Source organism: Pantherophis guttatus, chromosome 6 (genome assembly GCF_059756535.1).
Source record: "Pantherophis guttatus breed Tessera chromosome 6, ASM5975653v1, whole genome shotgun sequence".
Taxonomy (NCBI): domain Eukaryota; kingdom Metazoa; phylum Chordata; class Lepidosauria; order Squamata; family Colubridae; genus Pantherophis; species Pantherophis guttatus.
The window spans coordinates 71,146,026-71,218,114 of record NC_142068.1 but is presented as its reverse complement, the minus strand read 5'-3'; the positions used below and the strand labels follow the sequence as shown (position 1 = coordinate 71,218,114).

At 38.8% G+C, this 72,089-nt stretch overlaps 3 protein-coding genes and 1 long non-coding RNA gene across 6 annotated transcripts; 3 read left to right on the top strand and 1 right to left on the bottom strand.

The window, feature by feature from the left end:
- The first annotated feature begins 1,861 nt into the window (after nt 1-1,861).
- LOC117673160 (lipase member M-like) lies at nt 1,862-20,959 on the top strand. The gene is made up of 10 exons (XM_034430356.3): nt 1,862-1,978; nt 3,111-3,219; nt 4,415-4,532; nt 4,782-4,980; nt 5,674-5,783; nt 8,447-8,583; nt 11,444-11,590; nt 11,971-12,042; nt 15,984-16,055; nt 19,895-20,959. The coding sequence occupies exons 2-10, from the start codon at nt 3,118-3,120 to the stop codon at nt 20,126-20,128; spliced, it is 1,191 nt and encodes a 396-aa protein (XP_034286247.1). The 5' UTR covers nt 1,862-1,978; nt 3,111-3,117; the 3' UTR covers nt 20,129-20,959.
- Nucleotides 20,960-32,902: 11,943 nt separating this feature from the next.
- Nucleotides 32,903-43,605, top strand: LOC148113152 (lysosomal acid lipase/cholesteryl ester hydrolase-like). The gene is made up of 9 exons (XM_087871761.1): nt 32,903-33,028; nt 34,445-34,562; nt 35,862-36,060; nt 36,976-37,085; nt 37,688-37,821; nt 39,432-39,572; nt 39,844-39,915; nt 42,097-42,168; nt 43,251-43,605. The coding sequence occupies exons 1-9, from the start codon at nt 32,903-32,905 to the stop codon at nt 43,482-43,484; spliced, it is 1,206 nt and encodes a 401-aa protein (XP_087727887.1). The 3' UTR covers nt 43,485-43,605.
- LOC148113151 (uncharacterized) lies at nt 42,475-54,049 on the bottom strand. Of its 3 annotated transcripts, none has more exons than XR_015728357.1 (3): nt 53,813-54,049; nt 51,122-51,181; nt 42,475-45,151 (listed from the first exon to the last, which is right to left on the bottom strand). It is a non-coding gene; the product is annotated as an uncharacterized LOC148113151 (long non-coding RNA). The 3 variants fall into 3 exon arrangements; XR_015728356.1 differs by lacking the exon at nt 53,813-54,049 and adding an exon at nt 52,570-53,802; XR_015728358.1 differs by lacking the exon at nt 53,813-54,049 and adding an exon at nt 52,570-53,802 and having other exon boundaries at nt 42,475-43,260; nt 51,143-51,181.
- A 2,636-nt stretch (nt 54,050-56,685) lies between these two features.
- LOC117673149 (lysosomal acid lipase/cholesteryl ester hydrolase-like) lies at nt 56,686-71,495 on the top strand. The gene is made up of 10 exons (XM_087871749.1): nt 56,686-56,870; nt 58,540-58,666; nt 60,353-60,470; nt 61,856-62,054; nt 63,471-63,580; nt 64,240-64,373; nt 65,657-65,797; nt 66,582-66,653; nt 70,139-70,210; nt 71,007-71,495. Exons 1-10 carry the CDS (start codon nt 56,842-56,844, stop codon nt 71,238-71,240), a joined length of 1,236 nt encoding a protein of 411 aa, XP_087727875.1. The 5' UTR covers nt 56,686-56,841; the 3' UTR covers nt 71,241-71,495.
- Nucleotides 71,496-72,089: the final 594 nt, after the last annotated feature.

The following is a 72,089-nucleotide window of genomic DNA, read 5'->3' as shown; positions in this document are numbered from 1 at the left end:
TTTCAAAGGGAAGAAGTATTTTTCCTTGGAACAACCCATGCAACTGTGCTCCTGAAAATACTGAGGGATAAGATTGTTTATTCATGAAAAGCAGGTTTCGATAGTGTGCGTGGATGCATTTTTAAACAGATTCAGGGAACGCACTTAGATTCTTGCCACTTCGGGTCTGCACCTGAGAGATTGACCTGTTAATCATAGTTAATCCAAATGTTCAAATTATGTTTGACTTCAGAATAGAATAGAATAGAATAGAATAGAATAGAATGGAATGGAATGGAATGGAATGGAATGGAATGGAATGGAATAGAATAGAATAGAATAGAATAGAATAGAATAGAATAGAATAGAATAGAATAGAATAGAATTCTTTATTGGCCAAGTGTGATTGGACACACAAGGAATTTGTCTTGGTGCATATGCTCTCAGTGTACATAAAATAGAAGATACGTTCATCAGGAATCATAAGGTACAACACTTAATGATAGTCATAGGTTACAAATAAGCAATCAGGAAACAATATCAATATAAATCGTAAGGATACCAGCAACAAGGTTATAGTCATATAGTCATGAGTGGGAGGAGATGGGTGATAGGAACGATGAGAAGATGAGAAGATTAATAGTAGTGCAGACTTAGTAAATAGTTTGACAGTGTTGAGGGAATTATTTGTTTAGCAGAATGATGGCGTTCGGGAAAAAACTGTTCTTGCATCTAGTTGTTCTGGTGTGCAATGCTCTATAGTGTCATTTTGAGGGTAGGAGTTGAAACAGTTTATGTCCAGGATGTGAGAGGTCTGTAAATATTTTCACAGTCCTCTTTTTAACTCGTGCAGTATACAGGTCCTCAATGGAAGGCAGGCTGGTAGTAATTGTTTTTTCTGCAGTTCTAATTATCCTCTGAAGTCTGTGTCTGTCTTGTTGGATTGCAGAACCAAACCAGACAGTTACAGAGGTGCAGATGACGGACTCAATGCAGAACTGGATCAGCAGCTCCTTGGGCAGTTTGATCTTTTAGAGTTGGCACAGAAAGAACATTCTTTGTTGTTGATGACGTTTTTGATGTTAGCTGTCCATTTTAGATCTTGCGATATGGTAGAACCTAGAAATTTGAAGGTCTCTACTGTTGATACTGTGTTGTCTAATATTGTGAGAGGTGGAAGTATGGAAACAGAGGATAATATGTTTTGCAAACCTGCCAGTAATAGAACACACTGGGGCTGTGAGCCTAGATGTCAGGATATCAAGCAACCTCAAAGTGAATCATTGAGAGAGCCAGTTTGGTCTAGTGGTTAAAGCTCCAGGCTACAAACCAGGAGACTATGAGTCCCACCTTAGGCCTGAAAGCCAGCTGGGTGACTTTGGGTCAGTTACTCTCTCTCAGTCCCTCAGGTCAGGCTGGGGCAACAAGCTGATCAGTCGATTCCTGATGCAACCAACGGATCAACACTCGGACATAAAATAAAATCCGAAATGAAAAGTGACCCTGTGCTTGTGGGAAAATGCTTAGCCAGAGAAAGGAAGCAAAGCGTGGAAGGAAGCATAGTGAATCCTTGAAGTTTTATGGATAGTCTGTTCTTTGCAGTGCTCACATAGGGAATGTATTGGAAAAACTGTAGGAACAAGCATATTCTCCTGATTAGAAAGCCATGGAATGAGACAAAATGTTCGCATTTGAAATTCCTTCCCTTCAGTGTTCCAATTCTCTCTGAAGTCACTTGAACATCTCACTAACCTACAACAGTCCTAAAAATGTAAGCAAATCTGGTCTTCAATGAATTCCTTTCAATATTGCTAAATTGAAAAAGCAGCTGAAAGGGAAGAGATGGAAAGAGATGTTACCACTAAATGCTTTCCAAGGAAGAGTTAAATGTTGTAACTTCTCTATAACCTTTATCTTACATTTCTGGTATAAATATTGTGTCAAGAGTCACCATCTCAACATCTGAAACTTTTGGAGGAGCAAGTGAATATTAAAACCAGTAAGTATAACAATCATATCTTGTACAACAGCAAAAGGAATGTTGATAACTAATTTATTTCTTTTTTTCCTTGTGAAGTTATCTGTGTCTTTCTTAGAATTTTAAAGATGAAAGGACTACCACCAGCTATAAAGGGAATTATATGGTTTATCTGATGTTTTTTTTTTTAGTTATTCTTCAGATAGTGAGAGAAAAGAATAAGGAGAGGGAGCTTTAATTAGCAGAGCACATAGATACATCTTTTACCATTTTTCCAGAGTTATTCAGAATAAATTGAGCGTAAAAGTTTAATAAATTATTATTATTAGAGTAATATGACTGTTGAATATATATGACATTGTTCTGATATTTCAATGTATTTATTGATCTGCAAGACATGCTTCAGTTCTTATTATTACTCTTATTCTTTTATTCTTATTCTTCTTTAATTAGAAGTTCATCCTATAGGTTCATTCATATGAATGAAATGAATGGATATAGATTCCCATTTGTAGTTGTTTCTAGAAAAGAGAAAAAGTATTTTCAAACAAAAGTGAAGGGGGGTTAGGTGAGATTTTATTGTTCCCTGGTTTTCCTCTGGGTAGCCTAAATATTTTTTTTTTCTATGTACAGTTATTCTTCTTATAAAACTAAAATGAATCAAAAGTTCTGTTGTCTTGTATAGATATCCAGGCTCAGATATGCATACATTACAGAAATATCACTGTTATCTTGATAAGAAGTAGAACTGACCCGAAGGAACATATCTATATATCTATATCTATATCTATATCTATATCTATATCTATATCTATATCTATATCTATATCTATATCTATATCTATATCTATATCTATCTATCTATCTATCTATCTATCTATCTATCTATCTATCTATCTATCTAAACCTTAGGATAATTTTTTTAATACTTACTTTTGAGTGCATTTTTTAGTTTCTATGAAAAATAAGGAAGCAAGTTTTTGGAATTATACAAAATGATCATTTTAGCAAGCAGCTGCAAAAGACTTTTATTTATACCTTGAACGGTAGCCATTAGAATGGTTGTGGTCATACAGCTTTTTAACAAGAAAAATTGTTTCATTATGTTATATGTAGCACAGTCATTAAGAAATCTATATCTTTTGTTAAACAGGCACAGGATGCAGGCATTAATTATTACAATATGCCTGATTCATGGATTTGCCTACTCAAAACTAATAAGAACAAAGAGAGCTACAAATTCAGAAGGCTTTATGAATATTGTAAGTTGCCTTTCACTATTGATGGAAAATTAATATGATGCTTGATTTTAAATGTGCTTCTCATATTTTTAAAGTTAGACTCATTATCTCCTGGGATTTCCAAATCAAATATCATTTATCAATTTACATGATTGATTTTCTTTCCCTATTTTTTTAAAGGATGTATTTAATATATGTAGCAATATATCCAACTCTGCTCTATTCTGATTGCTTCATTCAGTCTACATTTCATACATCAAAACAGCCAGTGGCTTAAGGAATTGTTCCAGTGATGGGCTTCAAGTAAGTTAACAACCGGTTCTCTGCCCTAATGATTTCTTCCAACAACCAATTTGCCAAACTGCTCAGAAAGTTAACAACTGGTTCTCTTGAAGTGGTGTGAACTGCCTGAATCCCACCACTGAGTTGTTCTATTTAGTTATCCAAAAGGTAAGGTAAGAGAGATGTGATACTCATTTCCATCTTCTGTTGAAAGCATGTTTAAAGGTCTTGGAAGTGTATCAAATGCACACATCTTCAAGATCCTTATGCCTTTCCTTCCCACTTTATGAATATAAATCAAGGCAACCTTACACTAAATAATCTAAAGCCAACTAAGCATTTCGCATAGACCTGATGAAAGCTGAATAAATGACATCAAATCTGTAGAAACATAGAATATAAAACATCACACTATATTTATCTCTTTATTCAAATGATCTTCTATGGATGATAGAGATTCAGGTCATTCTCATGATTTTCACCTAAGCCCAATTACTCCAGATTCGAGAAGGGTTTACAATGTGGGACAAAATAATATGTCCCCATCAATTGATCATCCATCTTCCCTCAGATCTTTCTAGTTAATATTTATTTTTAAAAAGATTCATAATATGCTATTGTTTCAATCATTAGTTTTATGACTCCTAAGGGAAAAAATACTATCTAGAAAATGAGGGGGAAACTAAAATATTTATAGTGTTTTATATTTATTATAAAACATTATAAAAGCCCTAAAAGAGAGAGAAGCAGAAGAATTGTGGGACAAAAGAATTTATCCTTGCAACTTGCTATCAGTTTCCTAAAACTTTATTTCTCTAATAATTGCTCAGTGCTCAGATGCAGATACATAAAGCATAATTCCAAAAGATGAGATTAGATAGTGCCACAAATTCTTTAAATTTGAATTGTTGGTTTATTTTTTACTCTGTTGCAGAATGAACTTATCATCCATAAAGGCTACCTAAGCGAGGAGTACAAAGTGATGACAGCAGATGGCTATATTCTTACCTTGAACAGAATTCCATCTGGCAGAAACTATCAAATGGATTTTGGTGAGATAAATTGATATAACATAGGGATAAGGTAGAAACATATAAGGAAAAAATGAAGCACATATCTGCGACTATCTTTATGAGTGAATAGATGAGAATTGTCCAGATAAATTGAATCCTAGTCCAACCTAATATATACTACATAGATAAATCACAATTTTCCCCACATTCCATTCTTTTGACGCATTTATTCCTAGTAAAACAAAATAATTTTAATATCTTAAGTAAAATATTATATTCTTTTTTCAGGTAGGAAACCTGTAGCATTTCTCCAGCATGGTTTGCTAGGAGATGGAAGCAACTGGATTATCAACTTCGCCCACAACAGTTTGGGTTTCATCCTCGCAGATGCTGGATATGATGTTTGGATTGGAAACAGCAGGGGAAATACTTGGTCCAGAAGTCACCAAAATCTGTCTGTGAATGAAGATGAATTTTGGGCTTTCAGGTATATTTTATTTTTTTATTTTTATTTTTTTTAATTTGATTTATATGCTGCCCTTCTCCGGAGACTCAGGGCGGCTTACAATGCGTTAAGCAATAGCCTTCATACTTTTGTATATTTATACAAAGTCAGCTTATTGCCCCCACAAACTGGGTCCTCATTTTACCTACCTTAGAAAGGAGGGAAGGCTGAGTCAGCCTTGAGCCTGGCGGGATTCGATCTTACTTTAATTGCAGACAGCTGGTGTTAAATTACAGAGCTCTGTCTGTTGAGCTATCCAGGCTCCTATTGTTGTCCTATTATTGTTGCAATCTTGGTATTTTGCAGCAGGGAAATGGAATGAAAAGAGAAAATAATTTCCATCTCATGCTATAAATAATTTAAGATCCAAAATAATTCAATGAGATCTGGTATTTGCTTCTAGGGATGAATCCATTTTTGTAATCCATATTGTATATTCAATATTGTAATGTTGGTACATGTTCAGTTCTACAAACAATTTCTTCAGAATTGTGGAATATGTTTCCATATGAAGCTAATATGGAATAGGCATTTTTGATACATTATCTAGAGGACAACTATTGTATATACTGTTCCCACTTTATTTCACTCACTATTTTGGTTTCCTTCAGAATCCCAATCAGATTGTTAAATTCATTCCTGAATTCAATTCTTTTGTCTTGTATCTTTCCCTAGCTTTGATGAAATGGCAAAGTATGATCTTCCAGCTGTCCTCAATTTCATTCTACAGAAAACTGGCGAAAAACAGTTGTACTATGTTGGCCACTCACAGGGTGCTACAATAGGTATGTAAATGAAGAAAAACTGATATGTAGTGTGGTACAACCATTTGTGTTACAGCAGTTGAGCTATGGAGGAATTTCATACTATGAGGAAAGAGAAAACAGGAGGGAGAAGATTAATATTAAAGTAGTATTACACTGGATTTGCACCTTGTTTGAAAGTTTTGATAGTTCTCATTTCATTCAGGTCAGAAATACAATTGTAAGCCCCACTAGTAGCATTCCTTTGAAGCTTTCATGAAAAGAACTGAAGCAGGGTACTCATATTTTTTTTCCTCATTGTGATATTATCTTCATTTTGCGACTGTATTGCTCCATTACCCCACGCTCCCTTGTCAAAGTTGGCCTGGGCTAGAGTTTCAAAGAACCTAAAAGAGGCCTATTGGGAAGAATACAGGCTGCTACTATTGGTGCTAAAAACAAAAAAGGGCCAAAGGGTTCAGGTGACACCTTTAACCTTCCAGATATTTTGCTTCCCCCTCCCTCCAAAAACTTTGCTATACCTTTCTTCAGTTCTGTCACTTTTATGTCACTGAATAGCAAAACTACCGATAATGATGGCACCAAAGAAGATTCTAGAAGTTGCTAGGCAGGAAAAAGGCAGAGGTGGGCTTCACATAATTTAACAACTGGTTAATTCAATTCACCCAGAATTGAAAATGTGAGTGCACCATTTGCGTACATGCGCGCTGTGTTAAAAATATGGCGATTATATAGGATGGGATAGTGCTGGGGTGGTGGTGGCTGGGCCCAGCCACTGGCCATAACTACCAATTCGCCCGAACCGGTCTGAACTGGCTGAATCTCTGGAAAAAAGGTTATATAAGCTATTCAGCATCCGTATGAGGAAGCTAGGATAATCTCCCTGAGATAGAAGAAAGTCTGCCAAAAGATAAGGTGTGAGGTGAGGTGAATTTAGCCAGCCAATCAGAATTGCTGATGGAATATATGAAGTGTATTAATAATACCTGTTATGAGGTGAAGCAGTGCGCTTGCTTAGAGATGTTAGTCCTGAGTATAAATTCTTTACCTCTGCTCAGAAATAAAGTTTTTAAAATGTTCCTACCCATTTAGTGTGATTATTGGCTAACCCACAAGTGAAGCAAACTGAGCCAACAGTAACTTTTACACTAGGAAAATTAGGCTTCTATCACCCTCCCCCCAAATATAAAAGCTTTACAACTGGATCAAAAATAGTTTGTGTAAAGAGAACCATTTTAAAGACTTTTAATTTGAAAGCATTACAATAAAGAAAGTGTTTTGGTTTGGTTATTTTTTTAGTTAAAACTTTCCATTATCAAGAGTCAATTCAAATGTTTCCTTTGAATGAATGTGCCCATGAATTACCCTTGTCCACCATTCAGTAACATGAATGGTCATTACCTTTCTTGCTATCATGTACCAGATATATGTGGGGACAGCTCCTCCATATAAAAAAGGATCTAAGAGAGATCTTGCCTAATCAGATCCCTTTTTACACAGATGAGGACAACTTGCCATTCATGCTATGGATGAGGACAACTGACGATAATAAATCTCAAATGCATATTTCTTAGGGCAGCATGAAGCTGATATAGTATAGTATGGAAGAACATTGAGGGGTGTCTGAGATATATTGGTCTAAAAAAGCAAGATGATAGTTACAGTCAGAGAGTGGCACTTACTATCTGTATTTATTTTAATACTCACCTACGGATGTCCTTGGCATTTGTTCAGCCTTGTGTCTCATTCTATGAGTTCATTTGGTGCCTGGAATAAACTGAGTATTCTACAAGAGAATTTGTACATAAGATGTTTCAAACAATGTTTGAAAATTAAAAGAAAGTTTGTGCAGGAGATGAGCAGGCTCAGCTGAAAGGTCTGAGTTTGCAATCATCCCAAAGGCGCTTTTTCAAGAGGCAACTGAACTTTCTGGTTTTCCTTTGAAGACATTTCGCTTCTCATCCAAGAAGATGAAGAAACTTCCTGGATGAGAAGCGAAACGTCTTCAAAAAAACCCAGAAAGTCTAGTTGCCTCTTGGGAAAGTGCCTTTGGGACAACCATGACCTGGATGATTGAGAATCTCCATAGACAGTCAGTTTGCAATCCTTTGTAGCCACAGCAGACTCAAGTCCAACTCCTGTGAATTCTGTTGACTTTTATCTAGCACCCATTTAGTTTTGATCTTTAGTTGGCCAGATTCTTGTCTTATAAGAATTATTTTTTAAAAAGTCTTTTGTGCTTTGAATTCAGTGTGTAGTCCTGGTTCTTTGCATCAGTTTGTCAGGTGCAAAATCTTTACAATAGTCTATATTGTAGATAGAGCTTCTTTGTTCAGAACGTCACTGCTTCTCTCTCTCTCTCTCTCTCTGTGTGTGTCTCTCTCTCTGTCTCTCTGTCTCTCTGTGTGTGTCTCTCTCTCTGTCTCTTTCTCTCTCTCTCTCTCTCTCTCTCTCTCTCCATCTCTTCCTCTCCCTCCCGCCCTCTCTGTGTATGTTATGTGAGCACTGTGTCAGAAAAATGTAGTCATACAAAAGGGCATCCATAAAATCCTACTAAGTATTAAAATAGATATGCCCAATATATTGAAATGTTACTGTGCAAACTAAACAGGATGGGAAGGAAGGTGGTGAATTTTATTCCTTCTTTAAAAAATTTTTTTTTTCCCTTCTTGAATTTTTCTCAGGATTTATAGCATTCTCAATGATGCCAGAATTGGCTCAGAAGATCAAGATGTTTTTTGCCTTAGGCCCTGTGACTAGACTTAAGTATGCCAAAAGCCCTTTAATAAAACTTATTCATCTGCCAGAGAGGTTCCTTTGGGTAAGTTCATATTTTATTCCAATTCCTGTTCATCCAAAGAGTCATTAAAGGACATATCCTTAATTTAAAATTTTCACTAGGTTTTAGTAGTCTTTTTTCTTTATGTAGAGGCATCACAGACTATGGTCAGCAAACTGAAAATAGAAGTCACATAGAATTTCACAATCAAAAGGATATCCTTTTATACATGACACGCAAACACAATCTTAATCAGGATTGCCACCTTGATTTTTCTGACTACCAGAATAGATGCCCCTGTCTATGTGGCATACAACCACAGTGGCAGGTCTGGCTAAGAGGGCCTTTGCCCAATTTTGACTGGGATGATAATTCCACCAGTTCTTCCTCATGGTTATACAAGCCTTATTCACCTCTGTGATGTATTGCTGCAATGAGCTGCACATGGACCTGACCTTGAAGACTGTCAGCATGCTGCAGTTGCTCTAAAATTTAACAACATGGGCAATTATATGTGCACCATGATATGCTTAGGTAACACCATTACCTCATGAACTCTGATTTAGAGTAGGCTTCCAGGTACAATTCAAGAAACTGGTTATCACCTCTAAAGCTTTATATGACACAAGACCAGAGTGTTTATTAAAGATGCTTGTCACAAGCTTGATTTGGACTTGTCTGCAGCTGTGTGTAGGCATCAACGCATATGACTACACTACACTTCATCTACACTATGAAGGGGTTGATCGGAAAGCGTAGATTGCAAACGGCTAGAGACAGACTGACATGCCCACCGGGGTGGGTTCTACTTACCTTAATACCGGTTCGCAACAGGACCGCTCATGCACATGCGCAGAAGCTTCTGCGCATGCACAGATCACCCATGATGATGTCGTGGTGGGTGGGCGGAGCCTCCCACTGGTTTTACCACTATAGAACTGGACCGAACCTGGAGCAACCCACCACTGATGCGCACCTCCCAAATCTCAACGACAGGTTGTGCGGAGATGCCCATCCTGCATGTTGATTGGTTGATCTGACTTCCTGTTGGTACTTTGTTGTTTGAGCGCTCCCTAGCCAGAACATTAAAATTAACAAGCCGTGGTGGTGCAGTGGTTAGAATGCAGTACTGCAGACTACTTCAGTTGACAGCCGGCTGCCAGCAGTTCGGCAGTTCAGTTCTCACTGGCTCAAGGTTGACTTAGCCTTCCATCCTTCCGAGGCCAGTAAAATGAGGACCCAGATTGTTGGGGGCAATATGCTGACTCTGTAAACCACTTAGAGAGGGCTGTAAAGCACTGTGAAGTGGTATATAAGTGCTATTACTATTTGCAGAAGTATACATGCAATAGCTATGCAATCATCTCCAAACAAAAGATGCATATGTTCCCTGACATACAAGTGATGTAGAAGTCTAATGCAGCCTTTGGGAAGTTGTGCAATGAATCTAAGGCCAGAATAGATCTTTGCGTTTTATTTTTGTTAATTATTATTTGAATGTTCTATTAGCTTCCAAGAACAACTCCAGCAAACTGGTGACCATATACTGTACATTGATTATATTAAACAAATAATGAATAAGAGTGTTATCATGTGATGCTTTCTGGAGAAATAGCCCTTTGAATGTAATACAATTCCTGAATGGACTAGTATAATGTTAATAAGGTGGCTGAATTACTTTGGGCCAGGCATTCTGTATCAACCCAACTCACCTCACGGGATTGTTGGTGTGGAGCAAATACAGATACTCCTCTACTTACAACAGTTCATTTAGTGACTGTTTGAAATTACAATGACACTGAAAAAAAAGTGTCGTTGTAACCATTTTTCATAGTTATGACCTTTCCAGCAGTGGTGAAATCCAGCAGGTTCTGACAGGTTCTGGAGAACTGGTGGCAGAAATTTTGAGCAGTTCGGAGAACCGGTAGTGGAAATTTTGAGTAATTTGGAGAACTGGCAAATACCACCTCAGGCTGGCCCCAGAGTGGGGAGGGAATGGAGATTTTGCAATAGCCTTCCCCCAGGAGTGGGGAGGGAATGGGGATTTTGTAGTATCCTTCCCCTGGAGTGGGGTGGGACTGGAAAGTTTGCAGTATCCTTCCCCTGCCACGCCCACCAAGCTACACCATGCCCACCAACCCACACCCACAGAACCAGTAGTAAAAAAATTTGGATTTCACCACTGCTTTCCAGCATCCCCATAATCAGGTGATCAAAATTCAGATGCTTGGCAACTGGTTCATATTTATGACGGTTGCTGTGTTCCGGGGTGATATGATCACCTTTTGCGACCTTCTGACGAGCAAAGTCAATGGGAAAACTGGATTCACTAAACAGCTGGGTTACTAACTAATCTACTCCCATGATTCACTGAATGAATCTGTAGCAAGAAAGATCGTAGAATGGGGCAAAATTCACTTAACAAGAGAAATGTTGGGCTCCATTGTTGTCATGTGGGGAGGACTACCTGTAGAAGGAGGAAGGAATATTAACTAAGTTTGCTGACTTGAGCTATTTATAAAAGTTAATAAAAGTGGGATAAAGACAAATAAAATAAATAAAATAAATATTTATTGCTTCAGGTATCACGCAAACTATTTGAAATACTCATGTTCTTGATTAATCAAAATATTCAAAATCACATTCTGGTTCTACATCATATCCTGTGTATTATTTACCTATGCCTTTCCACATAGAGAGAAACTTTCCTTTTCACCTAATGCTAAGTATCATCCATTAAAACTGGTGCCTATTTACGTTTTCTGCCCTTCTATTCACATAATTCCTTTACTGTAACCATGTACTAATAGCAGAAGTCATGAAGAATGTTCAGACATGAAAAGAACTACATATTACTTCATCTGGCAGATTTTTTAATTTAATTTTTATTGGTATTTTGTAGACTATGTTTGGCAAAAGAGAATTCCTTCCCCAGAAGTGGCTAGTTAAAAAGGCTCTTGCTACTTTCTGCAGCCGGCGTCCATTCACTAGTGTTTGTGGAAACATCTTTTTCTATCTTGGTGGTGATAACAGGAGAAATATAAATATGGTGAGTATTGCTGCTTGCAACCTTTGCTCAAAAAATACCATAGATGCACATTTATTTAACCAAAACCATGTTAAAATATACCTTAATTTAAATAACTTCAATTTTGTTTTTTAACTGTATCCACCAGATGTAATGTAGACATAAACAAGATGAAGAAAGAATAATTAATAAGTTATGCAAGGATAATAGATCTAAGTACATTTCAAATCATTTTAAAGACTATGATATCCATTGAGTAGGGCCTAATTAGGTACTGGTTTTTATACTTCTGAAATATTTAATGTCATTTTCAGCTAAAACTTTGAAGAACATTTATTTAGAAATGTGTTTTGAGTCATTTCGAGGAGACTAAAATTTCCTTTCTTCTTCCCTCCCTTTAGAGCCGAATAAACATATATGTGGCCCGAACACCAGCTGGAACATCAGTACAAACTATATTGCACTGGAGCCAGGTATCTTTGCTTATTGCAATATTATTGCTGGTTAAGAAATGATACTTTAGAACAGGGGTCCCCAACCTGTGGGTCATGGCCCTCTACCAGGCTGTGGTCTATTCGCAATTGTCCCATGTGAGCAGTAGTGGGTTCCTCCTGGTTCGGCCCAGTTCCGCTGAGCCGGTAGCGGTGACGATATGATGTCACCAAACCGGTTCTGCTGCCCCCCACCCCCCCGCCCCGCCGCGTTATTCTTACCTTTTATTTGGCCCCATCCCCAATCTATTGCTGCCTCCTGAGTCCCAGCTGATGGCTAGAGGGAAAAAAAACTGTTTAAACTCTTGCCGTGGGGCTTCAAAGGGCCGCCCTACAGCTGATCAGTGTTAAAAGAAAACAAATGAGTAGATCAGTGCCTGCAAAAATAAATGGGTAGACCAGTGCCTGCAAAAATACATGAGTAGACCACTGCCTGCAAAAATAAATGGGTAGACCGGTACAGCTCTGCAAGCAGTTAAAAGCCTGGTAGACCTGTATTTCTGCTAAATCCTAAATAATTGTCACATGACCATCAAGCCACGCCCACAGAACCGGTAATAAAAAAATTTAGAACCCACTCCTGCATGTAAATGGTAGGCGCCGGCACTCACAGCCCTACTCTCACAAATAAATTTGCACAGACCTGCTCCTCACACAAAACCATTTCCCCTTCCCCACCCGCACTGGGCCACCAACCCGGAAAGGTTGGAGAATGCTGTTTTAGAATGGCATTACCCATTTGTGCAATTGAGGCATCATCTATGGCAGGGGTGTCAAACTTGTGTTGTCATGGCATCATCATGTGATGTATTGTGACTTTTTTCCCCTTTGCTACACCACGCTACATAGGCGTGGTCAGCGTGTGACGCATCCCGGCCCGGGGCCCGCGAGTTTGACAATCCTGATCTATGGCCGTATTTTTTTTTATTGGTTTTACCACAACAACACAACACAACACAACATACAAAACACAAACACATGATATGTGTTTCTTTTTACATATCAGTTTCGTTCCTCTTACTTTCTACTATATACATTCCCCATTTTTCCCATCCTTTATTATCATTATCTTTATCGTCCCTTTATTTTTAATTTTCTTCATTTACAATATTTTGCACATTAAGTGGTATGATTGGCTCGAGATTAGGGAAAGTAAATGTGAATAAACAATGGAGAGAAGAAGGTGACAAATGTGCAAAATATGGCTGTATTTTTTAAATGTGGCAACCTTAAAATGTGCAAACTTGGCAACTTTAACATCTCAGAATTCCTCAGGCTAGCAGGGAGTTGAAGTCCCCACATCGTAAAAGTTCCCAAGTCTGAAAACACAGATCTATAGTAACAATAACAAAAGGACATAGGCAAATATGATCTTGTATTTTTAAATAAGTAATTACTTATTTATTTATTTTTGAGGCTGGTTGAGGGGGGGAGCTTAAACTTTAAAAGTAAGAACAGTAAAATTATTTCAAGAGGGAAATCATTGCTTTTCACTTTCACACAAGTTATGAATCAAGGCATTATATGCCTTGACTCTGGAGATTCTCAGTCATCCAGTCATCTCAGTGTCCCAAAGGTGCTTTTTTTTCAGGAGGCAATTGGACTTTTTGTTTTTTGTTTGAAGACGTTTCGCTTCTCATTCAAGAAGCTTCTTCAGCTCTGACTGGATGGTAGGGAATGGGAGGATTTCTATTTCTTGCAGACAGCTGGTCATTTGCATTCTTTTAGAGAGTTGTTGAGGCCACTTGGAGGTTTATCTGTGTCCTCAGGGTCACCTGAGTAGTGCAAATGGGTATGGAACCCACTGCCTTGGTGGCGCAGCGGCTAAAGTGCTGTTAAAGTGCTGCCAACTGCCTGCAATTACTGTGAGTTCAAATCTCACCAGGCTCAAGGTTGACTCAGCCTTCCATCCTTTCGAGTAGGTAAAATGAGGACCCAGATTGTGAGGGCAATAAGCTGACTTTGTGTAAAAAGAACACCACTTGGGGGGCTGAAAGCCCTACTAAGCAGGTATATACAAAAGTATGACAGCTATTGCTTAACACATTGTAAGCCGCCCTGAGCCTCCGGAGAAGGGCGGCATATAAATCAAACCAATAAATAAAATAAATAAATAAACCTTCTTGGAACTGCTGAAAGGACTGTGTTGTAGATTGGAGATAGATGATGTTGTATCCTCCCCTTCTGTTGAGAGAGGGCTGTTCAATTTTGACATAGATGGCCTCTTTGACCCCTCTTTCAAATCAATGATCCCCTCTGTCCAAAATATGGATTTTGTTGTCTTCAAAAGAGTGGCCTGTTCCTTTTAAATGCAGATGGACTGCTGAATCCAGCCCTGATGTGTTTGTTCTCCTATGTTGAGCCATGCCTTATATTATACATTATATATCTTATTTTTCTTTGATGAAATACGCAAGATCTCCGACCTCCGAGTGTTTCGTTGCGCACTGAAGACCCTGTTGTTCCGCCAGGCAGGGCTATCAACTTAATAATTTTAATTGGGGTATTTTAAATGTTTGGGGTTTTAAATCGGCCAAATCTATGTAATTATTTTAATTTTTAATTATTGTTGTGTGTTGTGTTTTTAAATTGGCTGTACACCGCCCTGAGTCCTTCGGGAGAAGGGCGGTATAGAAATAAAATTATTTATTTATTTTATTTATTTATGAAAGAACACCAAAAGCCTATGCTTTCTCTGAGAGGTTTTTTTCCTGGTGAGACCAGTCTATCAGGGCAACCTGGTCTACCCAATTATGAGACGGAGCATACTGCTTCTGTTTTTGCCTTTCAGCCCCAATCCGGGAGCCTTCGCAGGCAGTTGCTTTCACGATAAAACTATTTTTGTGTTGAATTTTATGTTTACCAACAAAGAAATAAGGGGATTCTCTCTAAGAGTTTCATATTTATAAATAGACAAACTGAGGGGGAAGAGCCTTCCAACAGACAGTATAAGCAGTAGCACTATTTCAGATTTGCAAAATATTCTTGTACCCCAAGCTGTTTTAAAGCTGGGTGGAAAGCAGTCAAGAAACATAATGAGCAAAAATTCATGCATTGCCCTTCATATCAGACTTATATGAATCTCGGACTAATGCTATCAGGCAGGAACATCCTCAGGAAGGTGTCAAAAGAGTCAAGACTGAATGTGCAGACCCACTCCTTACATGTATCACATACAACACATATAAAACAAAGAAAGCCTTTATTGTATAGTTGTGGTCAACCTCATGACATTTTGGAAATCACCACCTCCTTGCTTTCAGGTGATTTCCCCCCCCCCTAAGGTTGGTTCTTGGTGGACAGCTGGAACTGGAGGGCTAGACCAGGGGTGGGTTATACTTACCTTTACTACCAGTTTGCAACGGGGCCGCGCACACACGTTTGCTTCGCTCGCGTGTGCTTTGGCGCATGCACAGAAGCTTCCTTGGTGGGCGGAGCCTCCTGCCGGTTTTACTACCGGTTCTATAGAACTGGTCTGAACCAGGGGCAACCCACCACTGGGCTAGACATTTTTGCATATGACTTGAAGGAAGAATTTTAGTCAAACAAGAAGTTTCAATTGAAAGAGCTAATAATTCAACTTTGCATTTTGATGGAGGTCCAATTGAATTGAGTAAATCAACTTTTAAAGCAAGCTGGTTCTGTAACTCTAGGTCAAATTCTAGTTGAATCAGATTTTTATATTGCAATAATACCTGTCTCCTCAAAAATAGTAGAATAGTAGAATGAGATTACTAGGCAAATGTGTTGAATTTCTCATGAACATAAAGTTTGGGTGTGTTCAGATCTACTCTTCTACTGCCAGGGTTTTTAGACCCATTATAACTTCAACATTCAATAGGCAACAGTACCTGTATGACTGCAATTAATCATTACTAATTCATTAATAGTGTATTTCATTTCATCCCTTGCTTTATTGCTAGATTTTTCGTTGTGGATTATTCAAGGGTTTTGACTGGGGTGATGAGAGGAAGAATAAAAAGAAGCACAATCAGGTATGGCAATATTTGTTTATTTATAGGCACAAATTTTGAAAAAAATTAAAGCAAAGAAAATGTATGTGGGGAGAAATAATTCATAGACACCTGGTACCTTTGACTATCTCACCCAATCTGATTCAACCCATCCGAGGTGCCTTTCCCTGAGAAACTATTAGTAGGATCCCAATTCCAGGAAGTAAGAGGGAAGTGTTATTTTTCTCCGATGGCCATCATCTTCTGAAATAGCTTCCTCATGGAGACAAGATGTTCTCCAATATTAATAGCCTTCAGATTGCTAGTTGAAGCCAAGTTATTCCAGAGAATTTGGAGATGAATCACAACTACATCAGGAATGTTGTTTTTAACTGAGTTTTAATTTTTCATGAACACTTGTCTATTGTCGATTCATTGTAATGAATCTAACTTTCTGGGTATAATCAGATAGTCCTATCTGTAAGGGTAAGGTGGAGATGGAATCCTGATGGTCCCAGCAGCAATAAGAAACTGTTAGCGAAGCTCTGCTTCAAAATCAGAAGCATGGGATTGACATGGGATTGACAGCTGAAGTCCCCTGCAGGGGGACCATCGGGCATGGAATTGACAGCTGAAGTCCCCTGCAGAGATATGTCAAGCAAAATTTCTCCCAGCTCTTTTTTTCCCCCATCAAGTATTTCACCAAAATGTTCATATCAAGCTGGGCAGTCTAAGAGGCAATTATATTTCTTCTCTGAGCCAATAATGCTCAAGATATACTTGCAGTTGAAAATATCTAGTACTCAGAATCAGAACTTTCTGAATAGCTCTGTTCTACTTCTTGAATTAGAACAATAACCACACAACCCAATTTACATAAAGAATTCAAGAATAACTTTTACACATCAGTAATTATACAACTCTATAGGAATGAATTCCATTCCTCCATTACTTCATACTCTGCTTGGCAAATGCAATTTCTTTCCCTTCCTTTATTTTGCTCTGCCATCCACATAAAAAAAGCCAAATATATTTTAAAGCCCAAAGATATCCACACAATTCAATAACCTTATTTAAGTTTCTCCTCCTCCTCTCTGAATTCTTGAGTCTTGTTGATTTTTCCTGTACTTCATCTGGGGGTAGCCACAATCCAAATTCACACAGCTGTGCGTTACTTTATCCAGTCACAGTTTCTTCTCTCAACTGTCAAACAGAGAATGTTCTTCCTACTAGGCATACGCCTCACCTTCTTGCTGGTGAAGATTAGTGTCAATCTTTCCAGCTAATATATAGGTTGCTTTCCTTCAAGGGTGGATTCACCTCTCTTGAACCCAAGCTACAAGCAGGCACTCCCAGAAATTGAGGAAAGCTTTGTGTATTCTCCCTTTAACTCTTACATACAAGCAAGTGAGCAATTTTGCCTTGTGTTTAATAGAAACGTTGTCTAGCTGCTCTTTATTATCTTTGTCTTCCTCTTACCTCAACATTTTATCTTTTTTCTCCTCATCTCAAGTTATGTTCTTGTCTGACTTTAAATCTTTTACTTTTGTTCTTGTTGTTGTTGTTTCCTCCCATTCCGAGGTGGGTTATAGCAGGTTCTGACCAGTTCTGGAGAACCGGTAGCGGAAATTTTGAGTAGTTCGGAGAACCGGTAAATACCACCTCTGACTGGCCTTGCCCCCATCTATTCTCTGCCTCCTGAGTCCCAGCTGAAGGGGAGGGAATGGAGATTTTACAGTATCCTTCTCCTGCCACGCCCACCAAGCCACACCCACAGAGCCAGAAGTAAAAAAAATTGAAACCCATCACTGCTCCCATTGTTATATTCTTTGTCTAGGCCATTCCTTCCACACCCGTTTCCTCTCTGAGTCAAATGTCTCTTACTCAGTGGAGTCCTCCAAGAATTCTCTAGCTAGCATTTAGCTGGGGAATTCTGGGAGTCAAAGTTCACATATCTTAACACTGCCAAGTTTCAGAAACACTGCTCCAGAGGAGCCATTTTTCTGTCCTAAGGAGATCAATTCTATCCTTGCAGGATGGTCTGTGTCTGCTAAGAAGCTCTTTATCTCATCTCTCTTTCACTACATTATTTCACTGTTGTTTACAACTTCTTTATCATATCCTGCTAATTACAAAACCTGGATTCCTATTCCTTGCGATAGCAAACCTTACAAAGTTGCATCAGCTTTACTCATTTCTTCAAATTATCTGCAAGTTTCTGGATTATACTAGCCACGGTGACGCAGTGATTAGAGTTCAGTACTGCAGGCTACTTCTGCTGACTGCTGGCTGCCTGCAATTTGGCAGTTTAAATCTCACCACGCTCAAGGTTGACTCAGTCTTCCAACCTTCTGAAGTGGGTAAAATGAGGAGTCTGACTCTGTAAACTGCTTAGAGAGGGCTGTAAAGTGGTATATAAGTGCTATTGCTATTGAAAATAATTTGCACAGTAAAGGCACTTAAGGACTGAGCCCAATGGATGTCCCTATGTCACTATGGTATATACATTTCATGCATGCACAACATAATAAGGAGAGAGCCTTGGTGGCACCGCAGACTAAAGTGCTGTTAAATAGCACCAGCTGCCTGCAATTACTGCAAGTTCAAATACACCAGGCTCAAGGTTGACTCAGCCTTCCATCCTTTTGAGGTAGGTAAAATGAGGACCCGGTTTGTGGGGGCAATAAGCTGACTTTGTATAAAAATGAACCCCGCTTAGTAGGCCGAAAGCCCTACTAAGCAGGTATATACAAAAGTATGAAGGCTATTGCTTAACGCATTGTAAGCCGCCCTGAATCTCCGGAGAAGGGGGGCATATAAATCGAACCAATAAATAAATAAACAATAAATAAATAAGCCATGATAAAATTATAATCAGGACATTTAGTTTTGACATGACAACATGATTCCTCAGCACCTTGCTCACAGCTGATTATTTTTGTTATGTTAAAATTTTCAGATGACAATCAGAATGGCACATGTCCTGAAAGCAAACAAACACATTCTATCAGGATTTTTTAATTTTATTCTGACCATATCTAAAACTCTTAGAATATATATAAGAATGGAATTAGGATGGGCCTTCATGAGAGAACATCCCATTTTGAGGTCAGGACACTTTACATGCACTCCCTGTTACAAGCCATGCATGGCTTATAACACTCCCAATATTTAGTAAAGAATTAGTAAAACCTAAAAGTCCTATGAGGGGAAGAAGCAATGTAAAAGGGGAAGCAGTAATAATCATAAATCCAAAAGGACTTAAGCTCTTACTATCTGAGTGATCAATTGTCCCACTGTGAATCTGATAGTTCAGGAGTGTCAAACTCGTGGCCCATGGGCCAGATGCATCACATGTTAGCCCCGCCCTCGCCCAGTTTAGCGAAGGAGGGGGGAAGTCCCAACATGTCACGTGATGATGCTGTGACGATGCAAGTTTGACAGCCCTGTGATAGTTGGTTTAGATCAGCAGGGGAAGCTTTCGGAAAATCCCTCTTGCTGCTTGGCTATGTTGTGGTTGCCCTAGGAAAGGGTGTTGCCCCTCCCACTTTCAAATATTTAAGAAAATGACAAAAGTGCTCCATCTACTTGATCTACTTGATCTACTTGATTTACTCCATCAAGCGTTTAATTATTTCTTAAAATCATTTTAATGATCTTGATTTTCATTGCATTCATTTTATTGTTGTTTTCGTGTTCTCCCTAAATAATAATACAAATTTGTTTTATTTATTAATGTTTGTAAACCTTCGAAGAACTATAAAGAATTCATTTTAATATACTAACTCTGCTTCCATTTATATGTTTTAATTTTTTTTTAAAAAAAAGTCAGTTGCTTTAATTAATTTTTGTATTGTTTTATGTATTTATATATTTTCTAGCCTACTCCTCCATTATATAAAGTGAAAGATATGACAGTTCCAACTGTGGTATGGACCGGAGGAAAAGATTTACTTTCAGATCCAAAAGATATTGCTATTTTATTGCCTCAAATCAAACACCTTGTTTCCCATAAATCCATTCCAGACTGGGCACACCTCGATTTCATCTGGGGTCTGGATGCACCCCAACGCATGTATAATGAAATAATTGCTCTGATGAAGAAGTATGCATAATCTCTTCCAAAACAAAACAAAACAAAATGGATAACTGGAGCATAATGATCTTCACTGTAATTCTCCCCGTGTTTGTCACCTATCGCATCATCCCTTGATTTAATGTGCTATTTGTAGTTTTGGCTGCAGTGACAGATCTCTGTAATACACATTGGATAATGTTAGTTTTTTAAAATATATATTTTCCATTTCAAACATTGAAATTGCAATCAAAATTGCTCCCCACTCATACAGTACAATTTAAATCAGAATCATTTTCCCTTTTTGAATTCAGTTGAGTTGAAGACAAATATCGTGTTTTCCCAAAAATAAGACCCTGTCTTACATTTTTTAATAATAAAATAAGGCCAAACGAAATAAGCATTTGGCCTTATTTTCAGGGAGGTCTTATTATTTTGGGGCGCATGGAGCAAGATGAGGCACCTCTTGCCATCTTACCTGATTTCCAGATCTGTGTTTAAATACTTTTGGGGAGGGCTTATTTTTGGAGGGAGGCTTATTTTAGCGCATGCATTCAAAAGCCCGATTGGGCTTATTATCAGGGGATGTCTTATTTTTGGGGAAACAGGATACACTTTTGGAACAGTATTATCAGGAAAAGAGGGGGAGGGGAAAGGTAATACAAACAGTTGTCAACTTACAATAAGGCAGTAACTATATTGAAGTCTGCTATATAGTGCAATATTAATGCAATATTGGTTTTCAATTGAATTGTATAGAATGTGAAGGATGTATGTTTGTGTTTTATTTTTATAATTATATTGTTACACTGCAGATGGCATTTAATTTCATTGTACGAAGTGCAATAACAATAAACTAAACTAAACTAAACAAGAGTAACGGAGCCTGCCTAGGACAGTTGTAAGTCATAATGGTTGTTAAAGTAGGTTATCATCTAACCGACTTGAATTTACAAGAGGTTTTTTTTTTTGTGTGTGGCTATCATCAAGTGAGCCTTGTGGTTGTTAAGCAAAGTCATTGTTCATTATGGGGCACTTTTGCTGAAAACTGGAAGTAAATGCCGTTTTTCAGCAAAAACATCACAATTTACAGTCATGTGAGTGTAAGATGCTGCAAACAGCTGTAACACAATTAGTCTCATGCCTGGGGGGGGGCACTGAAACTGCAGAACCAGTTTGTAAGTACTTGGGAAGGGGTCCGTTGTAAATTCGAGTGGTTGCTAAGTGACCGGTCGTAAATCAATTACCTTGTAGCAAACAAGATTAGAGAAAGAATATTTGCTGTTTTTGTAATTTAGCCCTGCCAGACTGATTTGCTGAATCTTTCAATGGTCACTTTCTGTTGCAGAAACTTAATTTTCTTAGGCAGGATTAAGTAAAGGCTTACAAAGACTGCGTACTCAGTGGCTGTTTTTGCACAATTTAAACAACAAACTAACCAAGCCAATTGGCATCAGAATGTTGCCCAACTCGCTTCAACTCAATGCATCATGCTGTTCTGACCTAGGCTTCCCCAAATCACAAAACAGACTCTTTGTCCCGCCCCCCTCAAAAAAAAGCCCCTTTTTATTTGGCTAATGTGAATTCCTATCATTCACATCCAGCAAAGTCCTGGCAAAAAGTCTTTCAAGGATGAATTGCAACCACAGACCTTATCAGTTCTTGGGTAGTTGCCAGGCCAATAGCTTCCAGGTGCAACGCTGTACAACAAAATACTTGGCAAGGAGTCTCTGGGAGGCACTAACCCGGATAAGCAAATCTTCACACTAATAAACGAACTAATTGTCTCCTGCAAACATCACTTCCCTTTCGCTACTATTTATTTCCTATGGGAGAGGCCATTCAGCATTCCCTTTACTTCCGAGTCGACCCTTGTTCCTTAATTGTTCCCTTCTCCTGACAGCTCTGTGCATGCTCACATCGGGAACAGGCTCCAGCTGTTCTTCTGCCCCACTTATCTCCGACTCCGAAGGTAGCTGATAACTGTCGGATGGCCCTGGCCCCATCTCTGCCTCCGACACAGAGCACACATCAGACTCCAAGACTGGCCCATGTTCTTCCCCAACCTCTTCACTGTCCGAGTCTGCTGCCAGCTCTGCTGGCCGCTGGCGGGCCACAACATATGCAAATTCAAAGCCTAGTGTCAATGCAATAAGTTATGGGTAAGCCTACCACACAAATACAGTCTATATTCACACATATGTATCACTCAGCATAGGTAAAACAATAACAACAACAACAACAACATGCTGCTCCCATTTATTTGTTTGGGCACATAGTAAAATATATCCTGTATATGCATCAGTATGCTGCATGTGTGTCTTGTTGGCAGGATGCAGGCAACAACAGGTTGGGTTGCAAGTTAATCATTAACTCTAACCCTGCTTATATCAATTGTGTCCTAGACACCTCTAGATTAGATTACTGAAACATGCTCTATCTGGGGCTGCCTTTGAAGAGAATCTGAAAGCTTCAGCAGGTAGAGATTGCAGCAGTTAAGAGCAGTCCTAGAAAAACACATGTTACTCATCTGCTCCCTGAGCTACACTGATTGCCAATTTGTTTCCAGGTCTAATTCAAGGTGTTGGCTTTAACCTGTAAAGTTCTTCATGACCTAGGACTATCCAGAGGACGGCCTCTCCCTGTTACATCAGCCGCATTATATCTGGGAGAGAAGGCAGGCTGCTAGGGATCTTGCATTTGGTGGGTCTTTGCGGTGGCAGTCACCTTATGGAACATTCTTCCTCCTGAAACCAGTTTAGCAATATCCATTTTGGCATTTCAAAAGTCCTTCAAGATGTGATTATGTCATTAGGCCCGAGGATTCCAGGAAACCAGAGACATGCTTAGATGGCTCCATTAAGGTGGCCATTGTTACCCTCTCTTTGCCTACGTTTATTTGTTTTTGTAATATTTATCTTTTAATGTGGATTGTTATGTCTTGATTGTTTTGATATCTGCTGCTTTATTTGATTGTTGTGCACCACTCAGAATAGTTTTTGTGAGACAGGCGATTCGGCAGATAATAATAGAATTACCAAGGTTAAATCCACAGTCCTACCAACACTGGAAGAACAAGCTATTGCATATACTCACATACTAGGGATAATGAGACAGATGGCATATAAATTTAATAAAGTGATAAATATAAACAGAGAGTGAATCTCATGCCCACTAGCACTGATGCTGTTACCTAGTTGAATAATGAAGTGTTTGCAAGCAAACAACCAAGAAAGCATCATGGACTCCACAAACTATTCTACTTCTCCCATGCTCAGTTTCACCTTAACAGTTAACAAGAAAAGATTTATTTGACAGACTTGCAAAGAGGCATGGACTCCTGTAGGCTACCACAATGTATTTTTAAGATATGAAAATCCACATTTAAACAGCAGGTTCAGTGTAGTTACTATAGATATCCGGACATCTATTTTTAGTCTTAAAAATAAAGCTATTTGGTTGACTTTTTAAATGTAGATCGAACCAGCTTGCATTAGCATTTGCCAAACAGTATTCACTAGTCCTCTGTCTTACATCCCTGCACTAAGACATCTCAAATCAAAGTAACAAGATTGACAGTGTATATACAGATCTATGCTATTGTTTCTCAACTGCTACTTAAGCCTCTTTGCTCCATAGTTCTTATGCAACGCGTTGATATTGCAACTTACTGAATCCTATTTCTCACCTAAGCAATTTTCTCTGTGTTGTTTTGCAATTCTATTTTATTACGGCAAACAAGTCCTTCAATAAATTGTTTCAACTTATCTTTATGCCCTACCAGATGTATTATTACTCAAGGTTTGCTCTTGTCAGTTCAGTGATGAAATTCAATTTTTTTTACTACAGGTTCTGTGGGCGTGGCTTGGTGGCCGTGGTGTGGTGTGGTATGGTGGGCATGGCTTGGTGCGCATGGCAGGGGAAGGATACTGCAAAATCTCCATTTCCTCCCCACTCCTGGGGGAAAGATATTGCAAAATCTCCATTCCCACCTCACTCTGGGGCCATCCAGAGGTGGTATTTGCCAGTTCTTCAAACTACCCAAAATTTCTGCTACCGGTTCTCCAGAACCTGTCAGAACCTGCTGGATTTCACCCCTGTGTCAGTTGCATTCTGAACCCCCTCCCCCAACACCCTTCTGACCTTTATTTTGTCATTTTGCTAGTCTTTGAGAAACTAAACATATCAATTTGAAGTGAAAAGGTGAGAACATTTGGCTTGATGTGGCACTTTGTATCATCTTACAACCTCCATTGTAGTCCAGTAGCTGGAGGATTTTCACCAGTGAGTTCAAGTGAAACAATAGAGTTATTTCATTTAACTGTTCTAAATAATCTTATATATACTGTAGCTACATTGCATGCCCAAGTTATTAAAGCCCAGAAACAACATGTTGCAGATTTATATCTGCAGTAATAAAAAATAAATGTTATGCATTTATTCTATAGGGTGAGTTATGTCATATGCCACATCGTTAGAATTTTGCATATGGTTTGAAATACGCTACAGGCAAATCATGATAGCAATTAGTGTCAATGTAATCATCAGGAATCCGGATAAACTTGTTAGCACCTAACTAAGTAATGCATGGCAGACAGGTTTTTTAAAAAAATTATCTCTTCCTTTATATCTCCCTGCTGGCTTGCTTGTCAGTCCGTTTGGGGGTTGTTAAATTTGTGAGAGTACCAAATTGCTCACAATCTTCAGATGAACTCAATTTGGTTTTGCTTGCCTCATTTCAGAAAGCTCCCCAAATCCTTCCTGAGCAGCCAACTGTTTTATGAGCCAATCATAATGTACATGCAACTCATCTGAAATAAATCCCTGTATTTAGTCTGCCAAGACTTTGCTTCTAAAAGATCTGCCTATCAGGTTAATATGCTATTATACTTATTTATGCTATGGTACAATCCTGTTTTGATCTACCCAGTTGTTAGACATAATTGGAAAGAATACAATGTAATATGTTGTAGGAGTTTCCATGAAATGTCAGCAAAAGTCCTCAAAGCTATTACCGAATTAAATGTCTAGGGAGATTCTTAGTCATCCAGGTCATGGTTGTCCCAAAAGTGTTTTTTTCAAAAGGCAACTAGACTTGGTTTTCCTTGAAGGAGCTTCTTGGATGAGAAATGAATGTGTCAATTCTGCCATCTTCATCTTGGTGCCTTGCTAGTACCCTGACATCAAGAGCTAAGGCAGAGGGGGCAAGATGGGACAAGGCTAGGCTCAGTACTTCTATTTCACCCTGCAATTCGATTTCACCCTGCCGTTCCTCCTAGTGGGAAGAATTTCCTAGCTGATGCTCTATCCTACTTCTGCTGACTACCAGCTGCCTGCAATTTGGCAGTTCGAATCTGACCAGGCTCAGGGTTGACTTAGCCTTCCATCCTTCCAAGGTGGGTAAAATGAGAGGACCCAGATTGTTGGGGGCAAGATGCTGACTCTGTAAACCACAGTTCACTCCTTTTAAGCAGTTCACTCCTTTTAAGGTAACCAAGAGTGTTAGGATATGGTTTGAGCCTAACAAGTTGTCCAGGCAATATATGTGTTCTGTGACTTTAATATGAATATGTATTGTGTGACTTTAAAGTTTTACTGCTGATTCATTGTAATGTTGAGTCATGCTGTAATTAGATAATCACTGGTTGTAAACGTATTTAAGAAAGGTACTGTAATATATTCAGTTGATGATAAGCTACCATAGTGTGTGGAGTTGCTATCATTGTGCTATCATCGTTGGATGGATCTGCTACCATCGTGGTTTGTGAACCAGAGTGAACTTGTTATTCTAACCAACTACTGTTTGTGTGGTAAGAGGAGTTTTTGTATCACTGGACTGATTTAACTGGCAAAGACTTGGATTGATTTAAAGACTATGAGATTGTTTTTTCACTATAAAGTAAACTTTTGATAAACCAGTTTGCACATCTCTTATTCATTGCTCTCAGCAACATTTCTCTGTGCTCTACACTCTGCTGGTTGGTAACACAACAACAATATCCTTAACATTGGGGCAGGACTTTGTATCTACCCTCTAAGTGCCCCAGGCTACCCCACCAACTGCCACCTTAAAAGAATGGATTTTACAATTATAATATACTGTAAAGCTCTGTGAAGAGGTATATAAGACTAAGTGCTATTGCTATTGCTATCCAGACTGTCACAATAAAACAGCTCCAAGCTGGAGATTATTAGACCGGTTATTCCATCCTGGCAACTGGCAGCTGCAATCACCACTAGGATGCAAGTGAAACTCAAGACCCAGGTAGCAGAGGATTTAAAGGGTGCCCTAAAATCAGCACTAGAGAAAGACAAGTGGTTCCAAGCCCATAGGAATGAGTGTTTGATGCAAGATGGCTTTGCCTGGGTGGGGGGCAAATTATATGTCACTGAAAGCCAACAACTAACAGTCCTACAGAAAAGCCATGATTAAAAAAATAGCAGGGCATTTCAGCTTTCTCAAAACCTTCCACTTGGTTAAACACCAGTTTTGGTGACCATCACTAAAGAGAGACATAGAAAGCTATAAGAGCCACAGTGTCGCAGTGGTTAGAGTGCAGTACTGCAGGCTACTACTGCTGACTGCTGATTGCCAGCAGTTTGGCAGTTCAAGTCCCACCGGCTCAAGGTTGACTCAGCCTTCCATCCTTTTGAGGTTGGTAAATCTGGACCCAGATTGTTGGGGGCAATATGCTGAGTCTGTAAAAGCACTCTAAAGTTGTATATAAGTTAAAGTGCTATTGCTAAGTACTATTGCTATATGGCTAGCTGCCCTACCTGTGCCTCTGCCAAAAGGCAGCAAGGGAAAACACTAGGCCTCCTACAGACAGTGGCAGAACCTAAAGCCCCATGGAAGGAATCTCAATGGACTTTATCATAAAATTACCCAAATGCTCAGGAAATCCTGTGATATGTGTGATAACTGACTTCTTCTCTAAGCAAGTGTGCCCTGCCTGGAAATTCCTTCTGCTTGCACTTTGGCAAAAATGTTCATGCTGCATGTATATAGACTGATGGGGCTCCAGAAAGAATAATCTCAGATTGCAGACTTCAAATCACTTCACAGTTTTGGCAAAAGTTCTCAAAACATTTGGGGACCGCCAGGGTCTTAGCTCCTCGCATCATCCAGAGATGAATGGGGCCTGTGAACATTCGAATGGGGTCCTAGAATAATACTTCAGGTGTTACATTAACTCTCAACAGGACAACTGGGTGGATCTCCTTCTTTTCGCTGAAGTTGCTTACAATAACTCAGTGCACAGTAGCATTGGATTCACTCCTTTTAATGTAACCAAGGGGCAGGACTTGTATCTACCCCCTAACTGCCCCAAGCTACCCCACCAACTGCCACCTTAAAAGAATGTATTTTACAATTATAATACACTTGGCCTGTATAAGACTTTAAAGTTGGGGATGAAATCTATCTGTCCACCAAATACCTGTAGTCTAGACAACTCTCCAAAAAAACTGGGCCCAAAGTACATTGGCCCTTTCTCCAAAAAAAGGTTTATTATTCCTGTGACTGTTGAACTTGAATTACCAAAAACACTTAGGCGGGTCCATCCGGTATTCCACTGTAGCCTCCTAAAACTGGAAATCACTTCCTCCCTACTCCTAGAAAAAAAATGTCCTCCCAATCCCATCATGATCAAAGGAGAGCAACATTTTGAGGTCAAGGATGTACTGGACTGTCACATGCATTGAGGCAAAACCCAGTATAAATCTCCCTCTGAAACTGAGTGGGTAGATTCCAAACATATTAAAGCCTCCAAACTACTTAAGAAGTTCCAAGAATAATACCCAGATAAACCTCAATGACTGTCAAATTAATTATGCATTTGCATCTGTCTCTTCCCCTCCTCTTTTGTTTCCTCTACAGGATTAACATCTCTGACAAGGGGGCGGGGGAATGTCAGTCCTGCCATCTTTGGCTTGGTGGCTTGTCAATATCCTGACATTAAGAGGGGAGGGGACAAGGGGGGGGAAATGGGCAATAAACATGTATGGGGATAAGATGGGAAATAGGGAGGGCAGAATGAAAACTTGACAAAGACCAGGGCAACACAGAGCCAGTTTGTGTGAGCACTAAGGCCACTCATCCTGAAAATGGAATGTGGATTGCTCCAAACATCTCAGTGATTCTCAAAACACCTCGATGACGTTCCATTGGCTGAAGATGAACTGGTCAAAGAGGGAAGGGCTGGGAAGAGGGGAAAAATTTGTAACCTTTTGCGCAGGAAACTTCAGTTCTGGCCTGACTTTACTGCAACCAGCAACCTTGAGTAAAAGAGCCTATCACTTCACCTTAAATGTAATCGAGGGTTTTTCTTTCCTAAGAGATCTGACTGGGGCAGGTCTGACAAAAAGTCTTCAAGGAAAACCAAGTCCAGTTGCCTTTTGAAAAAAGCGCTTTGGGGATATTGCCAAATTAGAACTTCACATGACTGAAACCAAGATTCCTACTGGTGAGAGCTGTGAGGAAGATGTGTGATACCATGTTTAATAACTGGAGAGGTACAGATTTGTCAATCAAATTTCCAATCTTCTTTTTCCAGCTACTCCCAACTTCTCATAAATTAATGTGACCAATTAATACCCAGCGCACATTAAACCACAGTCAAATCTCATTTATCCACTTATCTATAAAATCCAAGTTTTCCTGATCATTCTGACAGCTTCACAAGGAACTGTATTTTGGCTTCCTTTCTATCAGCCCTCACTAGCTGAATTTCATTTTAAGGGAAGCACTGTTGTACAAGCAATTCCATTAGCTATTCCTCCCTTATTGATGTTGTTCAAAAAGATCACCCATTGGGAACATTCTTGCAGGCAATTCTACGCCTATGGATGGAAAAGCTGCTGTAAGGAAAACCTCATGACCAAAGCTTTTCCCCCTGCAGATATAAACACCGAATTCATGGATATTCAGAGAGGGTGATGTCATTAGAGCTATGTTGACTCCTTCCACATGTCAGCATTTTTAACAAATTCTTTCACCTTGGAAGTTAATTGAGTCTTCTAGAGAGCAGACAGAATGAGGGATTAAGAGAAACAACTGGATCAGTGACTGAAAGGATATCTTTGGAATCAGTGAGTACAACATTTATGAAAATATTTTTTTTAATCTCACACCCCACTTAGGTTTATTCCAGATTGCTTCTAGAATATATTACTATGCAATGCCAAACGTGGGGTAGGAGAAGGATAGTTGAATAGACTGGGAAACTTTGGGCTAGAAAATTAATTAATCCCCTGCTAGTTAAATTCATTTGCATGAATCTGCACATTTTCCCATTCAAAAAATATTGGTGTCTTCTTTCAATAAAATAGTGAATGAAAACAGATCTTTGTGAGCTTCACTCACCTAATTAAATTGCTATCGACCTCTCCCTGTATTAGTTCTGCTTTAAAATAGTGCTTTTTTTAAAGCCCTTCTTTCCGATCTAATGATAGCCCTAATTCTGATTGACTAGCACATGGCATGTCCTCTCCTTCCAACTCCTGGTTGCTGCTTTGTGCATCTGTTTTTGACTGGGTTGATGGTCTCATACACACTCCACAAAATTGATAATTAAATTTTTTGATTGATAATTGATAATTAAATTAAATGAATCTGACAATTCATCTAATGATGGCCAGTTACCTCAATGAACTGTCCTGTCCTAAGTTTTTCCACCACTTTTAAAAATTTATAGTTCTGCTCAGTCTCTATATTTTCAGTTTCTACCCAGGCTGGATAAAAAAATATTGCTCTCCTTACCACCTCCCACTGTACTGCATAGGCTTCAGTTTCTTCTGAAACCTCTTTTTTCTATAATTTACAGTCTGCTTTTATATTTAGATGGTGGAGGGTGCTTAAAGACTTTGGATTCTACCAATAATGATGGAAACATGGGAAAAAATATGGATTAGAAATGTGAAGTTCACGCAAGCCCAAAATTTAAGAGAGAATTTTTATAAAATGTTTTATAGATGGCATCTGGATCCTAAAAAGCTAGCCTGTATGTATCCAAGTGTGCAACCTAAGTGTTGGAGATGTGAATGTGATGATGCCACGTATTATCATATATGGTGGACATGTAAAAAAATTAAGGCATTTTGAATAAAAATATGGTGGATTATTCAAAATATTCTCAAAAAGAAGATAAAATTTACTCCACAGTTCTTTTTGTTAGGCATAATTACAGATTGTACTGTTACAGAGACTAAGTTCATTTTAAATTTAATAACAGCAGCCAGACTCTTGGTGGCATAGTACTGGAAGAAGGAAGACTTGCCTACTATTGAAGAATGGACCCTAAAAGTAGTGAATTTAGCAGAGGGGAAAATTGTTGTAATGATTGTTAAAACTTTTTAAATAAAAAAAAAAAAGACTTTGGATTCTGTGTATCTTGCTCCCTCTTTCTGAGCCCTGATGGTGCAGTGGTTAAAGTGTAGTATTGCAGGCAACCTCTACCCATAGCCTATAGTTCGATCCTGCCGGGGCTTGAGATTAGCTCAACCTTCCATCCTTCTGAGTTCTGGTAAAATGGGGATCCAAATTATTGGGACAATATGCAAATAATGCTTCTACATTATAAACCATCCAGAGAGTGCTGCAAATAGCCTAAATGCTATTTTATTGCTCTTTCTCCTTGAGGTTAAAAAGGAGAAAAGGTATTTTTCATAATATAGTTGCTATACCCTTGACTTGAATATTCCAGCTATGAAAAGACATCTTACCTCTCAGCAATGTTACCAACAATCTTTCTATTCCTCCTTAGATCACTTCTAGTGTAATCAGCAAAACAAATAAAACAGCCTTATAAATAAAGAATAAGGAGAGCTGTCACAAACTGTTAATGACAGTGTTACAGATATTCACATAATATTCCACCAATTAAACATCATCTAAATTGTAACAAGGGTGATGGGACAGCCTCAATTTCAATAACACGTTTTTCCATAATACAGTCAGCTAATAAAAGCACACACACTCCTCATCACCATTACCACTGCAATAGGGCTATCAAGCAATCAAGCCAGGCCATGGTTCTGAGATGTAAGGGGAAGGCAACCCCATCCAAAAAAAGGAATATCTCTAATGCGAGGAATCCGGATATGGAAATAGGGCATGGCAGCTATTTAAATAACAAATATCCATAAAAGTTTTATCCGGTTTTACCAATCTGGTGCCTGCCAGATATGCTGGACCAATGTCCAGAATAACCAGTTGTAGGACATATGGTTTGTGCAGTTCTTTGGCTCCTGGCCAATTGGTTTTTCAATAAATAATTGTAGTTCTACTTGGTCTAGGTTTTTAATTTATTTGCAGCATACTTGGGTTTTACAAAAAAGTTCTTCCAGTTGGAACTGATCTAACAGAAACCTATCTAATAGACAATTTCTTTTGCTATTTGCATCAAGTTGAATAAGTACCGTCCCATCCATCCTCCCATAAGGCCTCCCAGACTCAATGAGTAGAGAAGAGATCAAAGCAGCAACATTCTATTAGGCTTCTTGCCAAAGAAGGAAGTAAATTCATTGGTTAGGGATAGCTGACTGTATCCTTATTTAAGAAGCAGTTCTGATGCATGCTGCCTTTCCTGGATCTGGGAAACAATGACTGATTTCTAGCTCTTATGTGATACTTGTGTGTGGTTTCTATCTGTGTAAGAAACCTTGCATCTCTGATCTTTGCACTGGATGACAACCCTGACTTGGCTCTTGGAATCTGGACTGGATTTGGACTCATCTTCGGAATGTTTCTGTTAAAAATAAGCTTTTTCAGGCAAGCTCCTGTTTTGTTTACATACTTTGTTCACTGTTTATCTCTCAAGTCTTGAAGTGAAGTGTTAAATTCCTCTCTCTCTCTCTCTCTCTCTCTCTCTCTCTCTCTCTCTCTCTCTCTGTGTGTGTGTGTGTGTGTGTGTGTGTGGGTGGGTGGGTGGGTGGGTGGGTGTGTATGTGTATGTGTGTGTGTGTAGAACCTGAAACAGGACAAATAGTATATCCTAACAGCCTGGCTAAGAAAGGTTTAACTAAAATGTAATGATCTAGTATCCTATAAATGCTTTGAAACACAGTGGTACCAGGCAACCAACTGCTTTGAAATCCATTGAATTTGGTACTCAATGCATCTTTTCATAAAAATTTTGACCTGGTACTTATCTTGGTACTCAATGTACAACCTAGAATTTGTACAACCTAGCCTTGTGACTCTATATTATTCCTTATGGGAGAAAATTCTTTGTATTCATTGTTTTTGGTTTTTGTTTTGTTTTGTTTTTGGTACTCAGTGTGCCTCCTGGAACAATTAACAATGAGTACCCAGGCTATACAAAACCTGTAGCACCATTCAGTATCGCCTATGGTTAAGATTATGGGATGTAACTCTCTTTCGCAAAATCTGATGGCTTCCACTACTTTTGATTGGGTGCAAAGTTCACCCTAGAGTCCTTTTTCATGTCATTTAATCAAATTGGAGGTACAATAGGTGAAACAGGTCACAGGGGAACACGAGAGAAAGATATGTAGAAATCCTAACCAGTAGGTTTTTCTGTTGCTTAACCTTGATGCTAATCCTTGGCTACCTATTTGTTTAATCCACTGCTTAAGTGAGTTTAATTATTTTTCAGCATTCATTCAGATCAAAGCCATTTTCTAATTGGTGTTGACTTGTTCCCATTCTCTTTAGAAGTAAAATTCTGCTCAATGGGCTGTTTCTGGTTAAGGCAACAGATAGCAGAAGATATTTCAGAGCAACTGGTGCTTTGTATCTTCGGGAAGCTCATGTTTATAAAAGTTAATCAAAGACTGCATTGCTTCCTATAGGATGAAGATGTGGAGTTTCATCATAATGGTTTATTTATGCCATGGAATACTCAGCTTGGAAGAACTGGAAACTTCAGAAAGACTTGACACCAACTATAACGTGGACCCTGAGTGTTTTATGAATATTGTATGTTAAATTCATTTTGACTGTTTGGTGAAGCCAGATACATAAAAGAAATACAAAAGAGGAATCATTGCATGGAAAGAAAAAGTTGAAAATTATCTACAGGATTCTATGCACGCTGATGTACATAGCTAACCCTAGAAGTGGTGTCTAAATGTACTTTATTTTTTCTGAGAAAAAAATAATCAATTCTACCACCACCCTAATCCAGATCTTCTAGACCCCTAATGAGGAGCCCTACAAATTAAATTGCTTGTCAGTCTTATCACAGGCCAACTATGTAATTTCTACATAATTGCAACGCGCTCTACATGGGGCTACCCTTGAAAAGTGTTCGGAGACTACAGTTGGTCCAGAATGCAGCCGCGCGAGCTGTCATGGGTGCACCTAGGTACACCCACATTACACCAATTCTCCGCGAGGTGCACTGGCTCCCTATTGGTCTCTGGTCACAATTCAAGGTGTTAGTTATTACCTTTAAAGCCCTACATGGCTCAGGGCCAGGTTATCTTCGAGACCGCCTTCTACCACATAGCTCCCAGTGACTGGTAAGATCCCACAGAGTTGGTCTCCTCCGGGTCCCATCAGCTAAACAATGCCGTCTGGTGGGCCCGTGGGGGAGGGCCTTCTCTGTGGCTGCCCCAGCTCTCTGAAACCAGTTACCTCCTGAGGTCCAGACCATCTTCACCCTATTGGCCTTCCGAAAAGCGGTGAAGACCTGGCTTTTCTAGCAAGCCTGGGGCCGTTGATCTCGCTCTTGCAATCTGGTGAGATCCGGCCATGAATGGTATGAATGAGTTTTAATGTTTTAATGTTTTTAATTTTAAAATGTTTTTTATTAGGATTTTAAATGTATTGTGAGCCACCCTGAGTCTTCGAAGAGTGGCGGCATATAAATTGAATTAAATTGAATTGAAACTGAATTCTATTTCATATTTTAAATTTTTGCAGACTTGGTTCTGATAGCCCTTGCACATAGAGCTTTCCATGTGTTAAACAATTCCACCTACACTGAAAGGGAAACTTGACAATTATCTACAGGGACAGTGCCAGACTCTGTGCTCTACAAAGAAGTCAAAAGACACACATATTAAAGGCATCTGAAATTCTCAATTCTCCTAATGAAGAAAAAAATCCTAGTGTTTATTTTTGTCTGTGTCATTCAAAGTACTTCAAAGGTTTATCAATGTTCTTAAAACTTTTCATTCCACTGACTTTGGGGGTGGATCCTCGACAAATAAATCTGATCTTCCTTATGCTCCACCTTTTGAAGGTTTATATTTTTGGCAACCTCCTTGATGTTGGAATAGAACATTCCTGAGCTTTCTGCAGTATTCATCATCTTGTTTGCCCATTTGTGTTCAGAAAATATAAGTTCAGACAAGTTTGCCCTGTTATCTTTTTTTCCCCTATTTACAGAGTGAAATTATCCATTTTCATAACTATCCAAGTGAGGAATATCATGTTGAAACAGAAGATGGATATATACTTACCATTAACAGAATACCACATGGAAGGTATAATGGTGCAAATAAAGGTAAGAAGACCATAGACAAATCAAATGGCATCCAATGGCAGTCTGGTTTAAGAAATGGCAAATGGCAACTGGCATTTTTATTGGGTGTTACAAGAAATTGTACTGTAAACGTCCCCTTTCAATATCTTAGAAGAGGTGATAATCAAAACATCTTGAAGGACCTATAACCTTAAGAGACCGACTGACAGATTAATTGAGATTTTTAGAATCTTACACTCTTCTTTTCAATGAAACAGTTTTTAAAACAGGAATGGTATAATAAAATATCACACTATTGTGACAAATCATGGCACCAGATGTTGCATGAAAGAACAAAACTGCCCAATTACAAACTAAATTTTAAAAAAATGTTGAAAGGTGAATCCCATTTAAGGCATCCTGAGGTATTGTACATCATGATATTGTTTCTAAGACAATTGATAATCCAATAGGATCAGCAGTCTAGGCAATTTCTTTTAAAAAAGAAAAGTCCCACATCCTTTGTATATAAGGATCTAGATTTGGAGATTATATCATGATACTGTTGAGAATATATCATAATATATTACTGGCCGGGATACCTGTGAGACCGCCTGCTGCTACCGACTACCTCCCACCGGCCAGTACGCTCGCACAGAGAGGACCTCCTCAGGGTGCCGTCGGCCAAGCAATGTCGGCTGGCGGCCCCCAGGGGGAGAGCCTTCTCTGTGGGGGCATCCAACCTGTGGAATGAGCTACCTCCTGGAATACGACTGATCCCGGACCTCCGCGCTTTCCGAAAGGCCCTGAAGATTTACTTATTCCAGCAAGCTGGCCTAGCTTAAAATGGTTTTAATGGGGTTTTTTAATCTTTCGATTTTATGGATTTTGGGTTTTAAATTGGGATTTTGCAGATCTGGGATTTTAAATTGGAAATGCCAACAATTTAATTTATTTTTAGTTTTTCTTAACTTTTGTATTATATGTGTTTTAAGTTTGGCTGTTCACCGCGCTGAGTCTCCTAGGGGAGAAGGGCGGTATACAAGTTGAAATAAATAAATAAATAAATAAATAATGTTGGAGACAAAGGAATGGATTTGCATATGCTTAGAGTAGATCCATTGAATCAATAAAACCTCAGTTCTTCTATAGATTTAACCACATAATGATCATGGTTTCATTCCAGCCAGCGTAACATATACTATTTCTAATAAGAGATTGTAACAATGTACCACAAATGTTGATTCTTTGCAAGTTTTATTTGCAACCAATACTTCAATGGTTTTGCAGTCTTCAATGATCTGGCTCGTTTTTTAAAAAGCATCTCTTTTTATTTTACAGCTGCACGACCTGTTGTGTTTTTGCTACATAGTGTCATTGGAGATGGTTCCCATTGGGTTTCTAACCAGCCTCACAACAGTTTTGGTTTCATATTAGCAGATAACGGTTATGATGTTTGGCTTGGAAATAGCAGAGGAAACATCTGGTCTTCAAATCATAAGACACTGAAGCGGTGGCAGAAGGAATTTTGGAGCTTTAGGTAAGAAATCTAAAAGGAATAGCAGATTATAATGAATTATTGACTTAAAAAGATAGGAGCAGGAAGCAGTTTGTTGTAGTGCTTAAGGCATCAGACTAGTGTATGACTTCTAATTCTATCTTTGGCATGAACCCAGCTTGGTGCCAATGGGCCAGTCAGTCACTCTACTGAGCTTATTCCAGTTCTTTTCCCAAAACAATATATAGACTCCCTTAGAGTCAAACTGTAGTTGCTGGCCATGAGCTTCTGGAGAACACAAAGACCAGGTTCAGAAGAGAAAGTTATTTTAATGCTGCAATATCTAGTGATAAATAATGTAAATATATTTGTTAAGTTATGCAATTGACCTATGCATGAATTTACATATTTTAATCATTTTAATTTTTTACTATGTAACATTATCTTGGAAAGATATAATGATAGAAGTCACTTTCAAATGCTATTTATTTTCAGAAGAACAGTTTTCTCTGGTTTGCTTTTCTTGTCTTTAAAATGGACTCTGAAATATTTCCTTATTAAACTTGCTCTAGCTGCAAGGTGAGTCATGTAGGTCCAGCGAATTTTAGATAGATTTTCAACCTTCTTAAAAAACATTTTAATTACATTCAATCAAATGATATTCAGTGAACTGCGTAGTTACAAGATTAGCCTAAATCAGGATCTGGGCTGAGGGTATTAATCTGGTAATACTAGTTCAACAAGTTCTGTAGTCTTGCATCCTATTATTTTCACTAAAAGATTTCCCAACAAATTTCCTTGATTTCCCTCTTCTACAATCCTTCTTACACTTGCACAAATATCTTTATGGCTTTTTTACCTTGTGATCCTTTCCATGTGATCAGTTGATCTACTTTCTGAGCAAGATGACCTAGGCTGGCATTTATAAAGCAATGGGCTTCCTTTGTTTCTTCCTAGTTTTCATGAGATGGGATACTATGACATTCCAGCCGTCATAAATTTTATCCTGAACAAAACCAAACAGCGGCAGCTTTATTATGTGGGCCATTCAGAAGGCACAACTGCCGGTAAGTCATTCAGGCAAATCTATGAGCAGGGATGAATGGGGAAAACTAATACAGTCTACAAATTGCAATTGTGCAACTTGCAGTGAACAATTTGAGAATTCCTCCCTCCTGGCAAATAGTTTATGGAGAAGGCCAAGGCAGGAAGAATTGAACAAATCAACTTCTGAATTCCTATTAATCATGACCCACTTTGAAATGTTCAGATCATCTAACCCAGCCCTTCCTCTCTAAGACTTTTCTGCAATTAGCCATGCCACACTCTAGACAAAGAAAGATAAGCCTAGGACTTTTGTGTGTAAACAAACTGTTCTAGCATGAAGTAATAGTCTTGTGATTCAGCAATTTTCTTCTGGCTGATCAGTGAAGGCACCTGAATCATGTAATGCATCTTCCCATTGTGAAGATGAGAACAGGAAACAGATATTTCTCCCTCCGCTGCATCTCACTCTCATCATGCAGTCCAGCTGTTTGATTGCAAACCAAAGATGCATTCTCCTCCATGCATTGTGTACGAAATGCACAATTACTGTATACCCTGCAGAAATGCAGAAGCAAGAAGAAAAATACAATAGCTGTTTAGAGTAAAACTTTATTTTCTTCAGGTTTCATCTCATTCTCTTCTTGGCCAGAACTGGCTGAAAGAATTAAGGTCTTTTTTGGATTGGGACCTATAGCCACACTAACATATGCTACAAGTCCAATATTAAAAATCTGGTTGTATCCTCCACTGTTTCGGGTAAGTGCTTCGGGTAAAGTTACACTAAAGTAATTAAAGCTACTGGTAGGCATAGCTTGAAAAAGAGGGCAATTATCCTACCCTCTTCTGATATTGATCTCTAGGACAGGGAGGCACAAAAGTACCTCCCTCCCAAAACCTGGCTGGGAGGGCTTTGCACACATTTGTCTGATGTACCAATTCTGCCCTTTCCTGGATCAGGAGCAGGGGTGAAATGCTCCTGGTTCAGACCGGATCACCTGATCTGGTAGCGATGGCGGCGGGTGGTTCAGAAAACCGGTAGCAAAAATCCCTGTGCGCCCCCCCCCCACGATGCCCAGCTGAGCTGCACGATCATCAGAGGCTTTTTTTTTTTACTTTTAAAAGCATTTTTTCTACAACCTCTTCCGGCAAAAAAATGCTTTTAAAAAAAAAAAAAAAAAGCCTCTGATGATCGCGCGGCTCAGCTGGGATCGTCAGAGGCTTTTCAAAGCATTTTTTAAAAAGCCTCTCTGATGATCCCAGCTGAGCGGCCTGATCGGCAGAGGCTTTTCAAAGCATTAGAAAAAATGCTTTGAAATTTTTTTAAAAAAGTTGGCCACGCCCACCCAGTCACATTACCCCCCACCACCACCAAACCACAGCCACAGAACCAGTAGTAACACATTTTACATTTCACCCCTGATCAGGAGGCCTTGGTCATGCTCACCCTGGAGGCTAAGGCATACGAGGAATGATTGCAGGAATTGGATATGGCCAGTCTAGAAAAAAGAAGGACTTGGGGTGACATGATAGCAGTATTCCAGTATTTGAAGGGCTGCTACAAAGAAGAAGGAGTCAACATATTTTCCAAAGCACCAGAAGGCAAGAAAAGAAAATTTCATTCCACTACATAACCACTTCATAAATGCATGGCACAAAATAGGAGAACAAACACATCAGGACTAGATTCAGCACCCATTTAGCCTTCATTAAGGCTGTAAAGACCTGCCTTTTCCCCCTGAGCAGCAGAAGAAAATTAGATGATGGAACATTAACCTGAGTTGCACCAGTTTTTATATTTTCACGGGTTGTGTTTTATAGTGTTTAACAAGATTTTATGTTTTTTTAACCACTGGGAGCCACCAGAGTTGGCTGAAAGTTGGTGGTGATAAAAATAAAATAAAAATAATAAGATAAAATAAAAAATATAAAATAAAATAATTAAATAAAATATAAAATATAAAATAAAATAATTAAATAAAATAATTAAATAAAATAAAATAGTAAAGTAAATAATAAAAACTTCATAAATGACTACAGTTTGTTTTTTTTAGGAAAAAAAATCATTAAAAATTTTTATACAGTATGTGACATTATCAAATTAGCTATATTCCATTAATACAGTTTTAGTCACAATAGCCTAAATTAAACCAACTTTTTTTTTTCTTGTCCATCTTTTGGAATTTCAACTCTCATGTACCATACAAAGATGCAGTTTGTTTATTCCTGAACTAAAGAGTTTCTTCTTAAATTTACGGTAGGAGAGAAGGCCAGGGTTTACAGCAAAGGTGGGGTTGGGATGATATTTAATTTGGCTTAATTATATCAGTACCAATTAATTAATGAATACATTAATTAATATATTTCAGACACTGTATTGCTGCAGAGAAATTCTCAACTATCCTACTTTTATCAGAAAACTGAGGGCTGCATTTTGTAATTTTCAACCTAAATTCTGCGAATCTGTTATGTCTTTTATAGCTGGTTCTAACACTCCCAATTTCAACCTGGTATGTATAAACAAAAACTGGATCAGGCTTGGTTTCTATTAAATATGTTTCCAATTCCAACCCTAACCCTAACCCTAACCCTGGAGATCTGCCAGTCACTCACATGGAGGAAAGGGGAAGGGGATAGAATCTGGCCATTTACAGAAAAAGTTTGCTAATCCTTGTATTATGAATGAATGTAAATAAATTTATGGTAAACTCTAATTAAATTTTTGCTACACAGCAGATGAAATTAATTACAGAATTAAGATGAAGAATTGTTTTATTTCAGAGTCGTATAGACATGTATGTAGCACATTATCCTGCTGGAACATCTATGCAAAATCTTCTTCACTGGAAACAGGTAAGTTTTTGTACCATAGATTGAATCCAGTTCTAACCATACATAGGAGAGATTGTATGTATTGTACTATATATGGGTTTCTTCTGACTAACTCTGGATGCAGTGGAGTGATGTGTGAATTTATTAAACATTTCAAGCACCAGTGACGATTTATTAATTATGAATTTATTAAACAAGCACCAGTGACAATCACATGCATACACATAAACCCCATTATACTAAGAGTACTAGACATAAATAAACAAGCTAATGAGTGGAGTGGAGTGGAGTGGAGTGGAGCGGGGTGGGGTGGGCTGGGGTAGGCTGGGCTGGGCTGGGCTGGGCTGGGATAGGATAGGTTGGGTAAAAGAAACCCACCAATCAAATATATTTAAGTATATGATGTCAGGGTTCCAAGTAACATACCCAATGCAATCAAAACTCTGAGGCCTGAAGTTTCCTCAAAGTAAGAAGTAAACTCCAGGGCTGACATATGATTTATAAATTCCCTTGTTATAATAAAATTATACCTAAGGTGAACCATTCATGATCAGCTAGTGACAGAAAAGGAGAAAACAAACTGAATACAGTATCTGAAACTATAATCCAGAGGTGTTTAAGGTTTTTTTTAAAATTAAAAATAAAAAAAATTAAATTAAAAATTGATTAAACATGAATGACTAATTTAAAGTAAACGAAGTAGCTAAAAAGAAGAGCACTAGATCAGAGAAGGCAACCTAGAATTGTAAGGTTTGTGACATTACCCAAAACTGCCTCTTTTGGGGGTAATAATTTGCAGCTTGTAATATCTGGAACTACATTGAGCTCATTCAACATATGATGTTAGCATACAGCTTTTCTATTTCAGCTGCAATCTTTATTATTTCTATAGCAAGTCTCCAGGTTAAGACTGTCCTGGTTAAAAGATGAACCGTAGTTAAGAATGGAGCTTGCTGAATTGATTGCTTACAATGGTTCAATTTCATTACACAATATTCTTATACAGTATTATTCAATAAAACTGTTCTGGCTTATGTACAAATTTGAGCTAATCACACACACACACACACACACACACTAGCTGGATGCCCGTGCTTCGCTATGAAACTATGTGCTTGGGCTTGATAAATTGGCACTTACAGCCTGAAACTTAATGTAGAATGTGTAACTCCGTAGCATCAGAGTGTGTTAATATAATGCAACTGGCAGTTGGAACAGAGGGGGAGCGGAAGTAGAATGTCCCAGCCTGCAGCATCCATCGGTTTTCATCTGGCTAGCATCCTGTCAATGTGTGAGAGAGTTGAGGGGTGTTTGGAAACTCAAACAGTATTTGCTGTGTGAGCAAGAAAGAGACAGGAAGGAGGCTGGGCGTGACTTAGCTCAAGTGTTCTGTAGTAAAGTTGCTTGCTGCTGTGAAAGTAAAACTGAAAGTGAAAATCCTCTCCTCTGCTTGTGTTTTGCATTTGGAACATATTTCTTTTGATGTGGGGAGGGGGAGAAGAACTCCTTAGCATCAGAGTGTGGAACAGATTTCTTTTCAGGTGGGGAGGGGGAGTAGAACTCCTTAGCATCAGAATGTGTTAATAATAAGATAGGAAATACTAATGCTCTGATGGTCATTTGGAAAAATCCTTTCTTAGTGAGCACCTAGAAGCAAAGAGGAACATATGTGGCAAATTTCAAGTTTGTAGGCTTTATGGTTCTAGAGATTTCATGATTACAGTGTGAGTAGTCTTGCAGAAGAACAACATGGATGGGCCCAAACCGGCCCCCAGCTGATAGTACCAGTGGTGGGTTGCCCCTGGTTTGCACCGGTTCTATAGAACCGGTAGTAAAACTGGTGGGAGGCTCCGCTCACCAACCCTGACATTATCAGAATGCTTTTGTGCATGCACAGAAGAGCGCACACACGAGCAAAGCGAGAATGCGCGTGCGGCCCCATTGCAAACCGGTAGTAAAGGTAAGTAGAACCCAGCCCTGGATGGTACCCAGAACAGGCCCTCCTGCTGGATGGGACAGATAGAGACCACTGAGTAGAGACGGTCCCATAAGTAACTGAGTCCCAAGCCATGAAGACTTGTAAAGGTGACAACCAGCACCTTGAGTTGCATCTGGAAGCCAATGTATAGTAGTGGTATCATGTTATCAAAATGACTGGTAATTCTTTTATTTGGTTCTGTAATTCCATTCTATTCATTATAGATCCATACTGAAAAGGTGTTTCAAGCATATGATTATGGCACTAAGGAAAAGAATATGGGGAAGTATAACCAGGTATGAAAATAAAACAGTTTTCCTGTGAAATATGTTGTTCCTCATTTGTAGCTTTTAGACCAGAATGGTTTCCCTATTGGATGGGTTGTAGATGGGTAGGATTTTATTTTGTACATTGTTTCAAATTTACAGAATTGGGAAGTTTACAATGTAGAAACCTATTTGCACATTGCCCCCAACAATCTAGGAGGTCCTGGCCTTTCTGAGGCTCTGAGCTGATCAGCTATGTATTTGTTCTGTCCCCAACCACACGCGCACACACACCAACAGACGTTCAAGAGTTAAAGACCAAACCAGCCAGCAAAATCATTTTCCTTATGATAACAGAACTTGGCAACAACCTAGTGGCTGCCTGCCAAGAGTTTATTATTTACGAAGAGGAGAGATAACTTCTCCCCACTTCTGGTACATCAAAAGAAACAGCTCAATAATTATGGAGTCAATCAAGTCCAGAGATAATCCAGCAAAGTCTATAGCAAAAGTCCGGCAATGCAGAATGGTGTGGAAGCTTTCAGCTTTGTTTGTCACAAGATTTGACTGGCCACCACGCTCCCTTTTATATCCTGTGGGGTGTGGTCCAGTGACTCAGCCTAATCTCGGGCACGCCTTTTCTTCTGTTGCGCGCGTTTATCTCTGCGACGCTGGCATGGATCCAGCCAAGACTCATTACCCTCATCACTGTCCATCTGTGGCTGCGTGGACGTGCTTGGCCCCGGCCCTATCTCTTGCCCTTCGGCGGACACCGAAGGCATTGCCAGAGAGGAGGGACCTGGAGAGGGAGGCCTTGCCAACTCCTCTCCTTCACTCTCGGAGTCCTCTCCTGCCGATGACACAAGCTCAGGTAATGGAGCCACAACAGTATTGAAGGCAAAAGTCAGACATAAAAAACACTTGTAATACACACACACAAACAGAAAGAGAGTTTCATCACAGGTTTTGTGTTTGCACTGAGTTCTAGGAAGTCCTATTAGTTTGCTTGCTCACCAACTTTTCTTAAAGTGGCAATTTGCAATGTTTTATATGTTGTATCTTTTCCTGTCACTTTTTGACTAATTATTCAGGTTTGTTGCTTTTCTTCCCAGACAACTCCTCCTGTATACAAGATAGAAGATATAAAAATACCCTTTGCATTCTGGTACGGTGGAAATGACTTACTGGTGAACATAAAAGACCTCCAGGCATTATTAGCCCGGCTTAGTAACGTCATATATCATCAACATGTTCCTGAATGGCAACATCTAGATTACATTTGGGGACTTGATGCACCTGAAGTTATGTACAAGCGTATCATTGAGATAATGAAAAAATATCAGTGATTCCTCAGCAGTGATGTACAGAGAATGTATGTTGTATGATGACAATTTAAAAATACATCTTGAAGTCTTAATGAAGCTGAACTGATGAATTAGTTGAATAAATATTTACAATCTGACTTCACACTATTTCTCCAATTAGTGTTTACATTAACAAATCAGTTAACAGTTCTTCAAACTGTTTCCATTTCCTCTGAATTCTCTATCTTATTCCTCTACAATTGAGAAACAAATTAAATTCTCATAGACAGTCAAGAGATTTCCTTTTTTAATTTGGCTGCCCATCAAAAGAGCAATACTGTTATAGCACTAACAAAATGGGGTAGCAATAGAAAAGAATCAAAGTTTGCTAAACATGTTGATGTGCCTTCTGCTGGGTGCAAACTTGCTGGATAAATTCTAGGGGGAAGAAGAACTTCAGAAAGCCAGGAAAACTCTATATCAGGGGTGTCAAACTTGATTTCATTGAGGGCGGGGGTGGTGGTTTGTGGCCAAGGTGGGCATGGCCAGTTTGACGTCACTCATGTCGGGGGCACCTGTGGTGGCCAAGTGCTAAGGCAAGACTTCCCCCAGATCCTCCCTCCCTCCCATTATAATTTCCTTCCTTCCTTCCTTCCTTCCTTCCTTCCTTCCTTCCTTCCTTCCTTCCTTCCTTCCTTCCTTCCTTCCTTCCTTCCTTCTCTTCTTTTTCCTTTCCTCTTCATTATCCTTTCTTCCCACCTTCCCCTCTTTTCTTATTTTTCCTTCCTTGCTCTCTTCCCAGTGGTGAAATCCAAATTTTTTTACTATCAGTTCTGTGGGCGTGGCTTGGTGGGCGTGGTGTGGCGTGGCAGGGGAAGGATACTGCAAAATCTCCATTCCCACCCCACTCCAGGGGAAGGATACTGCAAAATCTCCATTCTCACCACACACTGAGGCCAGCCAGTTCTCCAAACCGCTCAAAATTTCCGCTACCAGTTCTCCAGAACCTGTCAGAACCTGCTGGATTTCACCCCTGTCTCTTCCCATCTTTCCTTCTTTTTCTTTTTCTTTGTCTTTCCTCTCCATTTCTCCTTTCCTGTCCCTTCTTGGATGCTCAAATGCATGATGATATTTCTCCTTTTGTTTTGTTTTGCTTTTAGGTTGTTTTGCAAGCCCTCTGCCAACAAAAACAGAGTCCAGGGGACTGTGGAGGGGGCCAGACCCTGTTTTTGGCCACAATGGTCTCCTGCAGCCCTCTGCCAGTGATAACAGAACTCGGGAGAGGTGTCCCCAGGCCCTGTTTTCAGATGTGACAGCCTTCTGACAGTGATAACGGAACTCAGTGCACGTCCTCCCCAAGTTCCATTTTTACTGGCAGAGGTACCACGGATCAGTTCTTTGCCGTTTCCAGGGTACCCCTGCGGGCCAGATCTAAGTTTCACATGGGCCACATCTATACCACAATCAAGAGATTTCCTTTTTTTATTATTTGGCTGCCCATGAAAGCAGCAGCGCTAAGTTATAGTACTAACAAAATGGGGTAGCAATAGAAAAGAATCAAAGTTTGCTAGACATGTTAATACGGTTTTGGCTGGATGAAAACTTCCTGGATCTTCCTGGATAATTCTACAGAGAAGAAGAAGAACTTCACAAAGCCAGGAAAACTCAATATATGGAAGGGGAACAGGTCCATTAAAGGTCGCATATCCCTAAAGAAAAAAGAATAAAATAAATGGCACATTTGGAGCAAAAGTTTACCAGGTTTTATATTCAAATCCCGGAGAAGTAAACACAGGGAATGTTATTCCTTTTAACGAAGAAATAATTCTGAAAAGATAACCCACGATAAATTGCAGGATTTAGATGCTGGTTCAAACCAGCCTACATTTACTAGTAGCACCCAGATCTATGATTCAGAGGGGGCTGCTGCCATACAGTAAGAACAAGAATCAGAATTAAAATCTAAATGATCCCTAAGATCTAATAAAGGAATTCCATCTGATATTAATGTGCAAAAGATGTGCCCAATCCCACAGAATTACCAAAAGGCAAGAGAGCAGTAGGCTACATCATGGTACTCATGGTTATATGCCATGCCATAAACTGGGTTAACAAAATGCTAAATACAAAATCATGAAGGGGGTTATGATAGTTTTTGTGCATGCAGTTAAAGAAGCAAGCATCAAATTAGTATAGCACCATTCAGAAAACTACAGGTGGAACACTTAGATATTAAGATAGCTCCCCCCCCCCTCATGTGACCTGAGAGAAGGTTTGGAAGAACCAGGGAAAGAAAATTGGTTTGGAAGAACCAATTTTTCAGCCATCATGAGTGGGGAAAAAATACAACATGCTGCTTCCATTCATTTGTTTGGGCACATAGTAAAATATATGCTCTATATGTATCAGTATGCTGTATCAGTGGTGGGTTTCAAAAATTTTTACTATCAGTTCTGTGGGTGTGGCTTGGTGGGTGTGGAATGGCTTGGTGGGCATGGCTTGGTGGATGTGGAAGGGGAAGGATACTATGAAATCTCCTTTCCCTCCCCAATCCAGGGGAAGGTTACTGCAAAATCCCCATTTCCTCCTGATCAACTGGGACTTGGGAGGCAGAGAATAGATGGGGGCAGGGCCAGTCAGAATTTTTACTACTGGTTCTCCGAACTACTCAAAATTTCCACTACCAGTTCTCTAGAACTGGTCAGAACCCGCATGTGAGTTTTCTTGGCAGGATGCAGGCAACAAAAGGTTGGGTTGCAAGGTTGCCAGTACCGTGGTTTTTATTTTATTTTATTTTATTTATTTATTTGTCAAGCATGTATGAGAAGATCCTACTCATAGGGATCTGACTGGGGCAGGTCTGACAAAAAGTCTTCAAGGAAAACCAAGTCCCATTGCCTTTTGAAAAAAAGCATCTTGAGGATATTGCCAAATTTGAATTTCACATGATTGCAACCAATATTCCTTCTGGTGAGAGCTGTGAGGAGTATGTGTGATACCATGGTTAACAGTTCTTCAAACTGTAACTGGAGTGCTACGGATTTATCAATCAAATTTCCAATTTTCTTTTTCCAGCTACTCCCAACTTCCCATAAATTGATGTGACCAGTTAATACCCAGCACTCATTAATCCACAGTCAATTCTCAATTATCCATTTCTCTGTAAAATCCATGTTTTCCCGATCATTATGGCAGCTTCATAAGGAACTGTATTTTGGCTTCCTTTCTTTCAGCCCTCATTACCTGAATTTAATTTTAAGGGAAGCACTGTTGTACAAACAATTCCATTAGGTATTGTTTGTTTAGGTTGTTCAAAAGGATCACCCACTGAGAACATTCTCGCAGGCAATTCAGATGTCTATGGACAGAAAAGCGGCTGTACAAGACATCCGGCTGACGTTGTGGCGATATCAGATGTAGAGAACGGGTGTCCGTATTCCCTGTGCTGAGTTCTCCCTGTTTGTGGGCTTCGAGAGGAGCTAAAGCCACCTTCTAGGGGGTGGCAAAGCTAAGGAAGGGTGCCCTGAGAGGTGCGGGAGAGATCGCAACTCTCCTGCTGAACCATGGGCTTTTTTCCCTCTATGCCATGGCGAGGGGAAGAGGCAGCCTAAAAATGGCTGCCACAAGAACATCCGAGAAACACCTAAGAACTGGAGCAGAGTCAGTGATCAGTGCCTGGAACTGGGTGAGAAGAAATGGAGGAAGAAGAAGACAAAGAGGAGAAAACAATGAAAATAACAGTGACTGATGAATTAAATAATGGGAAATATATATTAAGAGAGTTGGAAGATACTTTTGAAAGGGAGATAGGGGCCTGGGCAGAAATTTTGGAAACTAGGCAGCAGAAGAGAGTAGAGGTGGGAGAAATATCTCGATTGAACAGCAAAGAAGCAGATGTAGATGAAGATAAAGATCGAAGAGAGGTATATGGGAGGCAAGCCAAAAAAAAACAAAACATTAAAGCGGGCAAGAGACGATGGATAGATGATTTCTCTTTTTTGTTGTTCTGTTTTGCTTTTGCTTTTCTCTCTCTTTCTTTTCTTTTTTTAGGTAGGTGACATGATTAGAAGTTAGATAGGATAGAAAGAAAATGTATTTTAATAAAGGGTGACATGATTAAAAGTTAGAATAAGAGATAGAAATAAGAGAAGGGGGAATATTAGTGTATACATTTTTATATAATAAAATAAAAGCAATAATGAGAAAGCATGGAATAATTGAATAATTATTGCAGCTTAATATAAATGTGTATCATTATTAGAAATATATAAGTTGATTGAATGTAATAACTATTATTAATTCTATTAGCTTTATTTGTATTAGAATGTAGGACACCTAGGTGCCACACTGTTCATGCATTGATATGTTTGTTAAAAAAATAAAAAATAAAAAAACTTTATATACATAAAAAGAATCAGTTTTATTTAAAACTCAACCCCAAAAGAATGTCCAGGAAAAGAGAGGCTCACTGCTATTTTTAAAGCAGCAATTTAACATTTTGAGAAGAATTTCAAAATCGAAGGAAAAAGAATCAAAGGGAGAAGGCAAAACCCTTTAAAAATACAGAAAATTGGATTTCTAAATTGGACAGGTGCTGTTTTGGATAGGCATTTCAAATGCTGGAACTATTTACTTAAAAAACTAGCATCACCTTTGTATTTTGGATTGTTACAATTAAAATTGGATAAAAATGGTTAATATTGAAATTTGACTTAAGAGTGCCACCTGCTGACAAAAGGAAGGCATAACACATTCCCAAAATCCTGGAAATACTTGGCTGTTGGAGATTTAAATGTGAGAATAAGAAAGACATTATTATTAAAGTGACCCTGAAGGCTACAACACAAGAGTGAATTTATAGATGGACTTATGAAGGTTCTGGGGGAAAAAATGGGACTATCCAGAGGAACAGGTCGATTAGCTATGGGATATAAATATTCATGAATATTGAACTTTCTGAGAAGTGACTTTAGGTTTGAATATGTGGTTTTTGGATTATTGGACAAAAGAGGGACAAAATAAAACTAAACAAGATGCTCCACCAGCAACAAATGAGCAGAATTTGGGAAGAAATGGTGTTGATAACTCAAAAGTATTAAGGATACTATAGGAGGGGAATACCACCAAGACAGTGCCAGAGTCAGTAAGACATAATAAAACCTCATAGTACAAGATCAACTCAAAAAGGTAAAGGCCACAGGCATAGGAAAACAACCTTCCCAAAATAGAACACATAAACATCAGGGCCATTTAGGAATGGCCGAACCGTTTGTTAAATTGCTGGCTCACCCCGCCCCTTGCCCCGCCCCTCCACACCACTGGGCGAGGGGTGGGCAAGCCAGCAATTTAACTAACGGTTCGGTGTTTTTTTATAATTTTATTGGCCTCGCAGCTGCCGCGGGGCTTCAAAGGGCTGCCCTACAGCTGATCAGTGTTAAAAGAAAACAAATGAGTAGACCTGCAAAAATAAATGGGTAGACCCAGCGGTGGGATTCTACTTCGGTAGAACCAGTTGTTAAGTAGTTAAGTAGTTAAGCCAGTGGTTGCCAAAGGGGCGGTACAACCCCCTGGGGGGGGGTGGAATGCCTTAGGGGCGGTAAGAGGCAAGGGGGGGCAGGAGAGGCTAAGTGGCAAGGAGGGTGGCCCCCACCCTTTGGCCTGTGCCTCGCAGCACTTACCTCCTTGCAAGCAAACAGCAAGAAAAAACAGCCCCTTCAGCTTCAGCATCGGTTAATTAGCACAAGTTGATTAGATCGGCCTCCCGACTCTCAGCTGATTTGCTCTCAGCTGTTTTGCCAGGGCACTGTTGCTATGTGCAAAGAATGCTGGAGCAGATTTTTTTTCCCCTAGCTATGCTGAAAAAGAGAAACTGAAAGTAAAGCAGGGTCTTTGCTGCACCGTGACAAAATGAGGCAGAGAGAGATTTCTTTTTCTTTTTCCTCACAAAAAAAGGTAGATGCAAAACTGCAAACAATGGGAAATTTAGGGCAAAAGAGGAGAGTTCAAGATTTTAAAACACAAAAGAAAGAAAGCTCTATTTAACTAGGGAATTGTAATAATTGAGATACTATTAATTGTATATTGTGTTGAAAGCAGAAATGGTTAAGTTGTGGTTTGGAGGAATATATGTATAAGAGAATATATAAGAGAATATAATAATATTTTCTATAATATAATATAATATAATATAATATAATATAATATAATATAATATAATATAATATAATATAATATAATATAATATAATATAATATAATATAATATAATATAATATAATAATATATTGTTCTCTTTTATTCTTTAAAGTTTAACAATTCATTCTTTATCTTAATATCTTTATATTTGTTTAGCTTTCTTCCCTTTCATCTTTTTTATTGTGCAGCAATCTTTCTCCTCAAACCTACCACCTCTCTCTTTTCTTTCCTTCTTACTTTCTCTTCCCAGCCTCTTCTTCTCTTCCCCCCTCTTCTTCTCCTCCCTACTTCCTCTTCCTTTCTCCTTCTCCTCCTCTCTTCCTCCCTCTCTTACTCTCACTCCTACTCTAATTTCCCTTCCCTTCCTTCATCCCTCTCTATTGCTGTATCCTTTTATGCATATGGACTATTCAGAGGGCTGAAAAAGTTATTTTTGACTGGTCCTCACATTTTTGACCAGTCCTCGAACTTACGACTGTCCTCACATTTTACGTTTTTGCCCTATCTTGTCACCATGGTGAAGAGAAGCAGTTGTGAAATGAGTGACACGGTTGTTAAGACTGCTACAATGGGCATAAATGATGACTAGTCATAATTGCGAAGACCGGTCAAAAGTGCAAGGACCTGTCAGAAATCACTTTTTTCAGCCCTCTGGGTAGTCCTTTTGTGCATATGGACTACTCAGAGGGCTGAAAAAGTTATTTTTGACTGGTCCTCGCACTTTTGACCAGTCCTCGAATTTACGACTGTCCTCACATTTTACGTTTTTGCCCTATCTTGTCACCATGATGAAGAGAAGCAGTTGTGAAATGAGTGACACGGTTGTTAAGAATGCCGCAACAGGCATAAATGTGAGGATGGTCATAAGTGCGAGGAACAGTCAAAAGTGTGAGGACCAGTCAGAAATGATTTTTTTCAGCCCTCTGAGTAGTCCCTATGCAGATAGCCACGCCCACCCAGTCACATGACCAGCTAGCCACGCCCACCCAGTCACATGACCACCAAGCCACACCCCCAACTAAGACACACCCACAGAACCGGTTCTTAATAGTTGGCTGGACTATTGAATCCCACCACTGAAGAGGACCCACGGAAATGACACACACATAAGAACCAGGACATGTCAGGAAAGAAACTATTGAAACAGCAGAAACTAGAAGAGCAGACAAAGGAATGGCAGAGGATTAGCTAAGGAAAAGATTTAAGCAATAGCCCAAGCAATCTGATAAGAGTTAAGGCGGGGGTAAGCTGATCATGATAACAACATGATCAGCTTAAGGCAAGAAACAAATAATAAGAGCAGAAGGAAACAAAAGAACACGAAACCAGATGAACAAAACACCACCCAGTCTCAAATAGGGAAGAACTAGCATAAGAAAACGCAGGGCGCTCTGTGAACACACACACACAAAGGGAGACCCACAAAAGCAACAAAAGAAACAAAGAATTTCCTTTGTACAGAAAAGTATAAAAATGTACACTTACCTTGTAACAATGTCAACTCACCCAGGAATGCTGGTTCGTGCGCTTGCCGGATCCGTCTTCCTGAAACGATAATAAAGAGAATCCTGTTTTCACGCAGCTTGCTTCGCTCATTAATCTACTCGTCTACTTCAAACCCTTTTGGGGGAAACCTCTACGGAGATTCAACAATTGGCGACAATCATGAAGGGACTCCCAGCCAACCTAACCAACTGGACAGGTCCTGTCCAGCCGGCACGGACCATCTTCGTCCAGGGAAAAATCCATGGACCCTGCCCGGGTGGAAAAGAGGTAGTAAAGGGAGATTTTTGAGCTTTGCCCTCAACGAGCTGCTGGGAAACAGGTGACTAACGCTCTAAATTTTAACATCCCTTAAATTAAAGGGGGGAACGAAAGTGCGTGTGTGAGTGTGGGGTTTCACCTGGATAGCAGTCTGATTCCACCTCTTTGAGCAATCTCTAGCCGCACCTCTGCCCACTGCTAGCTCCACCGAGCCATGACCGGTAGGATAGAGAAAGCAAGGGGGGGGGGAGGAAGCCAAACGTGGAACTTTGTGTTTGAAGGGAACGAAAGCTGAGCTAACGCGAGGAGAAAGTGGAAAGAGGGGGAGCAAAAGAAAAAGGTAAAGGGAGTCCCCAGTGTATTCCAGAAAGCTGCCCAATGTATATGAGAGTATTGAGTATTGAAGTGAGGGAGGTGCTAGTACTAACTGTAGGGGCAGTGAGGTCCTCCCGGATCCCTTTTTGATCCGAAAACCTAGACGAATTCCCTAAAAGGAAGGGGCCCGTACTTCATCAGGGAATCGAAGTCCTTCCCAGAACTTTTTTTCTGAAAACCGTAGGAGTGGTGCCCAGCTTCAGCCAAAGTGAACCTTACATTCTAAGGACCCTCCTCTCTGGCAATGCCTCAGGTTCCATCCGAAGGCCAGGAGGAACAGCCTGGGATGGGCCAGGAGGAAGGCATTTCGGAGCACCCATTAATAAAGAGTGATAATGATGAATCCTGGCTTGATCCTAGGCAGCGTCGAAGGGAGAAGCGTGTGCAACAAAGGAAGAGGTGTGGGAGGGCCAGGGATCGAGCTAAGTCACTGAGCCATGCCCCACAAGGGATAAAAGGGGGAGTGATTGCTTGGCAGGCTTTATGACAGACAAAAGTTTAAACTCTAAAGAGTCACATCGTGAATCCTGCACTTCCGCTCAGATATATTTTGGACTAAACTCTTGTGGATAATTTGTCGCTCTGGAAACGGACTGCAGATAAGGCCTCTCCTGCTTTTTGGGAATACTAATTGGACTTGGTAGGCGTTTTACAGTTAGCTGCCAGAACTCTCGTCTACCAGGAATTCTGGTCTGTTTATACAATAAATTATTGGCAGGTGTATTTGATACTACATTTGTCTCTGTGAGGACGGGGGACAGAACAGACTGTGACTCTCAAGTGAGCTTACTCACCAAAGCAGAATATGTCTCATTGGCTGTTTCACTAGTGGGAGTGCCAGGACTAGCAATTCGGAATTCCAGAAACTTAAATAGCTTGGCATGCACCCAAGCAAAAAGTTTAAACTTGACTTCCTATGCATTGGATGCCCTAAACAGAGAATTGAGACAAATCAGGGAGGCCACCCTTGAGAATCAAGCAGCAATCGATTACTTACTATTAAAACACAACCATGGCTGCAAAGAATTTAAAGGGTTGTGCTGTTTTGACTTGGAACAAAGCTCAAAAATTGTAGACACAGAAGTCAAACACCTAGAGGAACTGGCATAAAACATTGGCCACAGCCAGTCATCACTAGACTTCTCTTGGCTCTTCTCTTGGTTACCAGACTTGTCTTGGCTCAAGATTTCCCTAATGAGTATTGTCACTATCTGTGTATTGGGAGGCCTTATGTGTTGTCTCTGTCACTGCATCCCTCCCTGCCTTAGCTGCATAAGGACTTTTAAGCCAAATCTTTCTCAGCAGAAGGCAGGAAATAACCAAGCAGCCCTCATGATGGTTCAGATTGACCACGAGTATCAAATTTACTCAGACCTAGATCCAGCCAAAGAAAAGGAAGATGGAGAAACACCTATTTAACACATGCACACACAAAGAAAAAAAAGTGGGGATTGTAGGAGGGGAACACCACCAAGACAGTGCCAGGGCCAGTAAGACATAATAAAACCTCATAGTACAAGATCAACTCAGAAAGATAAAGGCCACAGGCATAGGAAAACAACCTTCCCAAAATAGAACACATAAACATCAGGGCCATTTAGGAACAAAAGAGGACCCACGGAAATGACATACACATACAAAAGAACCAAGACATGTCAGGAAAGAAATGATTGAAATAACAGAAACTAGAAAAGCAGACAAAGGAATGGCAGAGGATTAGCTAAGGAATAGATTTAAGCAATAGCCCAAGCGATCTGCTAAGAGTTAAGGCGGGGGTAAGGACTTACCTGATAACAACATGATCAGCTTAAGGCAAGAAACAAATAATAAGAGCAGAAGGAAACAAAAGAACATGAAACCAGATGAACAAAACACCACCCAGTCTCAAATAGGGAAGAACTAACATAAGAAAACGCAGGGCGATCCGTGAACACACACACAAAGGGAGACCCACAAAAGCAACAAAAGAAACAAAGAATTTCCTTTGTATAGAAAAGTATAAAAATGTACACTTATCTTGTAACGATGTCAGCTCACCCAGGAACGCTGGTTCGTGCGCTTGCTGGATCCATCTTCCTGAAACGATAATAAAGAGAATCCTGTTTTCACGCAGCTCGCTTCACTCGTTAATCTACTCGTCATGCCTGCCATGCTCTCCCAGCCGGGAAATTCGAACCCTTTTGGGGGAAACCTCTACGGAGATTCAACAATATTTTGACAAGAAGCTGCAAGGAGATTATGAATAAAAGGCAAAGCATAGCTGGAGGGCTGGAAAACATGATACAAAGGACAAGGAGTGACCAAGACACCCAGGAAGAGGAGGAGCCAATTGGAAAAATAGATAAGTAGAATAGATAAACCAACAAACCAACAAATAAAATGAGATGACAAGAAGGAGATAACAACAAAAATAATAATGACTGATGAAACAAGCCAAGGGGGAGAGTATTTTAAAGGAATTAAAAAAGGAACTGGAGTTGCAGGAAGACTTTTTTTGGAAGAGAGATAGGGGCAAGAGTAGATATTTTGAAAATTAGAAAATGGAATAGGGCAGAGAAGGGAGAAATGTTTAAAATGATTGGTCAAGACATGGAAGCAGATAGAAATAAAGATCCAAGAGAGGAATATAGGAGGCAAGCTAAGAAACAGACAATTGAAGCTTTAAAGCAGGCAAGAGACGATGGATAGAAAGGGAATATTTTTAAATATAATAGTGGCATAATTAAAAGTTAGAATAGGGATGAAAACTAGAGAGAGGGGGATTAATGGAATACACATTTTTATACAATAAGGTGAAGTAATAACAAGAGGGGAAATTAGAACTTGAAGTATGGTATTATTAAGCATGCTTGAATAATATGGTGATTGGCATAAAAATAACACTGAAATATTGAATAACTAAATAATGGAAGATTATAATTTAACATAAATATGTGTATTATGATTAGAACCGTATACAGTAAGCCTGCTAAATGTAACAAATATGATTAATAATATTTTATTTGTAGTAAAAGGAATAACACTTAGAATATGGTGATTGGCATAAAAATAACATATTGAAATATTGAATAATTAAATAATGAAAGATTATAACTCAACAAAAATATGTGTACTATTACCAGAACTATATAAGCTTGTCAAATGTAGTCAATACGATGAATATTATTTCATTTATACCAAAATGTAAGACACTCAGTTGCCACACTGTTCATGCATTGATATATTTGAAAAAAAAAAAAAAACACCTTGGGATAGGGAGGAAGAAAAGCGGCTGTAAGGAAAACCTCATGAGCAAAATTTTCTCCCTGCAGATAAAAACACCGAATTCATGGATACTCAGAGAGGGTGATGCAGTGGTGAAATCCAAATTTGTTTACTATAGGCTGTGGGCGTGGCTTGATGGGTGTGGCTTGGTGGGTGTGGCAGGGGAAGTATACTGCAAAATCTCAGTTCCTACCCCACTCCAGGGGAAGAATACTGCAAAATCCCCATTCCCACCCCACTCTGGGGCCAGCCAGAGGTGGCATTTGCCGGTTCTCTGAACTACTCAAAATTTCCGCTACCAGTTCTCCAGAACCTGTCAGAACCTGCTGGATTTCACCCCTCGGGTGACGTCATAAGAGCTATGTTGACTCCTTCCACATGTTCAGCATTTTTTAAAAAAATCTTTCACATTGAAAGGTGACTGAGTCTTCTAGAGAGATGATAGAAGGGCTAGGAAATTAATTAATCCCCTGCTAGTTAAATTCATTTAAATGAATACACACTGAATTTGTTTTCCCATTCAAAAAATATTGGTGCCTTCTTTCAATAAAATAGTGAATAAAAACAGAGCTTTGTGAGCTTCACTCACCTCGTTAAATTGCTATCGACCTCTCCCTGTATTAGCTCTGCTTTAAAACACTGCTTTTTTAAAGCCCTTCTTTCTGATCTAGTGATAGCTCTAATTCTGATTGACTGTCACATGGCATGTCTTCTCCTTTGAACACCTGGTTGCTGTTTTGTGCAGCTCTCTTTGACTGGGTTGATGGTCATACACACTTCACAAAATTGATAATTAAAATTTTGGTTATTATCTGGCAATTCATCTAATGATAGCCAGTTACATCAATGAACTGTCTTTGTCCAAGGTTTTCCCACCCCTTCTACAAATTTATCGTTCTGCTCACCCTATATTTTCCAGTGGGCACTCCTTCAATTTCTACCCAGGCTGGGTGAAAATATTGCTTTCCTCACCACCTTCCACTGTACTGCATAGGTTTCAGTTCCTCCTGAAATCTCTTTTTTCTATAATTTACAGTCTGTTTTTATGTTTAGATGGTGGAGGGTGCTTAAAGACTTTGTATTTTGTGTATTTCGCTCCCTCTGTAAGGGGAAAGCAACCCCATCCAAAAAAGGGATATCTCTAATGGGAGGAATCCACATATGGAAATAGGGCAAGGCAGCTATTTAACAAACCAATATCCATAAACGTTTGAACAATCTGGTGCCTCCTAGATATGCTGGACTGTGTCCAGCATAGCCAGTTGTAGGATGAATTGCCTATGCATTTCTTTTGCTCCTGGCCATTTGATTCCAAAAAATAATTATAGTTATATTTGGTCTACATTTTTAAATTATTTACTTGCAACACCCTTGGGTTTTACAAAAGTTTCCTCCAATTAAAATGGATCTAACAGAAACCAATTGAATAAATATGACAATTTCTTTTGCTGTTTGCATCAAGATGAATAAGTATTCTCCCATCCACCCTCTCATAAGGCCTCCATACCCAGATTCAATGAGTAGAGAAGAGATTAAAGCAGCAACATTCTATTAGGCTTCTTGCCAAAGAAGGGAGTAAATTCATTGGTTAGGGATAGCTGACTGTATCCTTATTTAAGAAGCAGTTCTGATGCATGCTGCCTTTCCTGGATCTGGGAAACAATGACTGATTTCTAGCTCTTATGTGATACTTGTGTGTGGTTTCTATCTGTGTAAGAAACCTTGCATCTCTGATCTTTGCACTGGATGACAACCCTGACTTGGCTCTTGGAATCTGGACTGGATTTGGACTCATCTTTGGAATGTTTCTGTTAAAAACAAGCTTTTTCAGGCAAGCTCCTGTTTTGTTTACATACTTTGTTCACTGTTTATCTCTCAAGTCTTGAAGTGAAGTGTTAAATTCTGTTGCCCCTAAGTGTGTGGGTGTATGTTAGTGTGCTAATAGACTGGCTAAGAAAAGTTTAATTAAAATGTAATGGTCTAGTATCTAGTATCCTACAAACTTCGATCCGGTACTCATCATCTATTTGGTAACCCTAGACCTTCTCGATGTCGGCTACCTTGTGACTCACTACATTATTCCTTATGGGAAAAATTTGCTTGGTAGTCATTCTTTTTGGCACTCATCACATCTCCTGAAACCAATAAACAATGAGTGCAAAAACACCTCTGTACAAATAGCACCATTCGGCATATCCTATGGTTAAGATTATTGAATGCAACTATAATAATAAAACCGAGGGAAGAACTTGAACCAGAAGGTTACGTATGACACTGGTTTACCTATCAACAACTGAAAGAAAGATTTAAACTGGATTTTTGAAAGCTATGGATTTGACTTTGTTAAAAATGAATTGGACATTTCATTCTGTGGCAATGGTGATCATATTGCTAAAATCTATAAAATGTTATTGAAATTGAATTTAGAAAATGAACATGTAAAACATTGTATGATTCAGTCATACAAGAAACTTTGGATATAATGTGATGTTTGAACAATGGGAAAAATATATGGATGAAGGGTTGAAAATTCACATTAAACTGCAATCTAAAAGAAAATTTGTATAAGATAACGTATCATTGGTATTTAACACAAGATAAGTTATCTAAGATGTACAAAGGTATGTCAAATGAATGCTGGAAGTGTAAAAATAAACAGGGGACCTTTTATCATCAATGGTGGACATGTGATAAAGCAAAAAACAATTGGAATATGATTCATATTTTAATACAATTTTTTTAAAAAAATGAAGATATAAATGAAACCAGAGCTTTTCTTTTTGGGTTTAATGGAAAAAGAACTGAAGAAAAAAAAATTGGAACTTTGTTATTATATATGTTGACAGCAGCAAGACTATTGTATGCACAATAATGGAAGGATACTTCTATTCCTACCATAGACGAATGGTTGCAGAAATTGATGGAATTAGCTGAAATGGGAAAATTGACCCAATAGAAAATTGCTTTTCTATTTACTTTTGTATTTTACAATACTTTATAACTCAACAAAAAATGTTAACAACAACAACAAAAGATTATGGAATACAACTATCTTATTCCAATTCAACAGTTGGGAGTCCAAAGGAGAGCTGAGCAGATGGCCTCAACTACTTTTGTTTGGTTGGAAAATTCATCCTAGAGTCCTTTTTCATATCATTTAATTCAAAATGGAGGTACAATAGGTGAAACAGGCAACATGGGAACATGAGAAAAAGATATATATAAATCCCAACCAGTAAATTCTCTGTTGCTTAATCTTGATGTAGATCCTTATCTACCTATTTGTTTAATCCACTGCTGAAGTGAGTTTAATTATTTTTCAGCATTCATTCATATCAAAGCCATTTTCTAATTGGCGTTGACTTTTCCCCATTCTCTTTAGAAGTAAAATTCTGCTCAATGGGCAGATAGCAGAAGATATTTCAGAGCAACTGGTGCTTTGTATCTTCGGGAAGGTCATGTTTATAAAAGTTAATCAAAGACTGAATTGCTTCCTATAGGATGAAGATGAGAAGTTTCATCATAATAGTTTATTTATGCCATGGAATACTCAGCTTGGAAGAACTGGAAACTTCAGAAAGTCTTGACACTAACTATAACGTGAACCCTGAGTGTTTTATGAATATTGTACGTTAAATCCTTTTTTACTGTTATATTTTGATAGGTTTAGCCAGATACATAAAAGAAATGCAAAAGAGGCATCACTGCCAAATCTATAACCTTCGAAGTGTTATTTATTATATTTACTCCAGTATGATGTAGAAATGTTTAATACTAAATGCTATTTTATACAATGTACAAACCACCAAATAATGAGAGTAAAGTCAAGAGCATTTTTTAATTTTTAATTTAGTTTTTTATATCCAACCTGTATTTTTCTAAATAACTCAAGAGGACAAATATAACCCAGTACTCATTCTTCGTCTTATTTTCCCCACAACAACTACTCTGTGAGATGAGTTGGGCTGAGAGAGTAACTGAGATTGATGTTACCCTGTCATGCTGATGTCTCAAGTATATGTAATTTAAAATTCTTTGCTCAATCTTTATCCCTCGATATTTATGATACAATGCTAGAGAAGAATTGCAAAAGAGACTGCAGCAATGAGCTGGGTAGAGTGGGATCTGCTGTGGGGAGGAACTGGCTGTCTTTTATTCTGTAAACATGAATTTAGGATACAGAGGAAAATTAGCCACATCGATTCTTTTCATCCCCACTTAGTTTGCTTTCCTCATTTATAGTGAGCCTAAAAAGGATCCCAAAGCCTGATGGAAACGATAGCTTTGAAAAAGGTTTTTAAAAAGGTTTTATCGTAAAAGTATTCTGAGAAGCAATTCCAAATGTTTCTTTTTTTTATTGGATTTGAAACAATAATATAAAGACAATACAAAGACAAACAAAATCCCACCACCTACATACCCACACCACATTTTACATACATATTTTAGTCATCATCAGAATATATATTATATTACTTTGTAAATTAGTAAATAAGTGATATATTCTTGGTTCAAGTGTTTTAATTTAAAAATAATCTTCCAAATGTTTCAATAGAGAAAAAGAGGAATCTTTCTACAGGTTCAGTGGTTCTCAACCTGTTGTCTGAAGATCTCTGGAGGGCTGTGATTTCATCACAGGGAGTCCATGAAGATTTAAGAAATGTTATGATTTAAATCTTGAGTTAATTCTTGGGGGTTCATGGCCCTGGTCCATGGCCAAAGAAAATGTTTAAAGGAGGTCCATGAAAAAGAAAAGGTTGAGAACCGCTGGGTTAGGAGAAATTTGAACATTAGGCAATATGGAGGGTAAAAAAATAATCCTTTGCAATGCCCCCCAAAATTAATTAAAATTTTTTAAATTTTTACAGACTTGGTTCTGATAGCCCTTGCACTAAGCATAGAGTAAGAGCTTTGCAAATGTTAAGCAATTCCATCTACACGAATCTGCATGGAAAGAAAAACTTGAAAATTATCGGCAGGGTTCTGTGCATTCTACATAGAAGTCAAAAGAAACACATATTGAAGGCTTTTGAGATTCCCAATTCCCCTAATGAAAAAAAAACAAAAACCTTGCTTTTATTTTTGTCTGTGTCATTCAAAATACTTCAAAAGTTTATCAATGTTCTTAAAACTTTTCATTCCACTGGCTTTGGGGAAAAGATCTCCATCTTTTGAAGGTTTATATTTTTGGCAACCTCCTTTTTTAATGTTCCTGAGCTTTCTGCAGTATTCATCATCTTGTTTGCCCATTTTGTGTTCAGAAAATAATAGTTCAGACAAGTTTGCTCTGTTATCTTTCTTTTCTATTTATAGAGTGAAATTATCCATTTTCATAACTATCCAAGTGAGGAATATCATGTTGAAACAGAAGATGGATATATACTTACCATTAACAGAATACCACATGGAAGATATAATGGTGCAAATAAAGGTAAGACCATGGACAAATCAAATGACATCCAATGGCAGTCTGGTTTAAGAAACGGCAAATGGGCTACTTTTGCGCTCCACAGCTGTGGAAGCACCTTTTTCCTCTTCAGATCTGAAGTGATGCACCAATCTACTCTCAACAAACCTATGTGCCGTGCAAGATTCTTATAGAACATGGCTGAAAATACTTTTCAATAATTGAAGTGGAATGATCTATCTCTTCCAAGTGAAATGTGATAATTTCAGAATGAACACCGACATTTGTATTGGGTGTTACAAGAAATTGTACTGTAAACTTCTCCTTTCAATAGCTTAGAAAAGGAGATAGTCAAAATGTCTTGAAGGACCGACTGACTGATTGAGATTTTTGAGAATCTTACACTGCTCTTTTTAATTAAAAAAAAGTTTTAAAAGCAAGAATGATATAATAAAATAGCAAGCTATTGTGACAAATCATGGCAACAGATGTTGCAAGAAAGAAACTAAGGCCAACAAAAACAAAACCGCCGAATTAGAAACTAGAATGAGAATTGTAATTTTACTAGAACTATACCAGACCTTTACAAATAAATCCATATTAGGCGCTGTATAGGTGCTGCTTCAACCAAAATTAATATCTAATTTGGATTCTAATTGCTGAAGGTTTTTACCCTTGATTTTTGCTGAAATCCTGTATCATTTATAATTTTAAAAAGGTCAAGAATTCAGGAAAGTAGTCTCGTAAGAAGACATCTGTGAAATTGTCTATTAAAGAATGTTTAGGATCCAATGGAAACTTCTCATGAAATGTTTCAAAACAAACATTGATGATTTTTTAAAAACGTACAAAGGTGAATCCCATTTAAGAAGCAATTGGAAAATGTTTTAGCTATTAAACCTGCTTAATAGTCCAATGCATAATTTAATTAGGTTGAGTCTTGAAAGATTAAGAAAAATATATTCTCAATTTGTGAATATACTGAGGCATCCTGAAGTATTGTAGATCATGATACTATTTATAAAACAATGGATAATCCAATAGAATAAACAGTCTAGTCAATTTCTTTTAAAGAAGAAGAGTTCTACAACCTTTCTATATAAGAATCTAGATTTGAAGATTATACCATATCATTGAGAATATATCATAATGTTGGAGACAAAGGAATGGCTTAGAGTAGATCCATTGAATCAATAAAACCTCAGTTCCTAAATTCTATAGATTTAACCACATAATGATCATGTTTTCATTCCAGCCAGCGTAACATATACTATTTCTAATAAGAGATTGTAACAATGTACCACAAATGTTGATTCTTTGCAAGTTTTATTTGCAGCCAATACTTCAATGGTTTTGCAGTCTTCAACAATCTGGCTCGTTTTTAAAAAGCATCTCTTTTTATTTTACAGCTGCACGACCTGTTGTGTATTTGGTACATAGTATCCTGGGAGACGGTTCCCATTGGGTTTCTAACCAGCCTCACAATAGTTTTGGTTTCATATTAGCAGATAATGGTTATGATGTTTGGCTTGGAAATAGCAGAGGAAACATCTGGTCTTCAAATCATAAGACACTGAAGCCGTGGCAGAATGAATTCTGGAACTTTAGGTAAGAAAATATAAAAGGGATAGCAGATTATAATGAATTATTAGCTTAAAAAGATAGGAGCAGGAGGCAGTTTGTTGTAGTGGTTAAGGCATCAGACTAGTGTATGACTTCTAATTCTATCTTTGGCATGAACCCAGCTTGGTGCCAATGGGCCAGTCAGTCACTCTTAGTCCTAGAATACAGGCAATGGCAAACCACTTCTGAAATCTTGCCAAGTAAACTTCAGGGACTTCTTGAGGCAGTTGCTTGGAATGAAGAATTACTTGAAGGGACAAAAAAATAATAATGAAAAAATAAAATAAAATAAAATAAAATAAAATAAAATAAATAATAAAATAAAATAAAATAAAATAAAATAAAATAAAATAAAATAAAATAAAATAGTAGAGTAAATAATAAAAACTTCAAAAATGACTACAGTTTGGTTTTTTTTTTAGGAAAAAAACCATTAAAATTTTATACAGTATGTGACATTATCAAATTAGCTATATTCCATTAATATAGTTTTAATCACAATAGCCTCAATTAAACCATTTTTTTTCTTGTCCTTCTTTTGGAATTTCAACTCTCATGTACCATACAAAAATCCAGACGAGACTATATAACATTACCTGGGAAAGATATAATGATGGAAATTACTTTCAAATGCTATTTACTTTCCATTGGGCATAGTGGTGGGTTTCAAATTTTTTTACTACCGGTTCTGTGGGTGTGGCTTGGTGGGCATGGCATGGCTTGGTGGGCATTGCTTGGTGGGCAGGGCAGGGGAAAGATATTGTAAAATGTCCTTTCCCATCCCAATCCAGGGGAAGGTTACTGCAAAATCCCCATTTGCTCCTGATCAGCTGGGACTTTGGAGGTAGAGAATAGATGGGGGTGGGGCCAGTCAGAATTTTTACTCCCAGTTCTCCGAACTACTCAAAATTTCCGCTACCAGTTCTCCAGAACTGGTCAGAATCTGCTGAAACCCACCTCTGATTGGGCAGGAAGAACAGTTCTCTCTGGTTTGCTTTTCCTGGGACTCTGAAATATTTCTTTCCTAAACTTGCTCTCCCTGCAAGGTCAGCCATGTATGTTCAACAATTCTTAGCAAATATTTTAATTACATTCAATCTAGTGATATCCAGTGAACTGGGTAGTTCCAAGATTAATCTAAATCAGGATCTGGGTTGAGGTATTAATCTGGTAATACTAGTTCAACAAGGTCTGTAGTCTTGCAATCTATTATTTTCTCCTAAGATTTCCCAACAACCTGATCTTGATTTCCCTCTTCTACAATCCTTCTTACACTTGCACAAATATCTTTATGGCTTTTTACCCTGTGATCCTTTCCATGTGATCAGCTGATCTACTTTCTGAGCAAGATGACCTAGGCTGGCATTTATAAAGCAATAGGCTTCCTTTGTTTCTTCCTAGTTTTCATGAGATGGGATATTATGACATTCCAGCTGTCATAAATTTTATCCTGAACAAAACCAAACAGCAGCAGCTTTATTATGTGGGCCATTCAGAAGGCACAGCTGCCGGTAAGTCATTCAGGCAAATCTATGAGCAGGGATGAATGGGGAAAACTAATACAGTCTACAAATTGCAATTGTGCAACTTGCAGTGAACAATTTGAGAATGCCTCTCTCCTGGCAAATAGTTTATGGAGGAGGCCAAGGCAGGAAGAATTGAACAAATCAATTTCTGAATTTCTATTAATCATGAGCCACTTTGTAATGTTGGCTCATCTAACCCAGCCCTTCCTCTCTAAGTGTGGCATGCAATTAGCCATGCCACACTCTAGACAAAGAAAGATAAGCCTAGGACTTTTGTGTGTAAACAAACTGTTCTAACATAAAGTGATAGTCTTGTGTTTCAGCAATTTTCTTCTGGCTGATCAGTGAAGGCACCTGAATCATGTAATGCATCTTCCCATTGTGAACATGAGAACAGGAAACAGATATTTCTCCCTCCGCTGCATAAATAAATAAATAAATATCACACTCATCATGCAGTCCAGCTGTTTGATTTCAAACCAAAGATGCATTCTCCTCCATGCATTGTGTACGAAGTGCACAATTACTGTATACCCTGCAGAAATGCAGGAGGAAAAAGAAAAATAATAGTTGTTTAGTGTAAAACATTGCTCTCCTATACAATTGAAAAGGTCAGTTTCTTTGCAAAAGCTTTTTTTTTCCAGGTTTCATCTCATTCTCTACTTGGCCAGAACTGGCTGAAAGAATCAAGGTCTTTTTTGGAATGGGACCTGTAACCACACTAACATATGCTACATGTCCTCTAATAAAAATGTGGACCCCTCCTCTGCTATTACACGTAAGTGCTTTTGGACTCTGTTGATGCATAATTGAGTCAAGTGCCTTATTCCAAAGGAAGTAACAGTAAAGTAATGAAAACAGCATAGCTTGGAAAAGTGGGCGATGATCCTACCCCCTCCTGATATTTATCTCTAAGACAGGGAGGCACAAATAGTACCTCCTGGCCAAAACTTGGCTTGGGGGGGGGTGTTGAACAGATTTGCCTAATGTGCCAATTGTGCCCTTTCCTGGATCAGGAGGTCTTCCTCATGGTCCCTCTGGAGACAAAAAAACATGAAGAACGATTACAGGAATTAGGTATGGCCAGTGTAGAGAAAAGAAGGACTAGGGGTGATATGATAGCAGTATCACCTCCCATACTGACTACTGCAATGCCTTCTACATGGGGCTGCCCTTGAATCTCACTCGGAGACTTCAGCTGGTGCAGAATGCGGCCACGCGGGTTGTGATGGGAATATCCCGACACTCCCATGTTACACCTCTCCTATATGACTTGCATTGGTTGCCGGTTGCCCTCCGAGTGAGATTCAAGGTGCTGGTGAGTACCTATAAGGCCCTACATGGCTTAGGCCCAGGATATTTGGGGGACCATCTGCAGCCAGCAACAGCTGCCCATCGCCCGGTGTGTTCCCACAGAGAGGGCCTCCTCAGGGTGCCGTCGGCCAGATAGTGTCGGCTGGCAACCCCCAGGGGGAGGGCTTTCTCTGTGGGTGCACCTACCCTTTGGAATCAACTGCCCCTGGAGCTCTGGGTGGCCCCTGACTGGCCCCTCTTTCCTCCGCGACCTGAAAACATGGCTGTTTCGTTTGGCCGGTCTGGACTGATGGGGTTTTAATTCTAATTTAATTTTAATTTGTTAGTCTTAATTGTACTTTTAAGTGTTAAATTATGAGATTTTGATTTATTTTTTTAACTTTTTATTAGATGTTTCTTAAATGTTGTGAGCCGCCTTGAGTCCGGCCGGAGATAGAGCGGCATATAAATCTCATAAATAAATAAATAAATAAATAAATAAATAAATAAATAAATAAATAAATAAATAAATAAATAAATAAATAAATAAATAAATAAATAAATTAGTATCCCAGTATTTGAGGGGCTGCTACAAAGAAGAAGGGCTCAACTTATCTTCCAAAGCCCCAGAAGGCAAGAAAAGAAACAATGGATAGAAACTAATTAAGGAGAGAAGCAACTTGGAATTCAGGAGAAACTATTCAGGAGAATATTTGATTTGGATGAATTACATCAATTCTAATTAATTAATCAATTAATATATTTCAGACACTGTATGGCTACCTAGGAATTCTGCAGTATCCTAGTACTCTGAGAAATCTAAAGGTTGCGGTTTGTAATTTTCAACCTAAATTCTGCGAATCTGTTATGTCTTTTATAGCTGGTTCTAACACTCCCAATTTCAACCTGGTATGTATAAACGAAAACTGGATCAGGCTTGGTTTCTATTAAATACATTTGCAATTCCAACCCTAACCCTAAGCCTGCAGATCTGCCAGTCACAAACATGGGGGAAGGGGATAGAATCTGGCCATTTACAGAAAAAGTTTGCTAATCCTTAGATGAAAGCCTTTTTTTAAATTTTAAGTAAGCCAAAGCTGAGCTTTACTATTAACATTTGGATTTCAAGATTTCCAGGAAGGAAGAACTAACTTTTGTGCAAACGTTTTAGAACACGGGGTGTAACTGTGTTCATTATATTGGAACTGAGAACTTTCCAAGTTGTTTTTAGCAAATGTCATGCCAATAAAACTGAGGAATCAAGCACCATGACTGTTCGAAAAACTAATGGCTTGTATAAAGAATCAGCAAACTGGAATGAGAATTGTTTTAAAATGAAAAATACAAAGCACATAGACTGCATTCTGAGCTGCCCCTTTATATTTCTGGCTAGTTGCAGGATAACAAATGGCTCTAGTCATCCAAAACTATTGCTGTTTGTGCATTCAACTTCAAAATACAAAGTAACCACATAGCAAATGAATAGGGTAACTCCAGCTGAATTATGAAAATTAAACCTATTACACTGCACATTACTAGAGAGTATCCTGGGTTGGGGATGTCCATCTATTGTGTTAGGTCTATTCGTGAATGTAAATAGACCCACAAATTTACAATAAGCTCTAATTGAATTTTTACTACTCAGCGGATGAAATTAATTAGAGAATTAAGATGAAGAATTGTTTTATTTCAGAGTCGTATGGACATGTATGTAGCACATTCTCCTGCTGGAACATCTGTACAAAATCTTCTTCACTGGAAACAGGTAGGTTTCTGTACCATAGATTGAATCCAGTTCTAACCATACATAGGAGAGTACATTAATCATTGTACTATATATGGGTTTCTTCTGACTAACTCTGGATGCAGCGGAGCGATATGTGAATTTATTAAATGTTTCAAGCACTAGTGACAATCACAAATAATAAATCACATAAACTGAATTATGCTAGGCGGAGTAGACACAAATAGAACAAGTTCACTAGTAGAGTGGTGTGGGTTGGAGTGGAATGGTATGGTATGGTATGGTATGGTGTGGGGTGGGGTGGGGTGGGGTGGGGTGGGGTGGGGTGGGGTGGGGTGTGGAGTGGAGTGGAGTGGAGTAGAGTAGAGTAGAGTAGAGTAGAGTAGAGTAGAGTAGAGTAGAGTAGAATAAAATAGATCAGGTAAAAGAAACACACCAAACAAATATATTTAAGTATATGATTTATAAATTCCCTTGTTATAATAAAATTATACCTAAAGTGAACCATTCATGATCATCTAGTGACAGAAAGGGAGAAAACAAATTGAATATCTGAAACTATACAATCCACAGAAGTGTTTAAGGTTTAAGGTTTTTTTTTTTTTAACTAAAAATTGATTAAACATCATTGACTAATTTAAAGTAAAAAAATCTGGCTATGAAGAAGAGCACTATATCAAAGAAGGCAACCTAGAATTGTAAGATTTGTGACATTACCTAAAACTGCCTCTTTTGGGGGTAATAATCTGCAGCTTGTAATATCTGGAACTACATTGAGCTCATTCAGCATATGATGTTAGCATACAAATTGTCTATTTCAGCTGCAATCTTTATTATTTCTATAGCAAGTCTCCGGGTAAAGACTGTCTTGGTTAAAAGATGAACCGTAGTTAAGAACGGAGCTTGCTGTATTGGTTGCTTTCAATGGTTCAATTTCATTACACAATATTACTTATACAGTATTATGCAATAAAACTGTTCTGGCTTATGTACAAATTTGAGCTAATGACATACATACATACATACATACATACATACATACATACATACATACATATATGTGTGTATGTGTGTGTGTATTCGTAGAGTTTCACAGGTAGAGGTATGCAAGTCTTGGCGTATTCGGGTCTTTTCCCATGTAAGATTGAGGGTATTTTGGCGACATTTTGATGAGGTCCCACTTGTCATCTTCAGGCTGTGTCTTCGGCTTCGTGCCTGTGCGAACAAAGCGTGATCGGGGCTGCCGTCTCTCTATAAATACTGGTGGGGAGGTGTGGAGTGCTGGCTTTGTTGCTCTGAGCGGGTTGGTTGCCTCTGTCGTTATATCTTGATTGGTTGATGGAATTGATGTGTGCAGATTAGTCAGTTGTTTCGTAATGTTATGAAACAGCCGACTAATCTGCAAACATCAACTCCATCAACCAATCAAGATATAACGACAGAGGCAACCAACCCACTCACAGCAACAAAGCCAATACTCCCCACCTCCCCACCAGTATTTATAGAGAGATGGCAGCTCCGATCAAGCTTTCAAGATTTTGCAGAAGACCAGCATGGATGGGACCAAAGAGCAGGCCCTCTTGCTGGATGGGACAGATACAAATGCTCTGTTTTACACATTGGCAAAAAATAAATAAATAAATAAAATAAAAACATAAAATACAAACTGGATGCCTACGACCTTGTAGATGACCCTCACTATGTCAAGGACCTCTAATGATCTAAGTGCCTGAGCCCAACAACATTTTGGCAACAACATTGCCAAAAAGGCATCAACAGTTTTTAACTTAATTTTGTGTAGCTTCTTCTCTGGTAATATTGTACTTCTAACTAGAGCATATAAAACATTTGCTAGACCAATTCTTGATTACAGCTCATCTGTCTGGAACCCACACTGCATAGCGGACATTAATACAATTGAGAATGTCCAGAGATATTTCAGGATAAGAGTCCTCCATTCCTCTGTTCGCAACCAGACTTGAGATTTTGGGCCTAGATAACTTAAAACTATGCCATCTTCTGTCCGACCTAAGTGTAGTACATAAAATTATCTGCTACAATGTCCTACATGTCAATGACTACTTTAGCTTCAACTGCAACAATACATGAGCACACAATAGATACAAACTTAAGGTAAACCGCTCTAAACTCAATTGCAGAAAATACAACTTCAGCAACAGAGTGGTCAGTGCCTGGAATGCACTACCTGACTCTGTGGTTTCTTCCCAAAACCCCCAAAACTTTAACCTTAGACTGTCTACTGTTGATTTCACCCCATTCCTAAGAGGTCTGTAAGGGGTGTGCATAAGCGTATTAACGCGCCTATCGTCCCTGTTCTAATGTCCCCATGTATTCATAACTATCTCATGTATTCATACCCATGTTTATACATTTCATGTATTCACAATCATGTTTATACTTTTTCTGTAATCTTATATATGCTTGACAAAACAAACAAATAAATAAAAAGATAGATAGATAGAGACCTCTGGGAAGAGACGGTCTCATAAATAACAGAGGGGGAGCGGGAGTAGAATGTCCCAGCCTGCAGCATCCATCAGTTTTCATCTGGCTAGCATCCTGTCAGTGTGTGAGAGAGTTGAGGGGTGTTTGGAAACTCAAACAGTATTTGCTGTGTGAGCAAGAAGGAGACAGGAAGGAGGCTGGGCATGACTTATCTCGAGTGTTTTGTAGTAAAGCTGCTTGCTGCTGTGAAAGTAAAACTGAAAGTGAAACTCCTTTCCTCTGCTTGTGTTTTGCATTTGGAACAGATTTCTTTTGAGGTGGGGAGGGGAAGAAGAACTCCTTAGCATCAGAGTGTGGAACAGATTTCTTTTCAGGTGGGGAGGGGGAGTAGAACTCCTTAGCATCAGAGTGTGTTAATAATAAGATAGGAAATACTAATGCTCTGATGGTCATTTGGAAAAATCCTTTCTTAGTGAGCACCTAGAAGCAAAGAGGAACATACGTGGCAAATTTCAAGTTTGTAGGCTTTATGGTTCTAGAGATTTCATGATTACAGTGTGAGTAGTCTTGCAGAAGAACAACATGGATGGGCCCAAACCGGCCCCCAGCTGATAGTACCAGTGGTGGGTTGCCCCTGGTTTGCACCGGTTCTATAGAACCGGTAGTAAAACTGGTGGGAGGCTCCGCCCACCGACCCTGACATTATCAGAATGCTTTTGTGCATGCACAGAAGAGCACACACGCGAGCAAAGCGAGAATGCGCGTGCGGCCCCATTGCAAACCGGTAGTAAAGGTAAGTAGGACCCAGCCCTGGATGGTACCCAGAACAGGCCCTCCTGCTGGATGGGACAAATAGAGACACTGAGTAGAGACGGTCCCATAAGTAACTGAGTCCCAAGCCATGAAGACTTTGTAAGGTGACAACCAGCACCATGAGTTGCATCTGTATCTGCTATACAATGTAGCTTGTAGAGCAGTGGTATGTTATCAAAATGACTGGTAATTCTTTTATTCAGTTCTGTAACTACTACTCATTACAGATCTATCATGAAAAGGTGTTTCAAGCATATGACTATGGCACTAAGGAAAAAAATATGGAGAAATATAACCAGGTATGAAAATAAAACAGTTTTCCTGTGAAATATGTTGTTCCCCATTTGTAGCTTGTCTTTGCCCTAAGGATTGTCATTTGTTTTATGCCTGGACTTGTGGACTTTCTTGGTAATATAGCAGAGGTGGGTTTCAGCAGGTTCTGACCAGTTCTGGAGAACTGGTAGCAGAAATTTTGAGTAGTTCAGAGAACTGGTAGTAAAAATTCTGACTGGCCCCACCCCCATCTATTCTCTGCCTCCCAAGTCCCAGCTGATCGGGAGGAAATGTGGATTTTGCAGTAACCTTCCCCTGGAGTGGGGAGGGAATGAAGATTTTATAGAATCCTTCCCTGCCATGCCCAAGCCACGCCCATCTAGCCACACCCACAGAACCGGTAGAACAAACTTTGAAACCCACCACTGTAATATATGTTTATACATAATGTATGTTGTTTGGGGGACTGAGGGAGGCTGCCTTCAAGGTAGCATGGGGTGGGGCCTTACTGGCCATTGGACACATCTTGAGGGCAAAAAAAGGACTTTCTAAAGATCTGCCTTGCCTTGATCACCTGAGTCATGACAGGCTCTGACCTGATCAATAATGTAATGAAGGCAAACATCAGAGTTAAAAAACCAAACCAAACACATTTAATCTACCACCCTCAGTTTCATCTCAGGTTTAGTGTTTGCACTGAGTTCTATTACTTTGTTTGTTCACCGAATTTTTTGAAAGTGGTAATTTGCAATATTTTATATGTTGCATCTCTTCCTGAGCAGTTTTTGACTAATTATTTAAATTTGTTGCTTTTCTTCCCAGACGACTCCTCCTGTATACAAGATAGAAGATATAAAAATACCCTTTGCATTCTGGTATGGTGGAAATGACTTATTTGTGAACATAAAAGACATCCAGGCATTATTAGCCCGGCTTAGTAATGTCATATATCATCAACATGTTCCTGAATGGCAACACATAGATTACATTTGGGGACTTGATGCACCTGAGGTTATGTACATGCATATCATTGAGATAATGAAAAAATATCAGTGATTCCTCAGCAGTGATATACAGAGAATGCATGTTGTATGATGACAATTTAAAAACATGCCTTAAGGCTGCTTTGAAGTCTTAATACAGCTGAGTCGATGAATTCGTTGAAGTTTGCAATCTGATTTAACGCTATTTTTCCAAATAATATTTATATTAGCCAATCATTTCTTCTAGCTGTTCCCATTTCCTCTGAATTCTTTACCTTATTCCTCTGTAACTGAGAAACAAATTAAATTCTCATAAACAATTAAGAAATTTCTTTTTTTTATTTGGATGCCCATTATAGTAGCAATACTAAGTTATAGCACTAACAAAATGGGGTAGCAGTAATCAGTCAAATGGCACATTTGGAGCAAAAGCTTACCAGGTTTTAGCTCATATACTGGAGAAGTAGAATTCTTTATTGGCCAAGTGTGATTGAATGCACACAAGGAATTTGTCTCCCGTGCATAAGCTCTCAGTGTACACGCAAACGGCAAGTGATAAATCATGATCATAATCATAAAATACAATCATCATAATCATAAGATACAACATTCAGTTGTAGTCATAGGATACTAAATAAGCAATCAACATAAATTGTAAGATACAAACAACAAAGTTATAGTCATAAGAAGCTAAGGAAATAGGTAATAGGAAAGATGAGAAGGATAATAGGAAAACAACCCTAGTAGGTGGTTTGACATCCCAGGGCATAAGACAGTGTTGTGGGAATTAGCTGTTTAGCAGAGTGATGGCATGGGGGGGGAACTGTCCTTGTGTCTAGTTGTTTATTTATTTATTTATTTATTTATTTATTTATTTATTTATTTATTTATTTATTTATTCATTGGTTCAATTTATATGCCG

Coding starts and splice junctions, on each gene's coding strand:
- LOC117673160 (XM_034430356.3), top strand. CDS start 3,118: ATGCAGGCATTAATTATTACAATATGCCTGATTCATGGATTTGCCTAC. Junction 4,981..5,673: donor GATGAATTTTGGGCTTTCAG/GTATATTTTATT, acceptor ATCTTTCCCTAG/CTTTGATGAAATGGCAAAGT. Junction 5,784..8,446: donor CTCACAGGGTGCTACAATAG/GTATGTAAATGA, acceptor AATTTTTCTCAG/GATTTATAGCATTCTCAATG.
- LOC148113152 (XM_087871761.1), top strand. CDS start 32,903: ATGAAGATGTGGAGTTTCATCATAATGGTTTATTTATGCCATGGAATA. Junction 36,061..36,975: donor AAGGAATTTTGGAGCTTTAG/GTAAGAAATCTA, acceptor GTTTCTTCCTAG/TTTTCATGAGATGGGATACT. Junction 39,916..42,096: donor ATCTTCTTCACTGGAAACAG/GTAAGTTTTTGT, acceptor TATTCATTATAG/ATCCATACTGAAAAGGTGTT.
- LOC117673149 (XM_087871749.1), top strand. CDS start 56,842: ATGTTTCTGTTAAAAACAAGCTTTTTCAG. Junction 62,055..63,470: donor AATGAATTCTGGAACTTTAG/GTAAGAAAATAT, acceptor GTTTCTTCCTAG/TTTTCATGAGATGGGATATT. Junction 66,654..70,138: donor ATCTTCTTCACTGGAAACAG/GTAGGTTTCTGT, acceptor TACTCATTACAG/ATCTATCATGAAAAGGTGTT.